Source organism: Leopardus geoffroyi, chromosome D4, assembly GCF_018350155.1.
Source record: "Leopardus geoffroyi isolate Oge1 chromosome D4, O.geoffroyi_Oge1_pat1.0, whole genome shotgun sequence".
NCBI lineage: Eukaryota > Metazoa > Chordata > Mammalia > Carnivora > Felidae > Leopardus > Leopardus geoffroyi.
Window position 1 is genome coordinate 21,620,847 of NC_059342.1, and position 72,089 is coordinate 21,692,935.

The following is a 72,089-nucleotide window of genomic DNA, read 5'->3' on the forward strand; positions in this document are numbered from 1 at the left end:
TTGTAAAGATTCTGAATGTAAACATTAAGTCCGTATTAAATCCTACCAGCATTATTATAGATTGCTTTATATATACGTTGAATTCCATTGTCAGTGGGATAGCCAGTGTCCTAGAGAGCAGTTGCTTCTGAATTTCAGGAGCGAGATCTGGGTGGATGATTCTGGTTTGGGTTGCCTACATACACATAGAACTTACAGTCCTGGGATGCAATGAGATGACCCAGGAAGGGCCTGAAGAATGAGAAGCTAACAGCCTTGGACCTGAGCATTGACAGATGGGAATTAAAAAAGAACCAGAAAAAGGGACTGAGAAAATGTCAGGAAAGGGAAGGCGTATTATATTTGAGGAAGAGAGATGACCGCTTTGGTGGAATCAGTAACCGTGTGACCTGCTCTGTATTCCAGGGCCGCCATGCATGTGAATAAAATTTTGCTTTAAGAAAATGACATATCACAGACCTCCCAGGGCTCCCGAGAAAGTCAAATTTCTGAATATTGTATCTGTGAAAGTCACGAGTCTCATGAACTTTAGGGACCCCCACTATGATCGACGTGTCTCTCGAAACAGAAGACTTAGTCATCTTTGTAGGACGGCACTGTTCATGACATCATTGGCAATAAAACTACCCAGCCTTTAAAAATAAATGTAAAATATAGAATTTTTCTCGACTACTGGTTGCTGCAGCAGTAAAATATATACTTTGGGTTACAGAGAGTTGTGGATGGTTTAATTAAAAGCTAGCACTCCATGAATATTACAGAGATAAGAGAACTGCAGCCAAGGGTGAGGTGCCTTATCTGAAAATGCAAACATAACAAGTGGTAATTTTATCTTCTGGATTGGATTTTTAAATAGAGTAGCTGTAATGCCCCATAAAGCAATACTCTCTCAATTTTTTAAAGTCGAGTTGGACCCCTCCTCTGCGTCCCTCTGCTGGATTGGAGCTCTGGCTGAGAAAAGAGGATGTGAAACTTGAAATGAGATCTTTGCATAACAAACACGTATGATTCATTCCTGATGTGCAGCACATCTAGTAATCTGCTAACAGCCATCTATGAACGGCCTGGCGATTTGTTGACACCTCATGGGTGCACCTAGGTTTAATCATACATAGAAGAGCAAAGTGTGTCTGTCCTCAAAGGGAATTGCCAGTGTCCACGGGCTAATGTCCATGCTGGCAGTCATGCAGTTACAGATAATTGCCATCGTGCAGGGCTTTGGGTAGGTGGGGTCATTCACTCAGTATACCGTGCTGTCTCCATTTCACCTGGTTGGGATCAAAAGGTGCTTTAGCTTGAAGTGAAATGAGCGAAATTGAGAAACAGAAAGCCAGAATCTCACCCCTCCTGGGCTACTAACACTGCTTTCCTAAGCTCGCAGTGTTTTTGACAGCTGCTCTGTCTGGCCTTTGAAATTGCATTCAAATCCTTCTCAGAAAGTCCTCTGACAGTAACCAATCTCGTATGGTGAGGGCAGCTTCAGACTGAAAAAGGAACATATAACTGTGATGGGTCTATTGAATATACTAGAAGCCATCTTAAAGTGGAATAATACAATTGGTTTCAAAAGCTACACTTCCCCCCAAAAGTCACCAGCAAGGGTAAATTGGATGGGAATGCGTAAAAATTGAGTTCCTTGGGCTTTGGTTTTTTTCCCTGTGACTTGGTACTAGTAAATTTTCCTCAATCTCCTTTATTTCCTGGCCTGCTCTTCTCTCATTCATGTACTGAACTAGAATATAAACAGCTGGTTCATCTGCAATCCATTATGACATTTATAATACCGCCATCCCCATAAAGACAAGGTTTATTGTTAGGGATGTGCTATTTCCAGAGTCTAACAACTTGTTATCTGGCAGATTATATATCCGGATTTTTAATTCATAATTCATCACAGTTTGGTCCATTTGAAACTAACCCAAAAAGACACAAATATGGGTGTTGTTTTTTTTTTTTTCTTTTAAGAGTAACAATTGAAACATGGCCAGTTATTCAAAATGAACCTGCTCCCTTTGTCTCTTTGGGGTGAAAATATTACTTTTAGCCAGTTCCTAGGTTTACACATGCTGTACATTATGATTCTGATACTTCCCTCCTGGTATTTATACTTTTATTCATACACTGGGAAATTGACAAGGCATTGTAAATAGTCTTTCAAGAATCCTATCTTAGGAACTGTATACCAAAGAGGGGAATGATCAGTTGTTTCTACCTTAATAGGTTTAAAACCTCAGTCGGGGGCAGGGGGGTGGGGGGAAGTATGTCTTTTTAACTAATACCGTGTCACCTTCTTAATCATGCTGATTCTGAATAATCAGCCTCTATGGACGTTGCAGAGCCAGAATCTATAGCTCTGTCTCTCTCAGGGGTGGTTGGGGGGGGCGGGGGGAGTTTATTATTACGGAGCCTGACAGGAGAGAGCTCTGGCAGGTTAATTGCTACAGCAGGACTAGCTGGGAGTTTGCTGGTGATATATAGCGACTAAAGGGACTGAGGGGGATTGACTCTGCCTGTTACAGCACAAATATCTTCATGCGCCTCAGGTTTCTCAGAAAGATATGAGAAATAAATGTTCGCTGTTCATTTTCTGTCTGCACAATACAAATAGCCTCCGGCTGAACATGGCGACTACAGCACAGAGACTTAAAAAAAAAAAAAAAAAAAGGAAATTTGCAAATTAACATTATTAGAAACATTCCTGCCTGAAAGTGCTGAAAATCAATTTCAATATATTTTGCATTTTAATGAATTGCCAAAGAGATAAATCAGCTGTGTTTGAGGAATGCTTGCCTAGCAATGATGTTTTCTTATCACATCTTGTCTTAACTGATAGCATTTAAAATGAAACCAGTGTTAATTGAAGGCGTGGGAAATGTAACTGCTAGTTAATGAAGTAAATGCATGCTCGTTATGCAGAATAGAAATTCACTGTTAATGTGCTAACTCTAACATTGTGTTCCTGCTGGATGGTCCCTGTTTCCAAAGTGGTAATACTCAATATTATAAATGATTGAAAGGCAAAGCAACATTGTTGCCTGAACTAAAGCTAAGGGCCAGGGTGTTTTGATTCCCCTGTGGAAACAGAATGCAAATACTGTTGTTTTTGTGTAACACCATAAACAACAAATTTCAACTCCTGAGCCTTCAGGAGCCTTGGTTTAAGGCAGAATTTCACACTTCCTTCCTATTAAGAAAATAAACAACCTAACTTTTCAATCTATATCAGCTGTTTGCCCTGTTTAAAATTACCTCGCTGGAAGAATAAGTGGGTTTGTGTTCATATTTTTGAGGTTGCCTTGTCAGTAGTCACTCAGCACACAGTATGTTCTCACCCAAATATGAATGAATGAATGGTGCCCTCCTTTGATCTCTCTTGTCTCTGAACCCCAAAGAAATCATGACATTTCCCACTGTGTATGTATATAGGTTTAACAAACATGTAACACTCTTTATATACCCACACTCTGTATTAGCATATATAGAATGTAACTGCATTTTTTAGTATATCTTCTGAAAGAATATAATCTATCTCCAACTTTGTATTGTTCTTGCTAATTGCATGTCACTCTCCTGTAGGTCATATGTTTTCTTTCTTTCTTTCTTTCTTTCTTTCTTTCTTTCTTTCTTTCTTTCTTTCTTTTAATTATGAAAAGCAAAATAAATAAGGCAATCTCTTTCTTGGGAAATAATTTCTTGAAAAGTAACAAATTAGATATCATTTGGCAAACTGAAATTAGATAGCAGCAAAGGAGGCAATTTATATTATCTTATGTACCATAGAGTGTCTTAAGTCTAGAGGTTGCTGGGGTATCCTATTTTCTATCAATAAAATGGAAAACCTTAGCTTATGAAATCATTTGGTTGATGCAAGACTTGCTCTCCAAAATGCAAGAAGTTTTTCTTCCTACTTAAAATTTTAATCTCATCACCAGTGAGTCAAATAACTAAACATCAAAATTTTAATTGTGAGGAAATCATAATTATTTAACTTTATGTAACAATTAATGAGAAACATACTTCCTAATGGATAGAAAATATGCCCATTAGATATTGATCATGGAAAACTGAGGAGATCTGATACAGTGTGTCATATGCTGAACAAATGGGGTCTTGAAAGTAAGTTATCAGGGATAACAAGGCTGTCTTTATAACTAAGATTAAAGTGAGAAACAATTCTGATGCCTACTTGTTCATGTGTAATTTATAATTACTTTTATATGTGGGATCTTTCAAAGTCCATTATCCCCCCTAAAGTTCATCTCAAAACAGAAAATACCTTTCTGTTTTTACAAGTCTCTCTGGTGCCACCTCCATGGCCTCTGCATTGTTGTTCACCCCCAGAGCAAGGAGGTCTCTGTGGAGTGGGAAGAGAGGAAAGAGACATTTCCCAGTGCATCATTTCTGGTCCTTTGCTCAGTGATGGGGAAGCAGCTAATTGCTGAGGCCACGGACTTGGGTCATTTGGAAAGTGAATGTCAAAAAACAATGAGGCTGTGTATTCCAGAGGATGCACTTGCGTATCTTGATGGATTGTTTTTGCTTTGCTCATTGGTATACCCCCAACGCTGGAAAAAAGTGCTCACAGTTCTGTTGTGCTGGCCATCTGTGCTGCCGCTCGATGCAGTAGCATCTTCTGGTGCTGCCTCGGTGCAAGTGACTACACTTGGAGCTTCAGAGGACAGTGTGGTCCATGAAGATATGACCAGTGGTGTAACTGACAAGGTCCTGGCCTTCAGACACGAAACTTCAAGTCAAATCCCACCTTTACCATTCACTCATTGTATGTTCCCCAACAAACAATGGGAAAAGTAATGCTTGCTTTGTAAGTCCTATAAGGTTATTACGTGGGATAAAAATGTATATCGCTATGATACAAGATAGTCACCAAGAGCATAGAAATATTAGTCGTCATTGTTTCACAAAAAGTGGAGCTTTTAGGTTAACTTTGAAGAATCAACAAAGGCCTTTTTGTAACGTGTGATGTTGACCTGTAATGTCTAAATCTGACATCTCATGTTATGTAAAAATTCTTTGTGATTATAGCTGGTAGAATTAAATGCCTTGCTTTCATTTTATTTTTTTTAATATTTGGACAAAAGTGTATATAGCATAGAGTTAACTCTCTCTTTCTATTAACATCAGGGCTGTATTTATTATTTGTTAACATCTTCCCACCATGATTATCTCATGCAGCCATGGAATGAGTCAAAGATAAACCCCTCACACAACTAAATTTTATGAATATCATATATAAAACAGGGAGTCACTTAATAAACATAAGGTGTTAAAGTGATGAATTCTTCCTGTAAACCCAAGGGTAAAGAGCCTTTGAAAATTAATCTAATTCCTCCTGATACACTTTTCTAGAAAGATCATGACATGATCTGCAGTCAAGCTGGCTTTGAAAACCATTGCTAGCAGCTATTTTTTCTGACCATTTAAAATGCCGATTCCAGGTGTCAGAAGGGCAATTGGCCTGGACCTGTACTGGAAACCCTACTGCATAAATGCCTTGGGAGTTTTTCGTTTTATTGATTTCATTTCATTTAATATGAGCAGTATTTTAAAGTAGATACAAAAAAAATAAACAATACTTTAAACTTATCTAGCACCTTACACGTGTCTAATTAAAGCAATACACATAGTATTTTTAGACAGTCTTACTGAGGTATAATTGATATTTTAAACATGGGTGTAGTAACTGAATACAATTTGACGAGTTTGGAAATTTGCATACACCTGGGAAACCATCACCAGCATCAGGGTAAAAACTGTACCCATCGCCTCCAAGAGTTTCCTCCTGCTGCTGTGGGTTTTGCTTGTTTGTCTGGGGGAGGTAGGAACACTTAACGTGAGATCTACGCTTTCAAAGCAATTTTAAGTATACAATACTGAATTGTTAGCTATAAGCACTATGTCGTACAGCAGATCTCTAGAATTTATTCATCTTACAAACTGAAACCTTATGCGTGTCTAACAACTCCCCATTTTCTCCTACCCCCCAAGTCCTGGCCACCACCATCAACTCTGTTTCTATGAGTTTCACTATTTTAGACACCTCGTATAAGTGGAATCATACAGTATTTATCCTTCCATGACCAGCTTATTTCCCTTCATGTAATATCTTCCAGGTTCATCGACATCACGTATGGTAGGATCTCCTTTTTTAAGGTGAATAATGTTCCACGGTATGTACACACCATACTTTCTTCATCTGTTCATCGGTCGATGGACATTTAGTTTGATCCCATATCTTGTCTGTTTGTGAACAATGCTGCAAAGAAAATGAGATTGCAAGGATCTCTTCGAGATTCTGATTTCAATTCTTTTGGATGTATGTCTAGAAGTAGGATTACTGGATCATGTGGTAGTTCTCCTTTTAATTTTTTGAGGAACCTCCGTACTGTTTTCCATAGCTGCTGCATCATTTATATTCCTACCAATAGTGTATAAGTGCCCAATTTTTCCACATTCTCAACAACACTTGATGCCTTTTGTTGTCTGATATTAGCGATCTTAACAGACATGGGATGATGTCTCATTGTAACTTTGATTTGCATTTCCCTGATAATGAGTGATGCTGAGCACCTTTTTATTTACCTGTTGGCTATTTATATGTGCTTTGTGAAGAAATGTCTATTCAAGCCCTTTGCCCACTTTGTAATCATTATTTATTAATTTGTCATTTTTTTTTTGCTGTTAAGCTATAGAAATTCCTTACATATTTCGGACATTAATCTCTCATCAGATATATGGTTTGCAAATAGTTTCTCCCATTTCATAGGTTGCCTTTTCATTCTGTTGATGGTTTCCTTTGCTGTGTGGAAGCTTTTTAGTTTGATGTAGCCCCATTTGTCTATTTTTGCGTTTGTTGCCTGTGCTTTGGTGTCATGTCTAAGAAATCACTACCAAGACAGATGTCAAAAACTTTTCCTTTATGTTTTCTTCTAGGAGTTTTACAGTTTGGGGTTTTACATTTAAGCCTTTCGTCAATTTTGAGTTGATATATTTTTTAAAAAATTTTTAAAGTTTATTTATTTTTGAGATAGAGAGAGAGCGAGAGTGCGTGCACAAGTCGGGGAGGGGCAGAGAGAGAGAGAGAGGGAGACACAGAATCCAAAGTAGGCTCCAGGTTCTGAACTGTCAGCACAGAGCTGGACGTGGGGCCTAAATTCACAAACCGTGAGATCATGACCTGAGCCAAAGTTGGACGCCCAACTGACTGAGCCACCCAGGCACCCCTTGAGTTGATATTTGTATATGGTGTAAGGAAGGAGTCTAATTTTATTCTTTTGCATGTGGATACTCAGTTTTCAGCACCATTTGTTGAAGAGACCATCCTTTTCCCATTGGGTATTCTTGGCACCCTTGTCAAAGATCAGTTGCCTGTTTATGTGTGGGTTTATTTCTGATGTGTCTATTCTGTTTTCCTGGTCTGCATTTCTGTCTTTATGCCAGTACCATACTGTCTTAATTATTCTACCTTTGTAACATATTTTGAGATCAGGATGTGTGATGCCTTCAGCTTTTTTCTTCTTTCTTGAAACTGCTTTGGCTATTTAAGGTCTTTTGGTTGTTTTTTTTTTTTAATTTTTTTTTAACGTTTATTTATTTTTGAGACAGAGAGAGACAGAGCATGAACGGGGGAGGGTCAGAGAGAGGGAGACACAGAATCCAAAACAGGCTCCAGGCTCCCAGCTGTCAGCACAGAGCCCAACTCGGGGCTAGAACTCATGGACCGTGAGATCATGACCTGAGCCGAAGTTGGCCGCTTAACCGGCTGAGCCACCCAGGCGCCCCTATTTAAGGTCTTTTGAATTTTAGAATTTTTTATTCTATTTCTGTAAAAAATGTCATTGAGATTTTAATGGGAATAGTGTGGACTTTGTAGATTGCTTTGGGTAGTATGGTCCCACGTTCATGGACCGGAATAGTCAATATTGTTTAAATGTCCATATACATAGTATTTTAAACATAAAAGTAAAATTATAAAGCAATACAATACTTTTTTTTTTTTAATTTAAAAAAAAAAATTTTTTTTTCAACGTTTATTCATTTTTGGGACAGAGAGAGACAGAGCATGAACGGGGGAGGGGCAGAGAGAGAGGGAGACACAGAATCAGAAACAGGCTCCAGGCTCTGAGCCATCAGCCCAGAGCCTGACGCGGGGCTCGAACTCACGGACCGCTAAATCGTGACCTGGCTGAAGCCAGACGCTTAACCGACTGCTCCACCCAGGCGCCCCAATACAATACTTTTTTTTAAAAATGAAACAAAGAAAGTTCATGTCTATGTTGCAATTTTATTTTAAGAGTATTTCCAAAGTATCTGCTTTCCTTTACTCCTTCCCTCCCCCAAACCTCTTTCCCCAAAACTATACCGTATACCTTCCCATTGTAGCATACTTTTTAAAACTTGGCTAGGGAAGGGTTACATATTATTTATTATTGCATTTAAAGAATGGCAAAGAGGGAAGAAACGGACTTTCTCAAAGAAGATGGATATTAACATAAGTATTATTTCCTCATAAAATTATCTTTTGTCTCCACCTTCCATTTATAATGCTGTTAGTGATTTTGTTTGTTTGTTCCTTTCAACTTTTAGATTAAGAGTTAAAGCTAACAGTATATCCAAAAAAAAAAAAAAAGACTTGAAATTTTACATCTCCAGTGCAGCCATGGTTTTAATATTGGTTTCCAAAACAGGTGACGGCAAAGTCTTACCAAATAGCCATAGCCATATTATTAAATGGTAAACAGACATTTGTTCAGGACCCTCTGGGTGGTACTCACTTTGCAGGACAGCCAACAGTGAATCAGCTGTAGTTGATGACCAGTATCTCTTACAAAATGACAAAGTCATTAGATTCCCCAAGAAGAGGAATATTCATTCGCACGGATCAATTTATTGTCAAGTAAAATAGAGAATTTCTAGAATTCTAGAATCCTAGAATTAGGATTACTACCTTTAGGAATGATCTTAAAATTATTTCCCCTAGCTTCTCCTTGTTGGCATCTGGTCAGCCATAGCTTGAATGAATGTCTCCAATTCCTCCACCGTCTCGGCATCTACGCTCTTAAGTATGCACTCACTGGGGGCAGATTGCCCTTCCCTGATCTTTGCATTTGGGCTTGGTCATAGGACTTTTTTTGTCTCATGACATGTGGTCAGAAGTGACAATGTGCCAGTTATAAGCTTGGACTGTAAGAGGTCCTGTGTGTCTACCTACATTGTTGACCTTTGACAACCTCATGAGAAAAAACAATCCTGGTTTGCTTGCTGGTCCATGATGCGTACAACACACATGTTGTAGACCTGAACCTGCAGACTGGCAGCAAGAAATACCACAGTCCCTCCTGTCCTGTCACTCCAGGAGAATCGATGGTTGGTGCATAAGCCACTGAGATGTCTTTGATTGCTTGTTACACAGCAGTATTACAGCAATTGTTGACCGACACGAGGACTTTGATGGGCCAAAGTTTCTTTTGAAGTGGCTATTTACAAAATGTTAGACTTAAGCTTAAGATAATGTCATGTTTCCAGTCTTAATATTAAATATGCATTCTGGGCTATATAATGTTTTCAGTTTCTAAGTTACATAGCTGGGATAGTTACTGATTTCATCTCTTGGGCAATTTCATTGTCTATTAATAGGAACACATATGAAGTTCCAAGAGAAAGAGGACTTTACTTGATTAGCAATGACTTGAACAGGCAGGTATATATACTACTTATTTTCATATACTGTCAAAATACTAATATCGACTCTGATTTTTCTCTTAGATCCTCAAATCCAGAGTTGCATCTCATCAGTGGTCTCATAACACATAGGTCAGAGGATCAGAGCATTACAGGCTAATTCTGTTTTGAAACAGCATAATAGAGAGCATCAGACTGGGAGTTGGAAGGTCTGAGACCTACCATTTGTTATGCTACCAATTACCCGGTCTACCTAGGAAAAAACCTCTTAATAACTACCGAGCCACAGATCCCATAAGACTATAAAGTTCTACAATTTTCTGATTCTAGACCTTTCACTTAGCTGTGTCAATTCATAGTACCATCAGAAAATGAAATTCTGACAATAATGTCATTAATGTGTAAGTGTGGGAGAAACTGAGGAGGTGTCTGCAGAGACTTTTGTGAGAGATACTCAAAAGTATCTCTCCGGTAAGACTGACTTAAGAAAGGACATACATGAAAGATGAAAAGAGAGCCATGTGACAAAAGGGAAATGATATTGATAAAGCTAAAGCTCAGAAGGAGTAAACTTCTGAGAAATGATAAATTTACAGTCAGAGGAGTTATGATGAGAATAAGAACAAAGATGGTATCGGCTGGTTGACTGGAGTACCAAAGACCTAGGCAAGACCCTACCATGGACCCTGTGCCTTTAGAGGGTCCTACTGTGGTCTGCCTCTTAGAGTAAAGGGATCATGAGATTTATTTAGAGTGATGCCTATAAGGACCAGATTCTTTGTTCCTAGACCATGATTCAGGGAGCTTGGGACTCTGAAACTTCCTGCCCCAGAGCCTCAAGCCTGCCGCACAAGCTTCTTCCCTGGATCTGTCCTCACAAGTGTAAATGCCCAATACTAGGGATGTTTGCAGGGGATGGGTCATCTTTTGGATGTGTGCACTGAAGCTTGTGTGAAGGTATCCAGGCTGGGAAGAGAAGTGAGGTGGGCCAAGGGCCAGTGTCTAGGTCACGTAATCTGGGTAGTCACAGATCCCTGCACAGAAAAAGACCCTTGCCTCAGTTTAATGCTCTGCTATCAATGTCTTGATATTCTTAATGATTTCATTTTTGAGTTTGTGTCTCAGAGGTGAAGTCTAATAGGACTGTGGAGCATGCATATAAGCAGAGGAGATATGTGCAGTATGCATGTTCACCCCTGTCCCTTGCCGCCCTATGTGCATACCAGCCTTCAGAATGCCCCAGGAGCTCATAATCCCAGGGGATCCACAAGACACTGGAGTTCAGTGAGACTCAAAGCAAGGGTAGGTAAGCCAGTTAGTGACTGCATGAGAGCACTGACCTCCCTGAGGGGTCATGCTTTCCATTTGAACTAGAGCTGGATTTAAATGCATAAGGAAAGCACTGGTGTTCTAAGAAACACGAATAATCAAGGGATTCTACCCTATTCTTTCTTATTCATGTTACGTCTCTTTATCAGCCAAACACACTGAAAGTGATGATGGGGGAGCCTGGGTGGCTCAGTCTGTTGAGCGTCCAACTTCAGCTCGGGTCATGAGCTCACAGCTCGGGTCATGAGCTCACGGCTCGGCTCGTGAGTTCGAGCCCGGCACTGGGCTCTGTGCTGATGGCTCGGAGCCTGGAGCTTGCTTCAGAGTCTGTGTCTCCCTCTCTCTCTGCCCCTCCCCTGCTCACGCTCTGTCTCTCCCTCTCTCTCAAAAATAAATAAACATAATAAAAAAATTTTTAAAAAAGAAAGTGATGATCTAGAAAGAAGAAAGAAAGATGGGGTGATCAATATGGTTTCTTTCTCGTCCAACCCTTTCTTACTTCAGTAAGCCGAAGGCAGAAATTTGGGGGGGATGTGTACATGTGAAAAAATGAACTAAAAATGTTGAATTAATTTCGTGGAATGTTTTTACTGTTGAGGTAACAAAAATATACATATGTATGTATGAGCTGCTAAATATAAATCATGTGATTCAGGTGATTCTGCATACAAGTTAAATGCTCTCATATTTGCATTTGAAATTGGCATTACACAATATGAAAAGGTAGAATATAAAGATTTTACAATACAAAGATATTCACGTTTAAAATTGGCATTTCAGGGGCACCCAGGTGGCTCAGTCGGTTGAGCATCCAACTTCGGCTCAGGTCTCGGTCTCATGGCTTGTGGGTTCGAGTCCCGTATCGGGTTCTGTGCTGATAGCTCAGAGCCTGGAACCCCCTTCGGATTCTGTGTCTCCCTCTCTCTCTCTACCCCTCTCCTGCTCATGCTCTGTCTCTCTCTGTCTCTCAAAAATAAATAAACATTAAAAATATTTTAAATGGTATTGCATAATAAAAGCATATAAAATTCATACTAATAGTGTAAACTTTTAATTTTTTGTTACTCAAATAGCAAATACAAAACCGCCGTGACAGTCTGAGAGAGAGAGAATGAGACATTTTAATATCTCTAATGATACTTGTTTTACTTTGTGAGTAATAGGCCTTAACTTTGATTTTTGCACTGTGCTCTAAATTATATAGCCTATCTTGGGTGCGCCATGGGTTGGAAGTCCTTGATGAGAGCTAGCTCCCACTGTGTCTAAATTCTAACCAGCCCTTCCAAGTTCCTCTCAAGGCATATTTGTCAAAGTAAGAAGATAGAACATACTTAACAGATTTGGGTAGACATTTCATTCTAAATATTTGAATATATGATATGCGGTTCCATATTTTCTCTTGCTCCTGGTCCCGCAACTATTATGTGCGGGCTTACTGTGTGAAGTCAACAGGACGATGAAAGTAAAAGATAGGGAGGAGTTTGGGTTTTTTTGAGAAGAGGAAGCACTGACACAGACTGCTGGTTGTCTCCATCGTATCCAATGGTGCCAATGTCCAGAAAAGTAGAGGAACATATATAGGTCTGAAAAATGAATGTAAGCCCTTACATGGGGAAATGGAGCTCATGGGGAAATGGAGGGGGCTGTGACTGGGCACGGGATGGAAAGACGAGTCAAAGCAAGAGTTGGACTGGGAGTCGCCATCAAGAGATTGGTTAGGGGGCAACTCTGGAGGGGTGCTTTCAAAAAGAAAAACAGCCGTACCTGCCCAGCATGGCTTGTTTGGCAGGTTAACTCCAGCATTAGAAATCTGGCTGAAGTGTGAATAAGCTGCCTGAGCCTTCAGAGTTACCTTCTACTTTTCTCCTACATTCTGAATGTTATATGATCAAAGGTGTAAAGCCCTTGAAGAAGAGCAATGTCCAGGAAAGTCAGCCAAGGAGTTTTGCTGACAGGTAGAGTTGCAAACCCAGTTGGGGTTGGGCAGCACACAGGGGAGTTCAAGCCAAGATCCATCCACTCTGAGGCAAATTCCTCTCCTCAAAGTCACCGAGAGGGTCACAAAATAGAGCCTGGGCTTTGGCCTCCATCCCTGAGTGCATATTAACCATCTAGGCAAGTCATACCCGAGGCTACTTAGTGGGAACCTACAAGCAGGATGACCACATAATTTATCGCCCAAATCAGGACACTTTTGAGCATGAAATTCATTACTATTTAGGCTCAGTGGATATATGTGTCCATTGTACGTGTCCCAGGCCAACCAGGATACTTGGAAATCTACCTGAAAGTTTCATTTTGTAAATTTTTAAAAAGCACGTTTCTGGATGAACAAATTAGGAAAAACGTATTCCCCACAAGGTGAACATTTTTTTTTTTTAATTTAAAGGCACAATATCTGGGCAGAAAAATTAGAAATAGGCATTTAATTTGGAGTCAAGAATTAGGAAACGACAGCACTATATGGCCTGGCTTGACAAGGGGATAGCACCTTTGGATGAAGAGAAGTTCATTTTGACTTCTGAGAGGATGCAGTGCATCAACTTGGTGATAGAACACGGGTACCTGTCAGGTCCCCTGGTCCCATCAACCAGTCTGTTTACGCAACGTTCAATTGGCATAATCAGACATGGAGGTCCTGCTTGTGACCACAAAGGAATATGAGCTCTAAGAAATATACCAAGATATTGGAGGACCACACCTAAGAAACACATATAAAAAAGACAGTATATTGAAATAATACATTCAGATTTAATTAAAAATAAATAGTGCCAGATTTTACAATCAACATATGAAATGTGTGCATCAAAATATGGGAGAATATCCGTAATGTGAAGCGGGAACAACCATTTTTAAGGAATAAAAAACATCTGTGATCATTAAAGTCTCCAAGATTAAGGCCAATGAAGTGTGCCAAACAAAAATAGGAAAGAGAAAAAAAAAAACCCACTTGGAGAAAATTTATAAGGAAGACTAAGACCGTCACAAAAAGAAAAAGGTAAAAAGTCCCAGAGAGAAGGATGAATAGGTAAACTGTAACCCAATAAGTTCTTGATCACAAATACAGGTCAGAAGATAAGGGAGTAATAAAGGCAAATGTTTGAAGCAAGTAAGTGTGAATCTAGAATTTTATGTCCTGCTTAATTATCATTTGAATACAAAAATCACAGTGAAGACACTCTCGGGCACACAAAGCATCAGGAGGATTATCATATAAAAACTTCCTTTGAGGCACCTGGGTGGCTCAGCTGGTTGAGTGTCCAACTTCGGCTCAGGTCATGGTCTTGCAGTTGGTGAGTTTGAGCCTCACATCGGGCTCTATGCTGATAGCTCAGAGTCTGGAGCCTGCTTTAGATTCTGTGTCTCCCTCCCTCTCTGCCCCTCTCTCGCTTGTGGTCTCTCTCTCTCTTTCTCTCTCTCAAAAATAAATAAACATTTAAAAAATTTAAAAAAACTCTCTTTTGGAAACACACTATAAACTATGTCATTCATAACTAAATAAATAAATTCAGTAATGTCCTATGAAATATATAGGAAGTATGATAATTATGATTTATTTTCTTAAAAACCTCAAAGATCAAGTCAATGGGGCATGTCCATATCAATTCAGAACTAACATTCTTGAGAATGAGGGGGAGTGTGTGAATAGGTAAGGGGAGGCCAAAGAAAGGAAAAATCATGTTAGGTTACTTTTCTTATTTAAAGAACATTATAGATTGATGGTTGAAACATTCATAGGAAGAAATGAATATAAGCGTATGCCTTTATAAATTGCATTTAACCACCAGAAGAAAGAATGTATAATTTATAAATAAAAAAAAAATTCTACCCAATGGAAGGCCACATGGAGGGGGAAAAAAGTAGAATGAAATGAAATGTGAGAAATAGAAAATATGAAGTTAGGTCATCAAGGGGCACCTGGGTGGCTCAGTCGGTTAAGTATCCGACTCTTGGTTTCGGCTCAGGTCATCATCTCATGGCTTGTGAGATTGAGCCCCTCATTGGGCTCCGCACTGAGAGTGTGGAGCCTGCTTGGGATTCTTACTCTCCCTCTCTCTCTCTCTCTGCCCCTCCCCTGCTTGCTCTCTGTCTCTCTCAAAATGAATCCATAAATAAATACTAAAGAAAAGTGAAATCGTCAAAATAAATCCTAATATATTGAATACAGTAAATATAAACAAATTGAATTCAGTTACCAAAAGACCGGATGAAGAATACAAAATCTAACAACACGTTGCCTACACAATTCGTCTTTAAAATAATAGGACAAATAAGTTGACCTTAATAATTTTAAAAAGATGTATCACCAACATGAGCTATAAGAAATCCAGTGTAGGGGTGGATGGGTGGCTCAGTGGGTTAGGTGTCCAACTCTTGATTTCAGCTCAGGACAGGATCTCACAGTTGGTGAGATTGAGCCCTGTGTTGGTCTCTGCCCTGACAGCAGGGAGCCTGCTTGACATTCTCTCTCTCCCTCTCTCTCTGCCCCACCCCCTCAAAATAAATAAATAAACATTAAAAAAAAAAGGAATCCCGTGTAGTGATTTAAAAGTCAAATAGAATTTATGGTAAAATACATCGTAAGACATAGAAAGATTGTAAATTCTGGTAAAAAGCTATCAAGAAAATATAATAATCATGAATATATATTTATCTAAATAGAGTGTAAAGTATGTGCTAACACAACTGCTAGAAGCATAAGGTAAAATGAAACATTAAAAAAATTAAAAATTAAATAATTGGTATTATGGTGCAAATTTCTTAGAACCAGATGGATCAAGCAGACAAAAAAAAGTAAGCAAAAATAAAAGTTTGAATGAATCTATTAATAAGTTCAAACTAAGTTATTCAGGGAGAAATTTACATTCAACAACAACAAAAAATACCACATATTTTCCATGTTATATGACAGTTTCATAAAAAGTTATCAGAAACAAATAATAAACACATCGTTTTATTTATTTTTTATTTTTTAAATTTTTTTAATGTTTATTTATTTTTGAGAGAGAGGGAGAGACAGAGCACAAGCAGGGCAGAGAGGGAAGGAGACACAGAATCTGAAGCAGGCTTCAGGCCTTGAGCTGTTACCACAAAGCCCAACTTAACCAACCGACCGTGAGATAATGACCTGGGCTGAAGTCAGACCCCCAGATGACTGAGCCACCCAAGTGCCCCAAAACACATTGTTTTAAAGAAAAAAATAACACATCATATAAAATGTGTTCTGCTATAATAATGGTATGTGCATAAAATCAATAGTAAAAGAACTGATATAATTTCATGTATCTGATTATTAAAAACACATTTTAAAATCTTATGCAATGACTCTCGAGTTAAAAAAGGAAATCAAGAAAAAATCCTATATACGTAAAACTAAATGACAATGAAAACATTAGAAGTCAAAATTTGTATGACTCAGTTAAAGTAGTACTCAGGTTTGAGTACATGTTTGTTAAGAAATAACAGATTAAAAACAAATTACCTAAGTCTTCTGCCCCAGAAACTGGGTGAAAAATATAATCGCTTTTTTAAAAGAATTCCATAAGTTATAAATGTAAGAACATAAGTCTCTAAAAGAGAGATTCTCCCCCCAAAAAACCAAAACAAACAAAAAAACACTTGTTTTTTGAAAGATTCGTAAGATAACAAGACTATCAAAGACTAGCAAAGACTGCCAAAGAAATCCAAAAGGGAGCAAATCAAACAATCAAAATACCAAATGAAAAATGTGAAAGATACTACACATAATAATATATATGTCTATATAACCCAAAATGAATACAATACCCAGAGAGAGAAGAATTTTAATCTGTAAGAGAAAAAAATTTGAAATAAGATATAGAACTTATTCATGGACAGCATAGCCTAACATTATATATATATATATATATAAAATTCACAGGATGTGAATCCAGTCCACACACAATGAAAATTTCGAGGAATTTGAGAAATTAAAATTCATATGTGGCTTTCAAAGGGGAGGTTTACAAGGAACTTTAAAAAAATCGAAGAAGGTGAAACTACCCAACATGACAACAAGACAATATTTTAGTAATAAAGCCAGCATGGTATACTAGTGCAGAAACTAACGTGCCAAAATGGCATATAACGCTTCAGTCAGGGAGAAAAATAGTATACTCCACACACGTGATTTTAATTTTTGGCAAATTTTTCAAAAAAAGAAACGTGATATAAATCTTAACATATTTTTAATAATTAATTAATTAATTAATTAATTGGATAGAGGGAGAGAGATCACACACAGGCAGAGAGAGAACCAAGCAGGCTCCACACTGAGCACAGGACTCGATCCTGAATTGAGCTGAAATCGAGAGTCAGACACTCAAAAGAAAAAAAAAAGAGTCAGAGGCTCAACCCACTTGAGCCACCCAGGTGCCCCTTAAGTATTTTATTTAACCAAATGCAACCAAATGCTGTCATTTTAACATGTAATCAATATAAAAATTCAATGAGATACTTTACAAGTTTTTCAACTAAGTCTGTGAAATCTGATACACTGTCCTCATAACAAATCTCAAGTGTTCAAAAGCTGTAAGAGGCTAGTGACTACCAATATATTGGCGAGTATTAAGTCAAAATTGACCCACATATTCATGGCACTACAGTAAAAAATGTGAAAAGTCCCAATTGTTTAGTATGTAATGTTGGGAAAAATAATGTGTTTTATGGAGAAGAATAAACCTGGATTTTACCTCACCCCATAGAGAAGTGAACTCAAATGGAAATGAAATGGAGACATCCATGTGAATGGCAAAACTATCAAGTTAAAAGAAGAAAACAGGAGGGGGTTCTGTGCCCTATGAGTGGAGAAAGATTCCTTCAATAGAACCTAAAAAAATAAAGATAAAAATAAAAAATAAATCATGAAGTAAACAATGTCCCAGCTTGATTATATAAATATCAAGATTTTCTACTCAATAAGGAACTTCAAAATTAAAATTAAGACACAGTTGCTAAACTGGCTGGGAAAAGAAATGTATAATGTTCAAAAAAAAAAAAAAAAAAAAAAGACAAATTCCAGCAAATCAAAAAGAAGACAGGAAACCCAAAGGAAAAAGGACATGAATAAGCAATTGGACAAGAGAGAAAGTCAGAATAACATTGATTCTATTTCATATCTCCTTCCTGGACTTTTAAGTTTATTTCTTTATCTTGAGAGAGAGCGCACATGCGCCTGAGTGGGGGAGGGGCAGAGACAGAGAATCCCAAGCAGGCTTCTCGATGTCATCGTGGAGCCTAATGCCAGGCTCCAGCTCAGAACTGTGAGATCATATCTGAGCAGAAATCAAGAGTTGGAGGCTTAAATGACTGAGCCACCCAGGTCCCCCTCCTTCCCGGACTTTTAAGACCAAATGGTCATATGACTTTAGACTCTCCTTTCTAATTGCTCTGCACACAGCTGTAGTGTTAAACATGCCCTGAGACCAATGAGTGGAGGTCCCAGGAGGTGCTGTTGTGCTTCTTTCTGTAGTTGGCTGCGGTGTGAAGCTTGGCTTTTCCCCTGTAACGTGGGGTTTTCATCAACACAAACTGGGATTCGTTTCTTTTCCCATTGACTGCTGTCAATGTGTTTTTTTAACTGTATGACCCTTTCACGTTGGCCTCTTTCAATAAATGACTTTGCAATCAATTCTTAGAAGAAAAAAAAAAAGGGAAACGCAGAGGCGTGATTACTACTGAAACAAGAAAATCTATTGTATGCTGAAATATTATATTCTATAAAGAGGGATGAGTCAATAGGGTGAGTGAATACGTTACATTAAGTATAAGTGCATTGTTTTAGATGCATTGTGTATATGTGTTTGCCTGGGAGTTCTGATCATGTAGCAGTTGGAATGGTATTCACTTATTATATATTATGAAGCATTTTCCAATGGTAGTATCTAACCAGTATGACCCGAGATTTTAGGAAACTAGGGTTGTTTTTGTTTTGTTTTGTTTTGTTTTGTTTTTACCTTCCAATATGTCAGAGACCACAGTTGATGTAGATCCTCATAATATTCTGGTGGGTATATGCTTCGCACATACCTGTGTTGAAAATAAACACAAATTATATTGTCTGTTTAATTTTGTTTTAGTACTTACTTTCTATTGCTTTAAGTTAGAGTGGGTATTTTTGTAGTGGTCCTCTAGCAAGTTATTAAACCAAAAAGCTATTGTGTGGAAAACTCAAGGTGGCTGTGAAGTTTTTCACTTCTCTGTCGAGGGAGAAAAGAGGAAAGCTCGGTTTCAACAGTAGTAAATTAGACACAGATATTTCATGGAAGTCTCTGCACCCTTAGGGTACAGAGGATGAACTGAAAAGAGGAAAGCAAAAATTGGAGGGAAAACAAAGTGAAAATTTGTTTAGAATGAGCTATATATAATGAGAAATATATATATAAGGACAATACTTATACAGACATATAGTATGTATATGTTTATGTGTACGTGTACGTATATGTATATGCAGCAGACTAAAGGTTAGTTACAAAATGTCAATAGCTAATGCAAGGGGCTTTTACATTTTATTTCTATTTATTTATTCTAAAACTGGCTGTATGTCAGAATCACTTGTGGAAGCCAAAAATAAATAAATAAATAAAATCCAGATGCTCAAGTCCTATCTCTAAAGATTCTCATTCAATGGAGTCTGGATTTCCTCTATGTTTGCAGACCTCTACAGGTGATTGTGATGTGGCGTACGGCCACAATTTAAAGCTCCTGCTTTAAATAAACAATACCTAATTATATTATCATTTTATGGTTATATTAATAGGTTGTACATTTGATGGTTAAGTCTGATGTCAAATGCACTCCCCACTCGGAAAAAAAAAAAAAAAGAACTAGTACTTTCTACTGCCACTTGGTGGCAGCATACATATATTTCAAGGGCAATTATTGTAGGAGGCCAATTTAATAAAACATTTTAGAATTGGAAGACCATATAGAGATCACCTAGTCAAGCTTCCAACTTTTATAGTTGTGAAAACTAAGGCCTTATAGATGAGATGGTTTATCTCCAAAGAGAGTTAGTGAAATTATGAAAGAAAAAATATCTCTGAAATTTAATTTAGTACTATTTCTACTCATCTCTAGTAATTGCTGAAACTTCAGTGTGGCAGATTAGGGATTGAATTCTTGCTCGAACTTACTGGTTGTGTGTGTTTTGGTAAGTCATTAAAATATTTTGAACCTCACTTTCCACATATGTAAAATAGTGAGCATTGACTAATACAGAGTATGAGAGAGCTGTTGCACTGTTCTTAACGTACAGAAGCACTTGAAACTTTTTGGCTCTCATCCCTCTTAAACAACTTCTATCCACTTATCAATAAAAATGTCTTTCAGCTAACAAACCGTCCCAGAGATGACAACATTTTGGCAAGAGATGTGGGATTTTTTTCTTTACTGGGTTTCCTTAGACCTGATATTTGAATAGCACTTACACATCAACATCTCTTGTTTGTGTTATACTGATGAATTTGAAAGAAGAATTCTTATAAGACATAGGCAGGAATTAAGCTGCCTAACTCTCAAAAAATAGAATTTGATAGGTGGTAGCTAAAATCATAAACAGCATTTTGACAGGAAGTCCATATTGGATATGAGTAACCTAGACTCTTCTCCTGTTAAGAAAAGTTAGAATCGTTTTCAAATTTGTTTTAAAGGGCAGTTATTTTCATCTGACTCATTTAAGCAAACTGACAAGAAAAAGCGGAAAAAAAACCCTTCTGAATCCTTACTTTAAAGGCTTTTGAAGTAAATCAAATAACATTTTTTTACAACATTGCCCAAACGTTCATTATTGAATTGGGTGAGGTTTACCAATGATCATGATTTCACAACATTATCTCCATTTTCACTTTCTTCAAATGAATGGACCTAGTAGATGTGCAGTTAAAACAGAGCTTCACTCTCAACATATTTCTAAGTTTTGTATGTGAACAGTATGATGAAAACAGGATCGGGGAATTTGGGCATAAAAATGCATTACCGAGGGGTGCCTGGGTGGCTCATTTGGTTAAGCGTCTGACTCTTGATTTCAGCTCAGGTCATGATCTCACAGCTTTGTGAGTTTGAGCCCCAAGTCAGACTCTGCACCGGCAGCGTGGAGCCTGCTTAGGATTCTCTCTCCCTCGCTCTCTGCCCTTCCCCCACGCATGTTGTCTCTGTCTCTCTCCAATAAATAAGCTTCAAGAAAATGCATTACTGTTACGTGCCACAACATGGATGGAACTTGAGATATTATCAGACACAAAGACCACATATAGTATGGTTCCATTTACATGAAATGTCCAGAAGAGGCAAATCCATAGACACAGAGTAGGATTGGTGGTGGCCAGGGTTTGGGGATAAGGGGAAATAGAAAACAAGGGCTTACTAGCTATGGGGTTTCCTTTTAGGGTTATGAAAATGTTCTGGAACTAGACAGTGGTGATGGTTGTATAACACTGTGAATGTACTGAATTCCACTGAATTCTATGTTCAGTTGTAAAAATGATCAAAATGACAAATTCTGTGGTACGCATATTTTATTACAATAAAAAAAGAACGAAAGAAGGAAAGACTTTGTGTTTGGGCAAATAAGGAGAACCAATCAAGAAAACACCAGCTCTGCTCTTCAATCTTCTCTCCACTTTCCCAGTTCATCGGTCCTCAGCGGAGAGGAGGCGGAACCTATACATGATACTCATTCAACACAAGCAAGAGGAAAGTCAAGATAAAGTACAATCCAACTGTTCGTCCTTAGCACATCTGTGACACCCGTTTCATTGACCAACTCCTCAGCCATGTGGGTGTCTACGTGCACGCTTGAGTTTAGGTTTCTTCTACGCCCGTGCTTTTTCCACAGCTTACAGATAGGAGCAACCGCACTCCTGACTGTAATGCACACTCCAGGCTGGTTGTCTCATGGGGAGGAAACGGAAGGAGAAAAAAACCTCCTTGTCCTGGTGAACTGGGGACAAAAGGAGTGCAGAAGAAGACAGCTTGATGGTGAAACTGGAACACTTTCTTTTGTCTCTTTCTTTTTGTCCTTCCAATCGTGTCTTCTCACATTTTCCCCACTCTCTTCCAAACAAGAGAGACACTAATTAGCTTCATTGTTTTTGTTTTGTACAACAACTATTGTTCTAGGTTTCTTATTGTTTGGTGAATGTTATTTTTATTGCCAAATGAGCTTTGGTGGTTGATGCAAGGGTCCCGTGGGAACTTAACTTTTTCCATTTTAAGGATAAAAGCTCTTTGTTTGGATTGGCTTTTACCGGGTGCTTCAACCTTTGCTCTTGGCTCTTTGACAGGAGACTGAATAGCACCACATTTCCTTTGAGGTTCCAATAAACAAAATATCCCAGTTTCTCCCGGGGACTTTTGGGGGGTTTTGCTGTGCTCTCAATCAACCAGATGGAGCCTAAGAAAGATGACAAATAAATGAATATAAATGATCTGATATTTAGAATTTGCTTTGGCTATGTTTCTGGTCCCATTACACTTCTTGTAGCAGCTGGCTTTTGAGGGCATTAGTTTTACGTATATATAATATTAGTATTTTAAAACATGTGTCAACACAAAACACAAATATAGTATATTAATTAATTATTAATAGTAATATATTAATCAATGTAACATATTAATATTATATTTATATCACATAATTATGTATTTAAATTATATTTTTCTATAAAATGTATATTTATAGATTATATATCACATTACATATTTATTATATGTATAATTAATTATAATAGATTATAAAATTATATCTATTATTAATTAACATATTAATACACTTATAATCTTATATCAGTATAGTTAATATAAATAAAACATGAATATATAAGTATATTATTTAACATTATCTATTTACACATTATATTACATAATTACATAGTATAGTATGGTATATTACATATTTTATATTATGCATACTTACATTTATATAATATATAATGTCAATATAAATTATATTATTGTCAATATATAAATTATAATTTGTTGTGTTGTTACTAATAAATATATTCATACATTTATAATGTGAATATAATACTAATACAACATATATAAATTATAATTGTGTCATAATGCAAACATAGATTATATATTATAACACGATATATTATATTATATTTAATATAGTCTACATAACATAATATATAAAATGATTAATCAGAATATAATCATATTACATAATATAAACAATACGTATTTAAAATAAACACATATTTATATATTTTAATTACACATGACACCATAAGTATTCATAGATGTCTAAAATTTTATCACATAGCAATATATTCATCATAAATAAAATATAAAGATAAGCAAAATATAAAAACAAATCAAATGCACTTTAATCCTATTATCTAGAGATAACTTTTAACAAGGCAAGGAAGAGCTTGGGAAGTAGAGGGACTGAACCCAGGTCCTTGTGAGTGCCAACCACATGCTCTACCCACTGAGCTACAGCCCCCACGACAGGTAACTACTTTTAACATCTTGAACCCTGTTTTGAATCATATCTATATTATGTCTCAACCTATTTTCTATACATGCACATATACACATATTTGTACGTCATATATATATATGTATATACACATTTCTAGTTTTCTGTTTCAGTGGATATAAATATATGACACAGAAATATTTTTCTGTGTATGTATATATAAATCATGTTTTTATATACATATAAATGTGTGTGTGCATTTCATATATTCACATAAATATCTCATACAAATTATGTGTATAGAAATACATGGCTGTATACATACATACACAGAAATACACTTATTTGAAGAAAAAGAGCCAGGGTGCCTGGGTGGCTTAGTTGGTTGAGGGACTGACTCTTTTTTTTTTTTTTTTTTTTTTTTTTAAACATTTATTTCTGAGACAGAGACAGAGCATGAACGGGGGAGGGTCAGAGAGAGGGAGACACAGAATCCGAAACAGGCTCCAGGCTCTGAGCTGTCAGCACAGAGCCCGATGCGGGGCTCAAACTCACGGATGGCGAGATCGACTCACGGATGGCGAGATCATGACCTGAGCCGAAGTCAGCTGCCCAACCGACTGAGCCACCCAGGCGCCCCAGAGGGACTGACTCTTGATTTTGGCTCAAGTGGTGATCCCAGGGTTGTGAGATCAAGCCCCGCGGCTCTGTGCTGAGTGGCGTCTGCTCAAGATTCTCTTTCTCTTCCTCCACCCCTCTCCCCTGCTCTTTTAACAAGGCAAGGAAGAGCTTGGGAAGTAGAGGGACTGAACCCAGGTCCTTGTGAGTGCCAACCACATGCTCTACCCACTGAGCTACAGCCCCCACGACAGGTAACTACTTTTAACATCTTGAACCCTGTTTTGAATCATATCTATATTATGTCTCAACCTATTTTCTATACATGCACATATACACATATTTGTACGTCATATATATATATGTATATACACATTTCTAGTTTTCTGTTTCAGTGGATATAAATATATGACACAGAAATATTTTTCTGTGTATGTATATATAAATCATGTTTTTATATACATATAAATGTGTGTGTGCATTTCATATATTCACATAAATATCTCATACAAATTATGTGTATAGAAATACATGGCTGTATACATACATACACAGAAATACACTTATTTGAAGAAAAAGAGCCAGGGTGCCTGGGTGGCTTAGTTGGTTGAGGGACTGACTCTTTTTTTTTTTTTTTTTTTTTTTTTTTAAACATTTATTTCTGAGACAGAGACAGAGCATGAACGGGGGAGGGTCAGAGAGAGGGAGACACAGAATCCGAAACAGGCTCCAGGCTCTGAGCTGTCAGCACAGAGCCCGATGCGGGGCTCAAACTCACGGATGGCGAGATCGACTCACGGATGGCGAGATCATGACCTGAGCCGAAGTCAGCTGCCCAACCGACTGAGCCACCCAGGCGCCCCAGAGGGACTGACTCTTGATTTTGGCTCAAGTGGTGATCCCAGGGTTGTGAGATCAAGCCCCGCGGCTCTGTGCTGAGTGGCGTCTGCTCAAGATTCTCTTTCTCTTCCTCCACCCCTCTCCCCTGCTCTTTCTCTCTCTAAAATGAAAGAAATAAAGAAAGAGAAGAGGAGAGATAGGGAGAAAGGAAGAAGAAAAAGGATCAAAAAGAACATAGTTCTATACAAATAAAAACATTTATGCATTTCTATTTCAATCACTGTTTGTAGTTTTCTACTGTATGTGCTTCTCTAATTTTTAAGAATAACTCCTCTTTATTGAAACTTGAGTTGTTTTAATTTTTTGCCATTATTAATGGTACTATGGAGAATATGGTGGGTAAGAATATTTGAAAACCTCTTCCAAAAGAAAACATTTAGGTATGCTACATTAAATGCAAAAACCTTGTTTTTCAGTGCATGGCCGATTTGGGAATATGTAATAGAACTCCCTGGGATCTGTGGGTGAAGAGTGAGTGGCACACTCATGTGACAGTCTCACGCTACCTTCAGAGTAGATGGCAGATATTGACAGACTAGAAGAGGAGCTGACAAACTTTTCTTTATGGAGACAAACAATAAACCTTGTAGGCCTCGTAAGCCAAGAGGCAAAATTGAGGGTATTATTTAGGTACTAATATAACCAATTAAAATGTCCCCACTTAAAAAAAGTGAAAACTATTCACAGCTCATTGACCATAAAAAATAGGCAGCTGGCTGGATTTGGATAATGGGCCATAGTTATATATTGTTGACTAGAATCTTGATTATAATGGCCATGACTGCATAGGGCAGGAGGTAAGACTTGATTCTTATTAGATGGGAAGTTAAAACTGAGAACCTGTCCCTAGCTTCATTTTAATGTGAGAGCGGACTAGAAAAAAACTACAGGCAGAGGGAGACTAACAACAAATTCTCTTGGTCTTGCTCAGGGTAGGAAGCAAGGTAAAAATTCTTGGGAATTTCAGGGGTGCCTGGGTGGCTAATTCAGTTGAGTGACCAACTTTTGACCTCAGCTCAGGTTGTGATCCCAGGGTCATGGGATTGAGCCCTGCATCTGGCTTTGTGCTGTTAGCACTGAGCCTGCTTGGGATTCTCTCTATCTCCCCCCACTCTGTTCCTCTCCCCTGCTCACGTTCTCCCTCCAAAATAGAAAAATTAATTTTAAAAAAATCTTGGGAATTTCAAACTTCAAATCTGCTTTCACAGTGTATTGCAAATTTATTTGTAATCTTGGAAAGAGATGCTATGGAATTAACTTAAAGTGCTCTCAGGTAGGTAATACCCCACACACAAAAGTAAATCCTTTCTATAAAAGTAGACCTTCTTCCCTATAGGATTCCATAGATAAAGTTTAGCTAAGCACAAGCTCATAATCTACATAGTGAGGAAATCAGCTATAATGGGAGAGAATCAGCAAAAGCAATCAATATCAGAATTAGATTCCCAAGGCCATCAGCTATTGGAATTATCAGGTACAGGGTAAAAAATAAATATATGTAATTGAAACTGGAGCCAGGAACAAGAATATTTTAAAAGGCTGGGTAGAGTCTTTTTAAAAATTTAAAAAATCCATATCGATGATAAAGTTAAAAACCCAATGGTTATGTAAAAAAGCAGATTAAACATGGAAGAGAACAGTGAAATGATGCTGCTTTTAACAATATGGCAGATCAGATTTTTTTGCCTGATTATATAATAGATCAATCCTGAAAAAAAGCATCTTTATGCTTTTATCTTTAATACTTATTGGTCCTATATTAAGGAAAAATGTTTCAAAGTCTTTCTCTCAAAAGAAAAGTGAGAAGTAGCAAAAGACAGGATAGTCTGGGGGGGAAATATCAGTATATTCATTGCTATTGGGTGAATTAAACCTCGAATCAGCTGACCCTTAGATGTTTATATTAAGTTGGAATCTTCAAAAAGATTTAAATATTTATAGCTAAAAAGATTGATTAAAATGAATGACCAAGTGTTTGATTTGACATCAGAAAAGAATATAGAAGGACGTAGATAGTAAAGATGTAGCAAAACTAAATAAAATAGGAAAAAAAAGTAGAAAATTGAGGTGATCTAGCAGGTCAAAATTTTATTCTTTAAAAATATTTGAAAATAAATAAGCACTTGAGGAAAAATAAAAGTATAAAGGAATACTATGCAGGAAGAATGGAGACAATGTTAGAGCCGAGATCACAAACAATATATAAAATGTCAGTAAATTTGAACATTCACATAAAATAGGCAATTTCCTAGCACCTAAAGTTTACCAAAAAATGACACGAAAGAAAATATACGGTAGAAGCATTCTTTAACAAATAAAGGAATTAAATCTAAAGTTCACAATCTTCCACCAAGAAAATATCACATCCTAACTATTTAGTAGGTGAATGTTATGAAACTTCCATAAACAGACAATGCCAGTCCTAATAAAGACAAACTTCTCGAGAGAACAGAAAAAGAAAGGATGTTCCTTTATCCATCCTGTAAAGTCTATATAATCTTGATACTGAAAATAAAGAACCTAGGAAAAAAGAAATTTACAAGTTAAATTTACTTGTGGCTTTAAAGGTAAAAATTTTAAACTATTATATCAGCTACCCAAGTTCACTAGGGGAAGAAAAAGCATGACCAAGTTAGGCCATTCAACAAATGTAAAGATGGCTTAATGTCAGGGATATATAGATTTAATCCACCACTTTTTATGTTTTTCATTTAAGAAATGCTAAAACTCTTATATTGAGCTCTCTTATACTAGCTACTGCTCTAAGTGATTTTGTATTTATCTCGCTGAACCTCTTACTATCTCTGGGAGAAGATCTCCTTTTGCTAGCATTTTTTTAGGTGAGGTCTCTAACACCCCAAAAGATGAAGTGTCATTCCCAAGACTGCATGGATGGGATCAGGACTGGAGCCCCAGAGTCTGTGCTCAGAACCAGTGTTCCGTATTGACAGTCACGTTATAGGTTAAAGGAGAAAGAACCATGTGGTTCTCTCAAAAGATGTAGAGACAGAAAGCACATATATTTCTAAATATATCTCCCAATTTCCTTTGCTTGTTTTCTGATCTTCTTTTTAATGAGTTCTGCCATGGAGAAAATTTAATTTCTATATAATTAAATGTATCATTTTTTCCTTTGTAGCTTAGAAAAGTATTTCTCATGAATAATTTTTGGCCAAGGCTCTCAAGTTTCTAAGGAGAGTTTTATAGTTTCATTATTTTTTAACTTTTAAATTGTGGATATGTCTAGGGACACCTGGTGGCTTAGTGGGTTGAACGTCGGACTCTTGATTTCAGCTCAAGTCATGATCTCATGGTTTGTGAGTTATGTCCTTCTACAGGCTCTGTGCTAACAGTATGGAGACTGCTTTGGATTCTTTCACTCTGCCTCTCCCTTGCTCACACTCTTTCTTTCTAAAAATAAATAAGTAAAAAAGCATTAAACAATAAATGGTTGATATATCTAGAGTTATTAATGATTAGCCATATTTTCCCACTTTTGTTGAATAATGTTTGCTACTGACCCAAAATGTCAATTGTATTATAATCTTAATATAATTCCCCTATACTCTTGAATCTGATTTTAAGTTGCTTCCTGTCCCACTGATTGGCATGTCTGTTTCTGAAATAAAATGCTACTTTGATTATACCATAAGTGTAATACAGTAACTGTAATATAATATGTAATAAATAGCATAATGTAATAAAATAGAATTTACCATATAACAAGGTCAAAAGAGAACAAAGCTATACAATCACTTGAAATACCTCCAAAAGATATTTTGTAAAATTCAATATTCATTTCCAATTAAAAAGAAGTAAAATAAGAATACATGTGTGCTTCCACAACATGAAGAAATTACTTAATCCAAATAAGAAAGAGGTAGATAGTAAAATGTTAGTAACACTGGCAATAAATAGAGAAGATGAGGGTGTCTGATACGATGTTAAATAAAAACTGCTTTTTGACAGTGTAAAACTATTATTTAACATTGTCTTTGAAGCTCTGGTGAGTTCTATTAGAAAAGAGTATCTCATCTTTTTTTTTTTTTTCCAATGTTTATTTATTTTTGGGACAGAGAGAGACAGAGCATGAACGGGGTAGGGGCAGAGAGAGAGGGAGACACAGAATCGGAAACAGGCTCCAGGCTCTGAGCCATCAGCCCAGAGCCTGACGCGGGGCTCGAACTCCCGGAACCGCGAGATCATGACCTGGCTGAAGTCTGACGCTTAACCGACTGCGCCACCCAGGCGCCCCTTTTTTCTTTTCTTTTTTTTTTTTTTTTTTTAAAGAGTATCTCATCTTAATGTCCATACAAGTTTTCCACAGCAGGACCATTTATTTAACCAATCCATTACTGATATGCATCTGGGTTTCTAGGTTCTTATGGAATTTTATTTTGCAAAATTGTTCCAAATTCTAGGACTTTCTTCCGTGTTTCATATCTTTTGAAAGAAACAATATCTCCATAGATTACTTATCTGTGCTTGCTATTTTAGCTGCCAGCAGACTGGCTACTTTTCAATTTTCCTTTAATATTCCTAGTGGAGATTACAAAATGAAAATGGAAGGCAAGCAGGTCTTCTGGTTTGAGATTGTAGAGATAAGTCTTGGTAATAACAATTTGGTAATGATTAAAAATATTAGCTCAGTAAAAATATTTTTCTGCTGTAACCATGTATGAGTCCCTTGGCTTGATTCTGTAGAGAATAGAAGACAAGATTCTATAAGATCAGCCCTCAAATGTTTCCAGTAGGATAAATTAAGTAAAGTATGTTTGAGTGTCTAATCAAAGACAAAATAGAATAGCTACTTTTCTCTTGTGGCAAAATTTGGCAGAGGAAATGTAGAAGTGACTACAGGTTTTTAATTAAAGGAACATGATAAATCTTGTGTTGGGAGATGATTTTTCTGGTTTCTTTGTGGAGATGAAGTGGGAGGTGTCTATGAGAAAGGAAATTAACCAAAGTTAAATTCATATGTAGTTGACCATTAATTAAATATTTTTGATCTATGTTTTTCTCTGATTATAATTTCTTCCAATTTATATACCTCTTTGATACTTTATTAATCATTTTCAAAGATGCAACTAACAATGATGTTACTATATGCTTGGGTTTTGCCTGGGTCCTGAAGAAACTATCCCAAATTACCAGGTATGATTTTCACTTGATTTCCTCACAAAGAACAATTGGAATTTCTGGTTGTAAATTATTTAGAATGTGAAACTAAGGGGCACCTGAGTGGCTCCATTGGTTAAGCATCCGACTTCAGCTCAGGTCATGATGTCATGGCTTGTGGGTTCAAGCCCCATATCGGGCTCTGTGCTGATATCTTGGAGCCTGCTTTGGATTCTGTGTCTCCCTCTCTTTCTTCCCCTCCTTTGCTCACACTCTGTCTCTTTCTAAATAAATAAATAAACATAATAAACAAAAGAAAGAAAGAAATGGATTAGAATGTGAAACTAAGAAGTCTCTTAGATTCCATTAGAAGACCCTGCAGAGTCCACTGGTGAAAGTTTAAAAAACAGAGGGCTTCTTTAAAAATTTTTTAAAGTGTATTTATTTATTTTTAAGACAGAGACAGAGAGAGCAAACGGGGGAGGAGCAGAGAGAAAGGGAGAGAGAGAATCCCAAGCAGGCTCCGCCCTGTCAGTACAAAGCCCAATGTAGGGCTTGAACTCATCACCCAAACCGAAACCAAGAGTCAGACACTTAACTGACTGAGCCACTCAGGGGCCCCAGCATTGGGCTTCTTGAAACTGATTCTTGTATTGCTTTGGGAAAGATTACTTAACCAAAAGAATGACAAGAACAAGAATGTTTCTTGTTCTGTTATTTGTCTTCTGCAGGGAAACATCACTGAAGTTTCTGGATTCAATAATTTCCTTCCCCATGTAGGAATTTCACTAACAATATCCAACTCCATTCTATCCCCATATAATTTCTGAAACTAAGGAAAATGAAGACTCAAAATTCATTTCAAAAAATTAAAATGAATATATAACATAGAATAGTTAATGAGCGGATCCCTTGGGAATTGGATATTGTTTCTTATGGTAAGATGTAGAATGAGTTTGGAATTGGAAAACACCTGGTTTGAATTCTGAATTTGGAAAGTTGTACAATGTTGCTCAGTCTCGTTTAACGCCCACCTCACAGGATGTTATGATTAATTTAATATCATTTATATAATATACATTGTTATGTAAATCCTTATCATCATTGTTGGTGTTCTTGAATAAATTCGTATCTTTAAGCAACTCACTGGGAAGGTGGTTATATATTTGTTTAAATTACTTTTATGTTGTTGGCTGAATTGTGTCCCCACAAATTCAGGTGTGGAAGTCCTAACACCCAGTGCCTCATGAAAGGACTGTATTTGAAGATAGGGTCTTTAAAGAAGTAACTAAAGTAAAATGAGGTCATGTGGGTGGGCTCTCATCCAGTAAGGTTATTGTCCTTAAAGAAGAGAATATTAGAACAAAGACACACACACAGAGAATACCATGTGAAGACACAGGAGAAGACAGCCATCTCTAAGCCCAGGAGAGAGACCTCAAAAGAACTCAACTCTGCTGACACCTTATCTCAGACTTCTAGTCTACAGAACAGTGAAAACTAAATTTCTGTTGTTTAACCCACTCGGTCTGTGGTACTTGGTCATGGAAGCCCTAACAAACTAATGCATCTCTTTACGGCCTCCTCGTCTTAAGTTGAAAATTCAATATTTGGCATCATAGCTAGAAAAAATAACATCTAAATTCTTTGTTATAGTCCTTCTTTGCTGTTCTCATTGCTATTGATTTCCATATTTGGGTTTATTTTCTGTATCTTGTAAACAGCATATTATGCTCATTTCTAGCCTTACTTCTAACATGCAGTAAATGCACAGATACCGAATAGATTTTGGAGAAATGCCACAAACAGTGTATTATATGTACGTGTGTGTGCACATTCGTTTACTTATAACCTATACCTTTCCTCTCTATTTTTTTTTTCTTTCTGTGATCTAGAAGTCTCTGCTTTTGTGATTGGTACTGTTGAATACTAGTCACTGAGCTTAAGTCACCAAAAATAGTCAATAATAATAATAATGATAATAATAATAATAATAATAATAATAATAATATAGGGAAAGATAAGGGAGAGTGATGGAAGGAAGTGGAAGGAACAAACAGGGATGGGCAGTACCGTAATTAACAAGATTAATTTAGTCCAGAGGGAATGACAGTATGAATATCATCAATGAGCCCAACTGGTTTTTACTGACTGCCAGAGACATCCCTGAATTCTGATTCTTGGTCTCCATCCATACAATTACCAGTGTCTGGAAATTTCATTTGAACAGCTACGGTCACTGGGAAATATATACGTCTTTAGAGAATCAACAGTAATTTTTCTATCTGATTAAAAAGCAATATTGACAGGCTCTTTGGAAATCTTAATCATATTCAAAAGCAGGAGAGCATTAGCTATTAAAAGTGGATGAGGGGAAGAGAAGACGAAAGCTTTAGAGATAGATATATCTGGGCTTAATTCTCACTTCTGCCACTTATTAGCTGGGGAACCTCAGGCAACTTTTATACCTGCCTGAAATTTCCTTACTTCAGTATGTCAAATGGGCCTAATAACATATCACAGCATCTTTTTAGGAATTTTAAATCAGTTCCTGAAATAACAGTATGCAATGTATAGAAAATTATAGGTTCTTCAATAGGTATTTGATTTTTCATTTTTCTTTATGATCCCAGCCTCCATCAAAAAAAAGCAAAATCCAATTTTTTCTCCTTTTTGTTCACAACGAATACTTCAGTGTTCTGAGATAGAAGCATTAAATGGAAGATAATCAAATGGCCTTATTATCGTTAGATTAGAAGGAAAAACAGGTATTTATGAGAATTCCAAATTAGAATACGAATTTTCATTAGGCACCTATTTATGTTTGCTACTCTGCTGTTTACAATAAAAAATTAAATGTAAAAGATAGCTCCTCACTTCTAGGACTTTGTAGGATTAACTTACAAATTGTAGGGGCGCTCGGGTGGCTCAGTTGTTTGAGTGTCTGACTTCGGCTTCAGTTGTGATCTAGCGGTTTGTGAGTTCGAGCCCCGTATCAGGCTCTCTGCTGTCAGCACAGAGCCCACTCAGGATCCTCTGTCCCCCCCTCTCTCTGCCCCATCCCTGCTTGTATTCTTTCTCTCTCAAAAATAAATAAACATTTTTTTAAAAGTTTACAAATCATATACCAGACCCATAATAAAATTTCAGAATTGGAGATGTTGCCTTTTTGATATTTTCAATTAAATCCCTATAGGCCAAGGGAGGAATAACTTCAGTGCAGAAAACATAAACAGTGCACGTAAACAAATTACATATGCATTTTATTTACATGCACCAAAACGCTACCGTATTTCACCAAGCACTGTGGTAGCTTACTGGAATACACACAATCTGACATAATTGCAAAAATATTTAATGTAAACAGGACCAAGAGAAATGTGGGTAAAACATGTAGAAAGGACTAGGGCCCTATGAACAGAAGGAAGTGTAGTCACTCACTTCAGGAGGATCACTATTTTGACTTGAAGATTCTCTGTGTATGAAACATGATACACATAATTGGTTACAAAAGCCACATTATTTGCAGGTGCCAGACTGCACATTAACAGTCTGACACCAAGGGACAGCACAGAAAAGTGATTCAAAGGTAAAGATTTTTAAATCTTTGCAGCTTGAAACCTTCTAGAGCAGGTATAATGAGCCCGGCCCACACTTCAACATTGAATGTCTTGTTAATCACGTATTCAAATTACATCTCAAAGTCATTGGAAGTAGTTGGTGTCCCTGACCCTGACATGGAAAACTGATCCGTGATATGTAAAACTCAAGAGGTATTGATATCCACTTTTCAACATCCAAAGGGGAAAACCAAGTTGTCTCATTGTGATAATGAAGAACAAAGTAAATGGCAGAAGGATACAAAACCCATGTAAAATGCTGAGGGAATGTATGAGCAAAACAAAACAGACTAAACTCTGTGACCTGGAACCTATGTTTGTATACACCCCAGGGAAATACCCCCGCCTAAACACTGGCATGGGAGGAAGGTTACTGCCAAGTCCACCACCGTATGACCCTTTTAAATGTGTCTTTCATGCTGGCTCCACTCAACACCTTAAGGAAATCTTTCCAGCAGGCAGAATCACAAACTGCCCAAAGTTTCACCAAAAACCTCACACCCTAATGAATAGATGATACTTATGAATTAATTGGCCCTGCCATATCCCTCCCCAGCCCTGTCCCATAGGAAAAGTAACACACTCTGTATCAATGACTTAGGTGTGATAGCTCCCCTTTCCCACTTGTTTAAGTGGCAAATTATATGTTTTTCCCAGCATCGCTCGGTAGCATGTGTAGCAAAGCATCATGGGAAATGGCTACCGATGGTTCTGTTACTGATTTCTTTCTTCATTCCACAGTGGTTACAGAAGATGCTTTGTATGACTTCAATTTCTTTTTTTTTTTAATTAATTAATTAATTAATTTATTTATTTATTTTTTGAGACAGAGAGAGACAGAGCATGAGCAGGGGAGGGGCAGAGAGAGAGGGAGACACAGAATCTGAAGCAGCCTCCAGGCTCTGAGCTGTCAGCACAGAGCCCGACGCGGGGCTCGAACTCACAGACTGTGAGATCATGACCTGAGCCGAAGTGGGACGCTCAACCAACTGAGCCACCCAGGCACCCCTATGATTTCAATTTCTTAAAAGTGTATTGATACATGTGTTGGGGTCCAACATATAGACTATCCTGGAGAAGGTTCCATGTGTACTTGGGAAGCATGTGTAGTCTGTTGTTGAACAGAGTGGTCTATAAATGTCTGTTAGGTTTTGGTGGTTTAAGGTGTTTTTCAAGCCCCCTACATCTCTGCTGATCACCTGTCTAGATGTTTTAGCTATTATTGAAAGCAAGGTATTGAAGTTTCTGACTACTACTATAGAACTATCTATTTGTCGCTTCAATTCTGTCAATGTTTCATATATTTGAGGGTTGTTTCATACATATATGTTTACACTTGCTATATCTTCTTGATGAATTGAACTTGTCATCAATATATAATGGCCTGTGCTTCTTGCAACAGTCTTTGATTTAAAGTTATTTTGTGTGATATTAGCGTAACCACCGCAGATCAGTTCTGGTTAGTATTTGCATGGGATAGTTTATCCCATACTTTAACTTTCAACATATGTGTGTCTTGTGATCTTAAGTGAGTTTTTGTAGACAGCATATACTATCCTTGGCTACCAGAAAATTCCCAATATCTCTCCAATAAATTCTCTTCTTGCTTAATCCAGCACAACAAAAAACATATTTTTACTACTTCCAACCAAGGAATTGTAATATGTGCATGTCTATATCCCGATTCTCCTAAAATGCGTCTAAAGGTTAAAAAAAAATAGTTGCAGACTCTTAGTCTGGAGAAAATTATAATATTTCCTAATACACTATTTTTGCGTCTATCTCTGAGAAAAATAAAGGAAAAGGCAAGAAACATTATGCAGGGCAATATGCACCCGTAAATTGAAACAAGAAATGAGGAAAAACGCAGGTTGCTAGAAAAGCAAGGCATAAGAAATGACACAATTGCAGGCCAAGGGAGGAGAAAAAAAAAAAAAAGATATGGAGTGACAAGAGGAACAACAACAACAAAAGAAATGAAAACATTTGAGTGGATTTAAAGCAGGGAGCATTTGGTTTCCAACTCCCATAACAGAGCGTTTCCATGCCTCTGAAGGTTTCAAGCCTGTTTCTCGAGTCTGGATATTTGTCAGTCTCAGAACAATTGGTGGCTTGCGTTATTTTAGAGAAGGGACTGGGGCAGCTACCGAGGCTAAGTGGCTCTTTCCTGAACGAATGGGTAGGTATTCTTGTTCCACCTCCCAGCTGAGTCAGTAGTAGGGCCAAAAAAATGCCTAGTATCGTTTAGTTCAGCATACGCTGCTTTGGCAATACAGAAACAATTTGGCTAAATGATTTGGCTCTTCCAAATTATAGTAAATTAATATAGTGAATGAATCTTTCAACTTAATGAAATGTTCTTCAGAATCTATTAATGAAGGCACTTCAGGGGAGAATTGAAAACAAAACATTCAGGTAAAGTGTTGAAATGAAAGTACACTTGGTTGTATTCGGTTTCCTCTTGTAAAATTCTCTTTTTAACTTGAGTAGACAGCAAGGAGGGAATACCTGACTTGGGACTGAGGAAATCTAAGCCTTCTCTGCCACATCGTATTCTCTCGGGTCAATGAATAAAGACGCGAGTTGGGTTCCTGAAAAAAATCGTGGGAAAATCAATCCTTCAGACACAAAGGGCTGCTCTTGAAAACATGTGGATTGTTGTACTTACTCTGCTCTTCTGGCCTCTAAAGTCTCAATCTTAACCTTGGCTCCACATGGAGAGTGACTTTTTTAGTCACTTCCCCCATTACCCTTTACGTGCCTGTTGGAAAAGAGAAACCCAGCTCTTCCTGTGCCTTTGACCAGCCATCTTATCCAAAAATCTATTTGGGTTGTTAGAGCTTAACCTTGCCTGGCAAAGGACCTGTGGGAAGTTTCTTATTATTTGAAAGACTGGTGCTAGTGTATGTGTCTGCAAAGAAAGAAAACAGGAAATAAGAAAAGATGTGGTTATCAAACACCTCAATAGCGAAGCTGTCTGTACAAGGTGTTCTGAAAGCAACTCTTGGAAAAGTCATTCTATGAGAGTGTTTAGCCTTCTTCTTACATTCTATTTTATAAATAACAAGAAAATAATAATCAATGAATTCTTTCTGGATTTTCGAATTTCCCAAATTCTCCTGAATTGATGTTCTATTATCTAACAGGAAAAAAAATGGAATTTTAAGTCACTTCTGTCCACCCCATACTGTTTATAATCACTACTCATGACCTCTCCTTTGTTTTTGTTTGTGGAATAAGTTGTGGGGTTGCACATCAGAGACCCCATGAGATGTTTAAATTGTGGTGCAATAAAACTAAGATGGAGAGATCTGGAAATATCTGGAAAGATGGCTATTGGAGGGTGGCTGGGGGGTTGGGGAGAAAAGATATGGGCAGAGAGAAGAAGAGGAAATTCCTGGAGGGCGAAAATTAAACACATAAGTAAGTTTTGTTGGGTCATGGAGGATGCAAGTTTTCCTTCTCCATTTCCTTCACAGTCTCTTCTTTAAACTGATTTATTCATGAGTTCTACTGAACTATCTCACCATTTTGTTTAAATATTGAGAATGGACTCATGGAAGCAAAGTTACATTTGGGTTATCTGTGAATAATGTCACTAACAAAACATACAAATATTGGCTATACCAGCTATGCACATGCTACTACCATGAACTTTTTGTCCCTATTCGTATATCTAATTAAGTCCTCTTCTTTCTTTAAGATGGATCTCAATTCACATCTCACATATACAATATCTGTTGATATATTCAGCCTACAACACACTGTCCCTTCTTTGTCTTCCGTAAGTTCTCATTATCTATAAAAACACATTTTTTAGTTTGTTGTGTTTTGTTTTCATATTTTGAGAGAGAGAGAGAGAGCGAGAGCATGTGAGCTAGGGAGAGGAGCATAGAGAGAGGGGGAGAGAGAATCTTAAGCAGGCTCTATGTTTAGCCCAGAGCCCAATTCAGGGCTTGATCCCATGACCCTGGGATCATGACTTGAGCCAAAATCAAGAGTCCAACACTCAACCAACTGAGCCACTCAGGCACCCCTATTATAACCCATTTTTTAATGTAGAGATAGTCCCATATTATAAATTAGCTATTTCATCAGCATATTTTATATTCTCAACACTATTATAAGTTTCTATGGGGCTGGAATCATACCTTTTGTGATTCTTGTCAGTACTTACACTAACTACGGCCATAAGCCTATTCATTCATCTAAACATTATATATTGTTAACCAAAGTATCTCAGCTTATAAACATTGTTTGAATGAGCAAATGCACCAATGAGGGGGTATGCAGTAGGCCACATAAGGTGTCACCTAATGTGCAAAAATAAAAGACACAAAATAAAAACTAAAACACAAAGAACAAATCAAAAGAGAACCAGGACTTTCAGCAAAATGGCCCTCTGTTTGTGGGTATTCGGTGAAAATCAAGATCTCCCTGAAGGGTCTTGATAGCCAAACAAAAATGTTAAACAATTGCAATTCTTTCAAGCCTATTCAACTCTATCACTAGACACTTTTATACCCCTCAGGGATCTTATTTAAAAGAAAGATTCATAAAGATTTTATAGATAAGAGATTTATAAATCACTAAATATTTAAATCTTAATTTTCTGCACATGTTTTCTCCATTAACGGGTTCCAAAAGTTTTAACCAAAATACTTGGTATTTTTTTTTTTCAACGTTTATTTATTTTTGGGACAGAGAGAGACAGAGCGTGAACGGGGGAGGGGCAGAGAGAGAGGGAGACACAGAATCGGAAACAGGCTCCAGGCTCTGAGCCATCAGCCCAGAGCCTGACGCGGGGCTCGAACTCACGGACCGCGAGATCGTGACCTGGCTGAAGTTGGACGCTTAACCGACTGCGCCACCCAGGCGCCCCCAAAATACTTGGTATTTAAAAACTAGACATCATCGGGGTGCCTGGGTTCTCACTCAGTCCGTTGAGCATCCAACTCTGGATTTCCGCTCAGGTCATGATCACAGTGTCGTGGGATCAAACACCAACCCAGGCACCCCACTGGGCATGGAGCCTGCTTGGGCTTCTCTCTCTCTCTCTCTCTCTCTCTCTCTCTCTCTCCGTTTGCCCCCTTCTCCCACTTCATACACACTTCCTCAAAAAAAATTAGACGTTATTTTTCTTACTTTCAAATTTTTATAGTAAACACCTTTTGCCTTCTCTGTAATGCTTTCTGATTTCCACTGGCGACGTTCTCAAGTGAATTTTGCTCTAGATGGTGGGATATGTAGGATGTAAATGAATTCTTTGCATATGTTTTAAGAATTCTTCAAAATGACACGGATGTGAAAAAAACATTGAATAGTGTTTAAATAACTAAAGCAACTTCCCCCGATTTATTACTTCTTTTTGGTTGGGATACTATTTGCTCTGGTTTGTTAAAATTTCCCTTTAGAGTGATTTTAGTGTTGTTTTTGATGAGGTCCTAGAATTTATTTCAATAGCTAGCCTGCACCAGATTTCTATTAATTACTTACCTTGCAGTTTCTGATTCATATAGGGAATATAGGTAAGTGACTACCTGAACATCTCAGTTCTGGGAATCACAGGCCTATTTTTCGGAGGTGTTGATGTTTTCTCTACCTGAAGGCCTTTGACAAATGTCTGTCTTCCTCACCACTCCCCCAGTCCTTTGAATGGACTAAGAAGCTCCCTATAACATTTATTTAGGGTATCTGTACGGGCTCCTGAGTCTAGCTTTCTGACCTCAAGGTGAGGTCAGAGCTCCAACACCGGCCCCTACATACATATATAATGTACAGACATCAGCCTGCCCTTCTCTCTCTGGCCTTAATTTCTCTCTTAGTTTCTGAAATCTGGAAATATTCTTTTCTTTCTTCCAATTTCAGCTATGTGCTTGTAAATTTTTAAAAACTAATCCAGAATTTGCATGTATGTCTAGTAGGAGAATTACAGTAAATGGATTTACTCTGCTATCCTGTTGGCATATTTGAGATCCAAATTACTAGCTCTTTATGGGATGCCATTACCTGGATATTTCAGGCACTTAAAACTCCTCGCGTTTCAAAACTCTTTCGTTATGGGCAGTAATTTTTGTTGGGAATCTGGATGACATGAAATGGAATTAAAGTTAACGAGGGGCCCCAGGAATGCCTGAAAAGTTTGTCAGAGTAACCAGGGCAGGCTCAAGCAAGGAAGAAAAAACAAAACCACATTATTATGGCTGAGTGTACTCCCAGGATTCCATGCAGAGCTCTCTGTAAAGCAGGGTTCGGGTGGAACTTACACCAGAGTTCTGAGTGGTGCTGGCACCATCTAATGCCATCCTCTCCATCCTAGGCCAACATCATCTCTGGTCCCCTGAATGCAGTGGAAACTTTAGAAGAACGATGATGCATTCAGAAGTGTATGAAGAGGGAGATTGTGAGCATGACCTTTTATTTCTTTTTAATGTTTATGTATTTTTGAGAGAGAGAGAGAGAGAGAACGCATGGGCCCACAATCGCCCGTGAGTTGGGGAGGGGCAGAGAGAGGGGGACAGAGTTTCTGAAGTAGGCTCTGTGCTGACAGCAGAGAGCCGATGTGGGGCTCGAACTCACAAACTGCGAGGTCATGACCGGAGCTGAAGTTGGACGCTTAACCGACAGAGCTACCCAGGCGCCCCGAGCATGACCTTTCAAATTGTGATGGAACTACTCACTGTAAATGTGTCTTGAACTATGCTATTTAATTTGACCAATCAGATTAATAACTCTATTTTGAAAGAAATGTTGCTAAGTATATCCAAAAAGTGAAGCTGGGGTAAGGAGATGAAGAGACTGGGAGTTTGTTGCTTTCTCACTAATTATCTTTTCCTCTGACCATGACTTTGCCTCTGAGTTCCCTATTCTGGGTGAGAATCCAGTAGATTCTACTGGAGTAGGTTCTCTAGTAGAACCTCTGGAGTGAACGTTGACTTTACCCTCTCCTTCTATCCATCTCCCATATGCGATCAGACATTAGATGTTAGACATTCCCTGACAAAACGTGTCTAAATATGACCATTTCTCCTCACTCCCATCACTACTGATATTGTCACTGCCTTGACTAGGGCTTTATCCATAAGTATGATGCAATTCAAGCAATTGAACTTGCTGTTTTCAGCCCTTTCTCTTATTCCATATAATTCCCAATTCTTTCAACCAGAATTCATATATGGAACACACACATACATGGAACATGGTGAGTCTCAGGAGCCTGAAATATCCAGGTGATGAAATCCACTAAGTAGCTAATAATGTGGATCTCAAACATGCCAGTAGAAAAGCAGAGTATGTTTATCTTTTGGTAAAAACTATCAGAGACAATAAAGATAGGTAGATAGATGATAGATAGATGATAGATAGATAGATAGATAGATAGATAGATAGATAGATAGGATTCTGATAACTTTTTCTAAAGAAACTAATCCAAATTCATTAACAGACCACACAAACCTTTTCACTGTCTCTCTGATTAATTTTCCTTTTTCTCTGATGTGTGTCAAATAGTACTTACATATAACCTTCCTTTCTCCTTCTGCATGGATTAGTATAATTTTTCCTGTGTGCTATCAATGCATCTTTCAGGCAGCATTACACTATAATCATTTATTTTTTAATGTCTCCCACCTCCATTAGACACAGAGCAACTTTGAGGGCAGGAACAGGTATGACTTACCTTTATACTTATCTGGCAAGCAGTACTTTGTCTAGAAAACAACATATGCTGAATATTTTCAAGTATTTTGGGATTATGATTTGCCACAACCAAATTGGCTATGGATTTTAAGTAAACAGTTTATTATTAGTCAGTTCATTCAGGGTCAACTTAAACACAATATATTTATTGACCAGCATTCTAGGAAGATGCCTTTTTTCTTGTCTTTTTATAAGACAGTCTCTACCCTAAATCATACAGGAAGGAGAAAAAGAAGTTGAATATCTTTCTTTTATGTCTGTAATGGAGAAATATTGAGCAACTTGCTTACATAGAGTAGCAATGATTTTCGTAGGTAGACATGTCTTTTCTGCCTCTTGAAGGCACTTGAAGTAAACTTTGTTTCCTTTTTAGGAGGTATCCATAAAATTTTAGTGCCTACAACAGTGCCTAGAATACGGTGTGATTTCAATAAATATTTGATAATAAATATTTATCAAATACATGAATCTAATATTTTCTTCCCAGAAATAAACCTGACCTTTATGTAAACTATTAAACATGTGCTACACTTTCTATTTGCTTGCAAACTAATTGTATGCCTAATACAATAAAATACAATTGTATGCCTAATACAATACAATTGTATTACTAATTGTAATTTATTTTAATTAATTGGTCTGCAAAATGCTTGGGGGAAACCCAGGGTATAAGAGGCTGTATGTAAAATCAAACATTTCCATATTCCCTGTATTCTAAAGCACTTTACAGATTAATGACTTAAGCACTGTAGGTCAGGGACCACATTGGCAGAGAGCAAAACTGCCAGATCTGCTTTGGTTCACTAAAAGCAGTGGAAAAGTTTAATAAAAATGCAGAATAGTACACAGGGCACTGAGGTCTCCCCTCTCCCCTATTCAGTAAATGCCACAAAATCTGATGTTTATATACCAATCTCTGGCCAATGTCTTGGCTTAGATTATTGATGACATAATAGCTTCACAGCTGAGAAGCCTCTCAAATTATCAGTAATGTATTTTTGGCTGTCCAAAGTGGAGTATGAGAAAATAATTGGGATTCACAGGAGGAGATATGAAGGAAAAAAATTACCAGTGCACTTACATGTCATAATTAGTGAAAATTTTTATCTTTTGTAAATCAATGCTAATGGATTTGGAGGTTCTAGTCATGTTCAGTAGTAAGGCAGTTTTGTGATCGATTTATATCTGTGTCTGTCTCATTAGATTATGAATTCTCAAAGTAAATAACCATGTCATTTTCATCCTGCACCCCACAGACTAACCCATGTCTGGCCCAGAGTAAATGCCTAGTAATGGCAACTGCTGTTACTTTTAGTTCATAATGTCTCTTGTTCCAGTTCTCTGACCTTGAGGCAAAGCTTACATGCAAAGTACAAACCCAGGGCTCTGACTGACAGCACAAATATCTTGTACAAATCTTTTTCTATTGTCTTTTTCCCTAAGATTTTAGTTGTATGATTCTATGTCTTGGTATCTAGAACTTTTTGATTGAATGCTAGTCATTTTATTTGGCTTTGTTTTTCTTGGTGGGACTCTTGTTTTGCTTCAAAATATTTCATCCTACCTTGGAGTGGAAGTTCTTCAAATTAAATATTGAAAATTGATGTCAAATATGACAGATATTACAAAATCTATAAAAATAATTACTGCATGATACGCCTCTAAAAAACTTTTCCTACACTTTTAACTACATGCTCTTTAATTGCTTCCTCATGTGACAATGTATTTTATGTACATACTAAGAAACGAACTACATATTTTACATATAGAGTATTATTTTAATGTAGTTGATTAAAATTTGTTTTTAGTTGCTAATAGGTAAGAAAATTTTATTTTAGTTTTACAATTTATTATTAATGATATGACATTAATTTATTATTAATGATATGACATTAATTTTATCAATTGATAAATTTAAGCAAACCTCCACAGATTACATATGCATAAATGTGACTATTATAAATGCATTACTGACTTCAAGACAGGTTTGTGCATTATAGAAATTCTGATAAACACTCTTTCACACAATTTCCATTATATATAAATACAGCACACTCCATTATCAATCAAATGTATTTCTGACGTGAGAAAATGGCTGTTTTGACTAAGCATTGTTAAGAACTCAAACTTTTACTTATATTTTATATGTCTGATGACTGGAGACATTTTTTCACAGAACAGCTTCTGGCTTTATGCTTTTCAACTTTTTTTCTTTTCCAAAGTAACATGCTTACAGCACAGTACATTAAGGACATGGCCAGATTATAAAATTGCCTTTGTCCTTGTGCCTCTGCATTATATTGCTAGTTAATACAATAGGGAGTAAAAGTATTCCTGGAAGTCATTCTTATAATTGGACAGTAAATAGTCAATTATACATAGTAGTATTTGAAATTACCTAATAACCTCAACTCAAGCTTCCCCTTAACTAGATCCCTCAAAATCCCATGGCCATTCTAATAGAATAAAATAGAATGGGATCAGAAGGGAATACAATGGAGGGAAAATTGGAAAAGAAAGAGACAGTGATCTTATCTGACTGAAGTTCAACTATCTCACCTTCAAAAACTTGGCAAAAACATTGGATTACATGAACTATTTTTGGTGGTTTTTCCTAGACCCTAAAAAGCACCCATAGAAGTGTGGAACCTGAAGCTTAAGCTTCATTAACTTCTAAGTAAATCTGTCTCATATATGTAGTGGTTGAGAGAAGGGTTAGCGAAGGAATGCTAAGTTAGGGCGCTTGGGTGCCTCAGTTGGTTAAGCATCTAACTCTTGATTTTGGCTTAGGTCATGATCTCACAGTTATGGGATCAAACCCCACACCAGGCTCTGCACTGACAGCATAGAGCCTGCTTGGGATCCTCTCTCTCTGCCCCTCCCCTTCTCCCACACACTTGCTCTCTGTCTCTGTCTCCCCCCCCCAAAAAAAATTTTTTTTAAACATTTGAAAAAGTTTTAAAAAAGAAGGAATGGTATGTTATTAGAAATGGATAGTGGGTAGTTTTTTAATATGAAAATAAGAGGAAATAGCTGAATGGAGGTGACTGAAGAAGAAAGATATTAAAGAGAACAAAAAATTGCCAAAACAAAAAATCCACTGAGAAATATGTAATAATCAGGTAACACTTTTTGGTTACTTACTGCATGGCTGACCCTATTTAAATTCATGCTTTCATTTAATCTTGTAACATATATGTGAGGCTGGTGATTTTTTATGAGCATTATTTTATAAAAGAGGAAACCAAGGTCTAGACAGGTTAAGTAACTTGCTTAACACTACACAGGCAGTAGGTGGTAGTCATGAATGTAAACTTGGTTTGTTTGGATTCATGGTCTCTGCTTGTAGCCACCTTGTTAGAACAAAAACACATAAGAAGCTAATTGCTGAGGATACTGAAGACATTAATTACATTTTGGAATGACCACAAAAATATGAAACTTATTTATTTTTCTTATTTTATTTATTTACAGGTTGAGGAACATTTTTTTAAATTTTATTTAAATCCAAGGGGAGGAGTTAGGATGGCAGAGAAGTAGGGGGACCAGGATTTTCCTTGTCCCTCAAACATGTCTAAATTGAGGTCAGACCACTTGAACACCCAGGAAATCCATCTGTGGAGTGGCAGAAGGATCTCCACAGTTGGAGGGAGACAGCTTGGCAGGATCGAGTTGTGTGTATGTGAAATGGAGGAGATAAACTGGCAGAGGCACAGAGGGGAGGGAACCCTTTCTGTACAGAGACAAAAGGGAGAGAAAGCAGGAAGGCTTCAGTATCAAGTTTGCACAAAAGGAAAACCTCTCCAGACTATGGGCTGGGTAATGAGAATTACAGAGAGTGTCAGTTTCCATTTTGCAAGCAGCCTTAGGAGCTGAAACTCAGAGGTTCCCAAAGTGGTGACTTTCTCTGGAGTAAAGCCAGGAGCCAGCCATGTACTCACTCCTGGGGAGGAAGGAGCAGACATGACAGGGATGTCAGGGGTGCCCTGGGATAGAACAGTCTCCTTCCTCAAGTACTGAGGTAAGAGGTTTTATTGCCTCCCCAAGGAGAAAAGACCATGTGGGCACCAGCCAAAGGCCTTTTCATTGGCAGGGCTGAGTGGAGCTACACCAGAACAGGGTCTGTGCTTGGTTCAGGGCCCTGTAAGACATCGGGTTTTGAATCCCAGCAGCACCCTAAGAGGTTCAGGAGACTGTGGAGCAGGGCAAGCCTACCACCCACACTACTCTGGGAGGGCTGCCTAAACAGCATGGTTTGAGACACCCAGTCTGAGGAAGAGAGATTAGAGTGTTGCCATTTTTCTTCCCATCACCAACATGGTGGGGCTTCAGGGAGCAGCACTGTGGCCACCAATGGAGGTGGGACCCGCTTACACCAAACCCCACCCTTCCGTGCCTGACAACGGCTTATCTACCACACTGACAGAACCAGAGGGCATCTCCTCCAGACCAGCACAGCCATGGGTCCCAAGCACCAACAGACAACTGTTTTGTTTTGTTTTGTTTTGTTTTGTTTGATTGCCTGTTTGACTTTCCCTTCCCTTCCCTTCCCTTCCCTTCCCTCCCCTTCCCTCCCCTCCCTTTCCCTTCTCTTCCCTTCCCTTCCCTTCCTTTCCCTCCCATTTTCCTCCCCTCCCCTCCCCTCCCCTCTCTTTTCTTCTCTTCTCTTTTTCTCTTTACCCTCTTCTTTGTTTCGTTTCTTTTCGAATCAGGCTCATCATTTCTGATTTGTTTTGGTCAATTCTTATTATATATATATATATATATATATATACACACACACACACAAATGAACAGAGATTTTTTTATATATATATTACATATATTTGAACAGAGATTTTATATATATATATTATATATTATATATATTATAATATAAATATATAATATATATTATAATATATATAATTATATTATATAATTATAATATATAATATATAATATATAATTATTATATATTATAATTATAATATATAATATAATATATAATTTTATATATATATATATATATATATATATATAAAATCTCTGTTCATTTGTTTGATCAGGCATTTTTACTCTATTCTTTTTACATTTTTTGTATCTCTTTTTCCTCTGTATTTTCCTTTCTTTTTCTCTGGATTTAGCCTTACAGTTTTTTGATTCTTTGATTGGTCTTCTTTTCTTCCCTTTCATTTTACTCTTTTTATGGGATCAGGCTTCCCCCACCTTTTTCCTTTTTTTCCAGGGTCACTTCAAGAAACAAATCAAAGCACACCAGGTGGAAGGTCCAAACACCACCCCCACAAGCAAGGAGGAACTCTGCAGAGGACTGGCCAGTGGGATGGAGCAGCCAAATATGCAACAACAGGTTCACTCAACACACTCCAAAAACACTTCATGAAGTGCCACACCCTGGACAGTACTACTTTTTAATATAGTAGTACTCACAGGTGCAGGACACATAACAAGCAATTAAAACACACAAAAGACAGAAACTTAGCCAAAATGATGAAATGGAAGAGTTTTCCCCCAAAAGAAAATTCAGGAATAAATGACAGCCAGAGAATTGCTCAAAACATATATAAACAATATATCTGAACAAGAATTTAGAATAACAGTCAGAAGACTAATAGCTGGGCTTGAGAAAAGCATAGAAGACAGTAGAGAATCTATTGCGGCAGAGATCAAAGACCTAAGAAGTAGTCACGATGAATTAAGAAATACTATAAATTAGAGGCAAAATAAACTAGATACAGTGACTGTGGGGGTGGAAAAGGCAGAAGAGAGAATAGGTGAGATAGAAGATAAAACAATGGAAAATGATGAAGCTGGGAAAAAAAAGAGGGAAAGGAAATTACTTGATCACAAGGGGAGAATTAGAGAGCTAAGTGATTCCATGAAAAAAACCCAATATCCATACCGTAGGAGTTCCAGAAGATGAAGAGCACAAGAAAGGGGCAGAAGGTTTATTTGAACTAATTATAGCTGAGAACTTTCCTAATCTGGAGAAGGAAACAGGCATCCAAGCCTAAGAGGCACAGAGAACGCCCTTCAAAATCAACAAAAATAGGTCAACACCACTACGTATCATAGTGAAACTGGTAAAATACAAAGATAAAGAGAGAATTCTGAAGACAGCTAGGGACAAACAGTCCTTAACCTACAAGGGTTGACACATAAGGTAGTAGCAGACCTGTCCACTGAAACTTGGCAGGCCAGAAGGGAGTGGCAGGAAATATTCAATGTGCTGAATAGGAAAAAAAAACATGCAGGTAAGAATCCTTTATCCAGCAAGTCTTTCATTCAGAAAGAAGGAGGAATAAAGACTTTCCCAGACACAAACTGAAGGAGTTCACGACCACTAAACCAGCCCTGCAAGAGATTCTAAGGAGGACTCTGTGAGTGGAAAGCAGCAAAGACTACAAAGGACCAGAGACATCACCACAAACATGAAATCTACAGATAATACAATGGCACTAAATTCATATACTTCAATAATCACTCTGAATGTAAATGGACTAAATGCCTCAATCAAAAGACATAAGGTGTCAGAATGGATAAAAAAAACCAAGAGATTTATTTTATTTAAATAAATAAATGTTGCCTACAAGAGACTTATTTATTTAAATCCAAGTTAGTTAACATATATTCTAATAATGGTTTCAGGAGTAGAATTTAGTGATTCATCACTTACATATAACACCCAGTGTTCATCCCAAAAAGTACCCTCCTTAATACCCATCACCCATTTAACCCATCCCCCCCCACCACCAACAGCCTCCAGCAACCCTCAGTTTATTTTCTGCATTTAAGAGTCTTTTATGGTTTGCTTCCCTCTCTGTTTTTATCTTATTTGTCCTTCCCTTCCTCTGTGTTCATCTGTTTTGTTTCTTAAATTCCACATGAGTGAAATCATGTGATATTCACTTTTCTCTGACTGACTTATTTCACTTAGCACAATACATTCTAGTTCATGAAAGTTATTGCAAATGGCAAGATTTCATTCTTTTTGATGGTCGAGTAATATTCAATTGTATCGAATCTTTATCCATTCATCAGTCGATGGACATTTGGGCTCTTTTCATAACTTGGCTATTGTTGATATCACTGCTATAAACATTGGGGTGCATGTACCCCTTCAAATCAGCATTTTTGTATCCTTTTTCAAATTTAATTATTACCATAAGTTAGCATACAAAAATCTACTACTGCTTGTTTTGCTAAATTCAAAATAAGACTTCCTTCATCAATAGTATGATTTTGCTGTAGCAGTGAGAATTAACAAATATTTAATCATTGACAAATACCTTTTAATAATACCCAGTTATGGGGTGCCCGGGTGGCTCAATCAGTTAAGTATCTGACTTGATTTCAGATCAGGTAATGATCTCATGGTTTATGGGTTGGTGCCCTGTGTGGGGCTCTGGGCTGACAGCACGGAGCTTGTGTAGGATTCTCCGTTTCCCTCACTCTCTGCCCCTCCCCTACTCACACTCACTCTTTCTCTCTCAAAATAAATAAATAAACATTTAAAAACACAGCCTGTTATGAGGTATGAGAAATGTGATGAGAAAAAATTAGCTAATGTTTTCAGAGCTTTTTAAAAGTCAAAAAGAGTTTCTGCGGTTTTAGCATTATATACAATCTTGGTTTAATTATTGGGGGTTTGAAAGACCATTTAAAATTTTCTGATCTTGCTGTATTGAAATTCACAACCATAATGTTTGTCACGCAGACTATGCGAATGATGAAGGAAACCCAGTCATGTATTTCATTTCCAGCTGGACAGAGAGCAAAAACAGAACAAAATAAAAAGAACACGAGTTTGTTTGGATAAACTTTTTATTTCTTCTAAGACAGATCTATAGATTATTTTTACTCCATGATTAGAAGAAAAGGGGTGGAAGAGGGGCAATATTAAAAATTAGACTAGTAGCTAGACTGTTAGTTCCCACGTCAGACAAATTACCCTTACACCTCCTGTCAATGTTGTTAACAGAGACTGTTATTTTACTAATCCTTATGATCCAATGATTCCTTTTTTTTTTTTTTTTTTCATGTTTCAGGGCACAGCAGGTGAGAGAGTGGATTTGTTAAGCTGGGTGAGTTTATCCTTCTTTTATGTGTTCATTCAATTTTATGTTCATTTACTTATTGTACACATATGGCAATAGAAGCTGCTAAAGCAATCACCGTTATCCTGGAAAAACAATAAGGCACAGAAGCAGATGTCTCATTTCTGAGGGGTTTTTTTTCCTCCCCCAGGATTATTATGATTAAAGATCCTTCTCTCAACCTCCTTTGAAGAGGACCAGGGACTGCTTGCTAGAAGTTTTATTTAATGACTTGGGGGAAGGCTCAAATATCTCCCCATTATGGCAATCTACCCCAGGGGCAAACAATGCATGAACATTATGGATTTATTTTATTTTTCTGTCCTCTCAAAGGTCTTTCTCAGCCTGTTAGAATTTTTTAAATGTACTGTCAAATTTTAAAATTACATGGATGAGAAGAAAATACGTGGTAAGCTCTTTGACATTGGTCTTAGCAATATATTTTTGGATCTGTGTACCTCAGGCAAGGAAAACAAAAGCGAAAATAAATAACTGGAACTACATAAACTAAAAAGATTCTTCACAGCAAAGTAAATCATCAACAAAATGGAAAGGCGACCTACTGAATGGGAGACGATATTCACAAATGACATATTTGATAAAGGGCTAACATCCAAAGTATAGAAAGAGCTCATGCAACTCAATATTAAAACAAACAAACAAACACACAAACAAACAAACACAGGGGCGCCTGGGTGGCTCAGTCGGTTAAGTGTCCATTTCTTGATTGCGACTCAGGTCATGATCTCATGGTTCATAAGTTTGAGGCCACAAGGCTCTGCACTGACAGCACGAAGCCTGCTTGGGATTATCTCTCTCCCTCTTTCTTGGTCTCCCTCTCCACTCCAAAATAAATAAATAAAACTTAAAAAAAACACAGCCTAATTAAAAACTGGGCAGGGATGCCTGAGTGGCTTAGTCGGTTAAGCCTCTGACTCTCGATTTCAGCTCAGGTCATGATCTCACAGTTCATGAGTTGCGAGCCCCACATCAGGCTCTGCTCTGACATGAGCCTGTCTCCCTTTTTCTATGCCCTTCCCCCACTCCTGCTCTCTCTTTCTCTCAAAATAAATAAACATTAAAAAAATGGGCAGAGAACCTAAATAGACATTTTCCCAAAGAGGATATACAGGTGGCCAATAGGTACATGAAAAGATGCTCAACATCACTCCATGAAATGAAAATCTTCAATGGTATATCACCCTACACCTGTCAGATTGGCTATTATCAAACAAAACAAAACAAAAAATGAGAAATAAGTGTGGCAAGGATGCATTGTAGAGGGAAACTTTGTGTACTGTTGGTGGGAATGCAGAGTGGTACAGTCACTATGGGAAACAATATACATGTTGCTCAAAAAATTAAAAAAAGAACTACCACATGATCTAGCAATTCCACTTCTAGGTATCTATCTGAAGAAAAAGAGAACACTAATTCGAAAATATGTGTTCACCCTTATGTTCATTGCAGCATTATTTACAATAGCCAAGATATGGAAGGAACTTAGAAATCCATGATAGATTGGTGTAGAAGGAAGATGTGTCCACACACACACACACACACACACACACACACAACACACACACACACACACACCAGAATATTACTCAGCCATAAAAAAGAATGAAATCTTACCATTTGCAGCAAAATGGATGAACCTACAGGGTATTATGCTAAGTGAAATAAGTCAGAGAAAAAACAAGTACCTTATTGTCACTATTTTCATATTTTAGCAGTTTTCATAGGCATGAAGTGATATCACATTATGGTTTTAATTTGCATTTCCTTAATGGCTAATGATATTGAATATCTTTTCATGTGCTTATTTGCCATCTGTGTATTTTCTTCCATGAAATGTCTATTCATGTCTTTTGCCCATTTTCTAGTTTGATTCTTTTTCAAGTTGAGTGTTAAGAGTTCTTTATACATTATAGATCCAAGCTGTTTGTCTGATATCAGATGGCCTATGGATGTCCAATTGTCTCAGTACCATTTGTTTAAAAGTCTATTCTTTCTTCATTGAATTGCTTTTGCACGGTTGTCAAAAATAAGTTGAATATATTTCTGTGGGTCTATTTCTACGTTGTCTGTTCTGTTCCATTCATCTATGTGTCTATCCCTACGCCAATGCTGCCAAATCTTGAAATCATGTAGATTAATTCCTCCCATTTTATTATTCTTTGACAAAATTAATTTAGCTATTCTCAGGCCTCTTGGTTTCCACGTAAATTTTAGAATAACCTCCCCTATGTCTACAAAAGGCTTGAGGGTTTAAATAGTAATTGTGTTAAGCCTATTAGGGATAATTGATATCTTTACTATGTCTTGTCTTCTAGTCCATGAATAAGGTATGTCTTTCCATTTGTTTGGGACTTAATTGATTTCCTTCATCAGCATTTTATAATTTTTAGCATACAGATTCTATAAATGATTTATTAGGCTTCTATCTAAATATTTAATTTCATTTAGATAGACTGTAAATGGCACTGCATTTTTCTTAGTCTTCCACATGTTTGTTGTTAGTATGTGGAAATACAGTTGATTTTTGTGTTGATCTTGTACCCTACAATATTGACTAACTTATTATTTCTAGAGCATTTTGTTGATTCCTTGGAAATTTCCCCATTTAGAAAATTATGTCATCTGCAGATAGAGACAGTTTTATTTCTCTTTATTCAATATCTATACCTTTTGTCTTTTAAATAAAATTTAAACATTTTTTAACTTTTAAATTAATATATTTGTTTAGTTTTGCTTTATTCTTCTGGCTGGAACCTTCAGTAATGTGTTGCATAGTAAGAGTAGTGAGAGCAGACATCATTACCTTATCCCTGATCATATGGAGAAAGCATCCAATCTTTCACAATTAAGTATAATGCTAGATGTAGGCTGTTTGTAGATCATCTTCATGAGTTTGAGTAAGTTACCTCTCTATTTCTAGCTTGCTTAGTTTTTTTTTCTTTATTTTTTTTAAGACGCATGAATGGTATTGGATTTTGTCAAATCCTTTTTCTGCATAAATGGATATGATCATATGAATTTTTTTCTTTAGGCTATTGATATGGTCAGTTACAGTGTTTGATTTTCAAATATTTAACCAACTTTTCATAACTGGATAAACCCCACGTGGGCATGGCATGTTATTCTTTTATACATTTCTGGATTTAATTTGTTAATATTTGGTTGAGGATTTTTACAGCTAAATTCATGAGAAATATTGGTCTGTAGTTTTCTTCTTACTATACTATCTTTGTCTGGTTTGGTATCAAAGTCATATTGACCTCATAAAATGAATTAAGAAGCATTTCCTCTACTTACATTTCTTATAAAAATTGTGTAAAAATGGTGTTAATTCTTAAAATCTTTGGTAAAATTGAAATCATATAAGCCTGAATATGTCTTTTGGAGTTTTGAAATGAAAAGTCCAGTGTTTTTAATGCTTGTAGAAATATATAGATTATCAATTTCATCTTGGCTGAGTTTTGAGAGTTTGGTTTAGAAGCATTGGTTCAGGGGTACCTGGGTGGCTCAGTGGGTTAAGCAGCCGACTTTGGCTTAGGTCATGATCTCATGGTTCTTGAGTTTGAGGCTCCCGTTGGACTCTATCCAGAGCCTGGAGCCTGCTTTGGATTCTGTGTCTCCTTCTGTCTCTGCCCATCCCCCACTTGTGCTCTCTCTCTCAAAAATAAACAAACATTTTTTAAAATAAGAAGCATTGGTTCATTTTCTATTATGTTTTGAATTTATAGTGCAGACTTGTTCATTCTAATTCATCCCTTATTATCTTACAGGATATGCCATAATACTCCTCATTACCTTTCTGATATTTATAATGCGTGTTTTCTTTTTATCTTTGTCAGTCTTACTAGATTTTTATTGATTAGACTTTTTTTAAAGAAACATTTTTGTTTCATTGATTTTTTTCCTATTATTTTCCTGTTTTCTATTTCATTGACTTCTTCTTGTATCTTTATTATTTCCTTCTTTCTGCTTGCTCTGATTTCATTTTTCTCTTTTTTCTAATATCTTAATGTAGAAAATGAAAATATTGCTTTGAAATAACTTTTTTTTCTAATTCAGTGTTATAAATTTCCCTTAAGTATTGCTTTTTAGCTTACTTCCGTAAGTTTTGATGTTATATTTTCATTTTCTTTTAGCCTATGCTTTAACAAAAATTCCTTGAGGCTTCCTTTTTGACCCATGAATCACTTGGGAGTGTGCTGCTTAGTTCCCACGTATTTGAGATTTTCCTGTTTTCTTTCCGTTATTGATTTCTAATTTGATTCCATTTGGGTCAGAGAACATATTGTTTATGATTTCAATTCTTTTAAGTTTACTAATGTATGTTTTATGATCTAGTATATGGTCTATGGGTGAATGTGTCATGAACACTTGAAAGAAATATGTGTTCTGCTCTCTTATAAAAGTCAATTAGGTCCTGTGGATTTATGGTGCTGTTCAGTTCTTCTATATCCCTGCTTATCTTCTGTCTAGTAGTTCTATCAATTGCTGTGTTGAAGGCTCAAATAATAATTATGGATATTTTCTATTTTCACTTTTAGCTCTTTCAGTGTTCACTTTGTGTATTTAAAGTTCTTGCCTGGTGCATACGTATGTAACATCACTCAATCCTATTATCCTTATGTAATGTCCCTCTTTGTTCCTAATAATTTCCTTTGCTCTGAAGTCTACCTTATATGTTATTAATATAGTCATTCCTGCCTTTTTTGATTAATGTTCATATGATATATCTTTTTTATCCTTTTACTTTAAAACTACCAATACCATGTTTGAAGTAAATTTATTGTAGACAGTATATAGTTGGGTTATGCTTGCTTTTCCTTAAGTTCGCTCCTCCAATCACTAGTTAGATCATTTACATTTAATATAATATTGCTATATTAAAGATTAGGTCTGCTGTTTTTTGTTTTTGTTTTTGTTACCTTTGTTTCTCATTCCTTTGTTTCTCTTTTCTTGCCTTTTTTGTGGGTCACTTGGACATCCCATTTTAATTTACTTATGATCCGTTGAGTATATTGTTTTGCACTTTTCTTAGTGGTTTCTCTTGAGATTACAGTATGCATATGTAATTATCACAGCCTACTGGAATCAGTATTTTATTATGTCAAGCAAAGTTTCAAAATTCTACTTCTATTTAGGTCTCTTGAACTTCCCCAATTTTTAAGTATAATTGTTGATATTTCTTCTGTATACATTGAGAACCACATCAGATGTAGTCCTACTTTTTGCTTTAATTGTCAAATAAGACTTAAAAAACCCATGAGGTGAGGGATAGTCTATTATATTTATCCCTATTTTTACCCATTCCATTGTTCCTGTTTTTTTTTCCTAAAGTTTCCAGTCTTCTTCTGTTATTATTTCCTTTCTGTTGTCATAACTTTAATCCCAGCAGGTGCTATTTGGACTTCCCAGTGCCATTGGGTATGAGTTTCAGAAAACACTAAGCTTAGGTCACTTTGTGTTAGTGGGTGGAGGGTGGAATGTTGGGCCTGTTGGCATAGCAGATGCCAGCAGATTAGGTTTACTAGTTTTGGTTCATGTGGAGCAGGAGGATGGGTCCCTATTCAGGCTACACTAGTGCCACAGTAGATCAGGTCACTCTCTGACCCACCACTGTTACTGTTTTCTATTAAGCCACTTTTGGGGCAACTGGGTGTCTCAGTTTGTTAAGTGTCTGACTCTCGGTTTCAGCTCAGGTCATGATCTCACGGTTCGTGAGTTGAAGCCCCGCATAGGGCTCTGTGCTGACAGTGTGTAGCCTGCTTGGGATTCTCTCTCTCTACCCCTTCTGCACTCTCTCTCCTTCCCCCCCCCCCCCCAAAATAAATAAACTTAAAAAAAAACTCTTTTAAAAAAAGCCACTATTACCCCAGAAGTGGGGTGGGATCCTATTAAAGCTGCTGCTGCTGCACTATCAGTCATAAGACTAGATTCCATTTTAGAAATGCTTAGATCCAATTATATATATTACTACTGACTCCTGTAGGAACTTTGTACTTGTTTTCTATTGCTGTCATACAAATTACTACAAATTTAGTGATTCAAAACAACATAAATGTATTATCTTACAAGTCTGACACAGGCTAAAGTAAAGGTGTTGGCAGGACTGCATTTCCTTCTAGAAGCTCTAGGAGTGAATCTGTTTGCTAGACTTTACCAGCTTCTAGAGGCCACTCGCAATCCTTTGCCCAGGGTCCCCTTTATCCATTTCAAAGCCAGCAATGTTACATCCCTCTGACCCTACTCCTATTATGACCTATCTCCCTCCTCTCTCTCCGTCTTTTTCCCTGTCTCTCTCTTTACTCACTCACTCACTCACTCACTCACTCACTATAGCTGGGAATGATTCTTTACTTTAAGGACTCATGCGTTTAAATTTGTTCCATGAAACAATCCAGGAAAATCGATCTCAAAGCCTATAACTTTAATCACTGTGAAGTTTTTTTTTTATAAGGTAAGGTAACATATTCTGTATAAGGTAACATATTCATAGGTTCTGGAGATTACGATGAGGACATCTTTAGGGGCCATTACTCTGCCTACCACACCCTTAGTGTTGAGAAAATGACAGAGTTTTCCTAGTCTTATATTCCTATATATACAATGGAATGCAAGATATCAAGTGATATTATAGAAATAAAATAGTATATATGAGGAGTTTCAGGGTCCAGGTGCTTTGAGATTATTTGAATTATCTAAATGGCTATTAGATAAGTAGATGTGTAAAGCATCTGATTTCCTCCATGGTATTCTTTATCTTTTCATCCTGTTAAATCCAGTCCTTGTCTAGCTCCAGCCAGTAGAGTCAGACCTTGTTTTACTGCTTAACCCAAGCTCAATTTAAATTCTCTCTACATCTCTATTATGTGTCTAGAATTGGCTACAATGGTAGTTCTCAGCCCTGGTTGCACGCTATAATCACGTGAGTGTAGAAAAAAACTAGTGATGCCAAATTCCTACTTATATGGATATTTGGGAAAGGACCTGGGAACGAGAAGGTCTGTCTTGTGGTTCCTGAAGCCAAAGCTGGTCTACACTGAATCAAATCATTTGAGAGATCATCTCCAAAAGAGAATTTGTTTATCATGACTAATGCTCTTCCTTTGCCAATATGTTTGATTTGTGCCAATTTGGGGTGGGTAAAGTTACAGTAGTTTGGCTCCATATATTACATCCTTATGCTGTGGGATTAGTGTTGGCTCAGAGCATCTTTAGATGTCCATTCTTTTCTCCAGTTCCCAATAGCATGAACTTAAATCCTTGGGCATATTTTTACCCAGCATACTTTTCTGCTTCTATTCCTAGCAAACCAAGACTCCTACTGATGAACCTAGACATTCCATGGGACCCATGAGGAGTATAGGCCAGTTCCAGAGCTATCACATGTTTGCTAAAGCATATACAGTAAGATTGTATTTTTGGCATTCTTGCTAGTGGAAAAAGAAGAAAACAATTTTATTTTTTAGCTGTCATCTAAGTGGGAAAATCGGCTCTTTTCCTCTGCTGTCCATCCTGTACAAAATTAAAGGTAGAATATTATCTCTGGAAGGGATCAAAATAGTCCAAATAAATAACATATTTTGCTACATGATGAGGAAACTATGGCTGAGATGGTTAATTTTATGTGTTAATTTGGTTGGGCCATCACGCCCAGATATTTGGTAAAATTTTATTCTGGATGTTTTTGTGAAGGTGCTTTTAGATGAGATTAACATTTAAATTGGTGGAGTTTGAGTATATTACCCTCCATAATGGGGGTGGGCTTCATCAAATCAGTTGAAACCCTTAGCAGGCCAAAGACTTACCTTCTCCTATCAAGAAAGAATTCTGCAAGCAGACTGCCTTTGGACCTGAAGTGCAACTCTTTCAGGATCTCCAGACTTTCTACTCTGTAGGTTTGGGGTTTACCAGGCCTCCACAATTGTGGGAACCAATTCTTTAAAGTAAATCTCATTATATAGATGCATATCTACACATGCTGCTTCTGTTTCTATGGAGAACCTAGACTTATATAGAGGCCCGTACAGATAAAATGATAAGCCCAAGTTCATCCAAGGAGAAAGTGGTACCATGAGAACTGGAATTAGAGTCTTATGCCTCATTCAACCATGGTCTTTCATGAACACTAATCCATAACTGGGGTCAGCAAACCATGGCCCAATGATCAACTCCTGCCTGAATCCCGGTACTGTAAATAAAACTTTACTTGAACACAGCCACACTCATTCATTAATGTATTGAATATCGCTGTTTCTTTGCCACAACAACAGAGTCGTGTAGTTGGGGCAGAGGTGTATGGCCCACAAAATTTAAGATATTTATTATCCGACGTTTTCCAGAAAAGATGTGCTGACGGTTGTTGTAAGATGCCATTTGATTTCTGACTACACTGAGGAGAATAATTCATCCACATTGGGTCACGTTATTAACCTCATGCCATCTTCAGGCCAAAGATCTCTTAAAGGTTGGCACTGTGGGCCAACTTGGGGAACACTGAACTGTGGAGGCAGTAATATTTCTTTCCAGGTCTGTCCAACCCACAATGCCTCCTGAGTGTGGTCCTCAGACCCTGCCTATTCTAACCATTTACTATTTATTCCTCATTGGCTCTGGCTTCACATACTTGATAATGAACCTCTTTCAGATTCTATCCTGATGACATGTTCCATGGACTAAAATAATACCTTATTTCACGTAATTTGTCCTTGGTATTGCATAGCCTGAGGTCTACATCTGTGTCTAGCCAGTCACACCCTGTCTTCTGATACTACTAATCATACCACGTTTTATAGGATAAAATTGTCTCCAGGCCCTGAAATATGCCTTCAGAAACAGTATGAGACCTGCCACTGGGTTTTAGCACGGGAGTAAAACTCAAATTAGTGTCTATATTTGAACCAATGTACTTGGCCAGGAAATTTTGTTTCAACATTTATTACACAAGTAACTTTTATCTTTGCATGTATGACAAAAGTGTTTTTATTGCCTAAATTATCTGGAAAATTACTTAGAGGCTTCATTCCAGTGGGCATTGGAATATGGAGACTTCCTGTGTCATGACTATTTCATTACAGTACTTGTGGAATCAGGCTTTGAGCATTGGCCAAGAGTGGACAGAAAAGGAACTGAAAAATTAAGAGTGGGAAAGACTAATGGAATGGAGACTTCATAAAGATCTGATTTTGAATCAGTAATTTGTTGTCTACAACTTTTCAGATCTGGTATTTCAGTCTACTGAAGGAATGATGTAGGTTTTTATACTTGGAAAAAGTGGGGCAGGCTGAGTGCACTCAGATCACAATAATGCTTTACAGGAATAACGGAAATTAGAACACAGGCATCCTGATTTTCCTGTCCTGTGCTCTTTTTGGTAGGTGCTTCTGTCTCCTGGGCTTGGCAATAATCATTTTTGACCTTTACTTCTCTAGGCTATTGTGAAGTGATTTTGAGTTTTGTTAGCTTTCTTATGAGTTTGTACTAAATTGTGTCCATAAAGTAGGCTGAATTCCTCAGGGAGGGATGATAGCTATATACTGTGTTATTACTTAAAAAACGTTGTGTTCGTTTTTTTTTTTTTCCTTTTCTTTTGTCCAGCTGTGTATCCTGAACTTAAAGAATAGATTCTCCAAAATGAAAGGCGTGCATCTGGTGGAAAACACTAATTTAAAGGATGAAAATTCCTGGTGATTGCTTCTGTCAACCCTTAATAGTTCATACAGAGCTTCATTAGTAAGTAGACGATTCAGATCTTTCCCTTGGAACAGATCATATAATCAGCCTTTGTGTTGATTTCGCATTCCGTTCTTTAGAGACAGAACAAATTAGAATAATTGGCTGCTACAGGAAAAGCACAAAGAATTTTCTTATATTTTTGCGATGCATCCCTTAATAGGGGTTGGAAATGAGATCAGAGGTATGAACATGAAACTCAGAAGGGCAACGGGAAAAGAATATTGTTTCTTTAAAAATATTCTTTCCATGTTGGCCTAGAAAAAGGAAACAGAAGAAATATGAAGCCAAGGAGAATATAAAAGAAATAATACGATTTTCGTGCTAACAATGTGAGTGTGGAATTAGTAAGAATCAGGAACAATCCTTTTCCACCAAGGACTCGGGAGCAAATGAAACCATAAATACTCCCTGCTCTTAGAAAACCTTTCGAAGCAGTAATCACAGAAGGGTAAAGGCAATGCGTCAGGGCAGAGGTGTTCAGAGCAAAGGGATGGAAGGAGAACAAAAGGAGAGTGGATATTTTTAGAGCTGTCATTTTGAAATTTACCTGCTTCTGCTTCAGTGCTGCTTTGCCACCGTATTGGTCCAGTAGAAATCCTCAAAGCTGGGGAAGCCATATTTTAAAATAATAGGATTAGAGCAAGTGACTTTAATCAAGGTCTCCTTAGTTCAAGAGCATGGAGGAGAATATGGCAAAAGAGCGAGGCCACAAGAAATTGTTCACTAAGTAAATTTTCTCCAAGCTTTACTAACTGGGAGATATTGACCATTGGATTATGTCCCTTGAAGAAAAGTAATCTTGAAAACAAAGTACAAAGAATGTTCAGGAAGCAAACTGTATCACTTGGTCACCTGCTGATGATAACAGCGTTGGCTGGAACTTAACGGGTCCTAATGGTTTACAATGAAGGCATTTCTCTGGGTTGTAAGTTCTAGGAAGCCTCGAATGGAGGATGTCTGCTTCAGCATTGTACTCTTACTGCCCATCACTTACTGGCAGATTTTTTTTTTTTTAATGTTTACTTGATTTTGATAGAGAGAGAGAGAGAGACAGAGTGTGAGCAGGGGAGGGCAGAGAGAGAGGAAGACACAGAATCCGAAGCAGGCTCCAGGCTCCGAGCTGTCAGCCCAGAGCCCAATGCAGGGCTCGAACCCACAAACCATGGGATCATGACCTGAGCTGAAGTCAGAAACTTAACCAACTGAGCCACCCAAGTGCACCTTACTGGGAGATTTTTAAAACGAATATTTGTTAAAGAAAAAATGAGTATTTGTTGACTGTCTAAATGCGTGAATGTATGTGATTTCAGATTCTATTTGCTGGTGGATTTCAGCATCAGATTGTGAGAGTATTTGTGCTGCGGATTGGCATTGTTCCCCATTTTATGGGTAAAGATTCTACATCATAGGACTTTTTTTTAATAAGATATTTTTTAAAAATTTTAAACATTTATTCAATTTTGAGAGACAGAGAGTGAGCAGGGGAGGGGCAGAGAGAGAGGAAGACACAGAGTCTGAAGCAGGTTCCAGGCTCTGTGCTGTCAGCACAGAGCCCAACGTGGGGCTCGAACCCACCAACCGTGAGATCATGACCTGAGTTGAAGTTGGACGCTTAACCAATTGAGCCACTCAGGCACCCCCATCACAGGACTTTATATTGACATTCCAAAGGCCTCACAGGAATTGCTTAGCAAAAAAATAATACCATATTCTGTATAACTTACAATTTATAAGCTGTCCAGTACATTGGTAATTTGGCCAGTCCTCTGGTGGTTCTAACAATGTCCCCAGGATCTCGCAGGTATAGTCAGAATGGCTTAGAATTTTGGGGCCAAAATATTTGCTCTGATTTAAAGTGGACCCCTGAAAAAAAATAGCTTCAGACACAATATGGCATTTTATAATTTAGCATGAAATCTGAGAAATAAAGAGGTTACCTGAAGCCTGCAATGGTAAAGTTCCCTCTGCTATAGAAGTTATTGTTTTTAAGCAAAGATTTTACATCAGTAACACTTTTTTTTTTTTGCATGATATTCAGGTTAATTTCCTGTTCTAAGAAACTAACGGGGTGGCTGGTATGAGAGACGGTGTGACTCCCCAAAGTGAAAAGTATTATTTTGTCACAATTTCCGGCTACCTAAGGATGGAAGAGGCTCAGGACATTACAGTCAGTATATTATGTGTAGTGGGTTATACCGTGGTTTAGTTATAAACTGATATAGGTTTGTTTTCTATGCAAGTTCGCATGATCTTTTTGAGTTCTGGTAGGTAAGTGTTTTGCAACTTTGGACTACTTGGAGTCATATAGTGTGTTTTTATAGTCCATCCTTGGATAGAGACGACCCAGGATAGCTCTTGTCACTAGAAAGCACTGCTGGGTTAAATGTCTTTGCTTGTGTCCTAATATATGACACAACGTCTGCTGAGGACAAGGAAAGGAATGGTTAAACCACTATGGGTAACAAGAGATTGTATGGTTTACTTTTAACATATTTATTATGAGATTATAAAACTAACACATGATCACTGTAGAAAATTTGAAACAATTCCTGCGTATAATAAGATCAAGAAAATTTGGGGGGCAAATGTCAGTGTAAAGTTGTCCATGAATGTTAGTGCTCTCATAATTTCCAGGACTTCAAGTGGGCTGGGCTTCCTAAGAGTCTATTTATTATATTTTAGTAATGTTTTCATCATGTGGACACACACACACATACACACACACGACTCGGTAAAAAATAGAAAGACTTACGTATTTCTGGTGTTTCAGATAGCCACATGGAATAAAGAAAAAGGGAAAAGTCAACAGGCAGAAGGAACATGGGGTAGCATCTTCTTAATTGCTTATATCAATTCCAATGATAATTGCTTTTTGTAGAGAAAGTAATTAATGGGGAATTTCATTCGAGAAAAATGCATGAATTTCAAGGCTTCTTAAAGCTAAGTATTTCTTCCACAAAGGCAAGCATCCACGGCCGCGCTTTCTTGCTTGCTTACGTGACCAGGCAAGAGTGTTGTGTGGCATTGCATGTGCCGGGATGGGGGTGCTTCCCACACGGATTGTCATAAATGACTTCAGACTCTGCTGTGCTACCATTGGTTTAAACAGACATATTTTTTGACAGATGCTATACCTCAGTTAATTTTTAGAGCTGCAAATCGGAGCTGTCAGATGGCTCTGATGACTCTGATATAACAATTGTTTGGCTACTTTTCAGGGCAGTCCTGATATGATGATGACCTGGACATATCATAAAGAGCAAGAAGGTGTTGATTCTTCCTTTGTTGTCAGGGTGAAATGGTGGTTGGAGAAGAAGCCCGCAGCTGAGTGAGGAGGGAATGTGAGGCCATTAGTGAAAAGCCGGGTGTAAATTAAGGTGAGGAGGCATGAGGAATCAATTGATATACTATTAAAAAGATCATCATGAAGCATATCCATGATGTGTTTGTATTGCAATCCGCCAAAAGCAATGGATTTTCTATTGGAAATGACCCCGAAGTTAGGGGAAACAACCCATTTGGAGTTGTAGGACCATTTCAGAGAAAGGATAGATTGATTACGATGATCCTCGACTGCAAATACCTTGAGGAGTCCCTTCTAAGGTCTGCTATAGAAAGCACAGCACAATGACAGTTTGAAATGTATACCGACCACCAGAACTTATTAACTTAGTCATTCAACAAACATTTTTCATCACTCTTTCTTGCCAACCACTGTTCTGGGCATGGAGACTCAAGGGTGAAAAATAAAATTCACAAAACCAGGAGACAAATATCCTGGCTTTCGCTAAAATCGTATTCTTTTGATTCTGACAATAGGCTTTTGTTTACAGGGGGCTTGTATTAGTTGTAATCACGCAAATGCAACAAGGTAATGTTTTTACTTTAGGTATGTGTCTCTCATTCCTACTCAGGTTCACAGCTATCATTTCTCCTGCAGGGTTAGAAAGAACCACAGCAACCAAAAATGTCAAATCTCAGCTACTCATTTTCAAAATGATTTTTTCCAAATTCTAGTGGAGACAATAGCTTAACTGCTAAGATTTGTAAATCTCAAGAGGCTAGATTTTTAAAACTGTAGCCAAAATTTATCTATAAATGATAGCTTTGTTAAGGGTATGTGATGATGGAAAAGTTGGCTTTTCTTCCCTAACCTTGACTTCACTGTGTTGAGAGAAGAGGCAGAGAAAAAATCAAGGTAAATGGTGGTAAGGGAATTCTAGCTCTTTAAAATATTCTAGAGGGGCGCCTGGGTAGCTCAGCTGGTTAAGCGTCCAACTCTTGATTTTGGCTCAGGTCATGGTCTCATGGTGGTGAGATCCAGCCTTGCATGGGGCTCTGTGCTGAATTCAGAGCCTGCTTGAGATTCTCTCTCTCCTCTCTATCTGTTCCTCCACTGCTCTCTCTCTCTAAGAAAAAAAAATAAGCAAAATAAAATAAAATAAAATAAAATACTGTAAATAATCCTAGGGATATCTGAAAACAGAAAGGACCAGTGTCTCATTTTCAGTCTCATACCTTGGAGGAAATAGCATTTTTTCTTTGAGGTCTTGAGAGATTTTTGTTTTGTGTTGTTTTGGTTTTGGTTTTGTTTTTAATCAAACTTATTGAGTTGTCATTTACATACAATAAAATACATATATTTTTAGTCAAAAGTTCAGTGAGTTTTAACCTATGGACACATGTATATAACCACTACCCCCTGTAAGACAGAGAACAATTCTAATAGCCTAGAAGTTCTCCTCCTGGCCTTTTGCAAACATCTCCCTACCTCCCACGCCAGGCGACCACTGATTTCTTTTCTGTCATTATAGATTAATTTTGCCTAGTCTCAAATTTCATAGTAATTGAATAATACAGTAGGTGCCCTCTTGTATCTGGATTTCATTTGCTCAGTGTATGGTTTTTGAGATCCACTCATTTGAGGATGTTTTTAAGCAGAACTCTACAGTTCTGGCTCTACATCCTGGCTGGATGGTTCTGTCTGAGGGCATCTATCGGTCTATCAGAGCCTCTGGCATTGCCTGTGTCTATTCTTGGCTCAGTATTTACCTTTTCCAAGAAGTCCAAGATTGAAGCCAGAGGACTATCAATATAATGGAGGTGACATGGTTGCTATATAATTTTCTCAGCATAAATTGGCCTGTTCGTCATTATTGTGTGGATAATCCAGGAGGATATTCTTCCTACAGAAACTTTGTTAATATAAAACTTCTGAGGGCAGCTGTCTAAGTACCTCTCCAGTTTTGAGTTTTTGCAAATATTTCTGGAAAATTCAAAGGGTCACCGCCTATAAGAAGCAGTTATTCACCTGAGAACTAATTCTTCTGTTCAAGTTGAGTCATCTCCCCTTTACACGCCCTCTGATAGAATACAGACAGCCTTGCAAAACAACACTCCCTTATTGGATAAAAATATAGAGATTATTTAAGATGGATGTGTGTATGCAATAAAGTGAAAAAAAAACAAAGACTGTAAGTTTAGCTTACTGTGTGCATTTAAGTTTCTACGGCATATGCTGATAGTTTAGGGTATTCAGGTTAGTTTGGGGTCCATTCTTTATGTAAACGTTGAAGTACTACATACACACTTTTTGCTTCCTCCTTCCTCTCCTCCCTCCTTTTGCTTCCTTCCTTTCCTTTCTAATTCCTCTTAACCTGCCATATTTCACCCTGATTTGTTGAAATGGTACTTAACTGTAGGATGACTGGAAGCAGTGTGAGAGGTCCATGGAATTTTGCTGTCCAGAATGCATGTCGATCAACTTCTCTGTTGAGAAAAGGTCCAAGTTTATCCATGGTAACACTTTCTCAGAGTCTTTGAATAAAGGCCATAGCACTGGGCCATAATATCCTGACAGGCATGTAGAATTCATAGCAATTGCCCTCAAAGAGCTTCCCTGCTAAAGATGCATATGAATGTATTTAATTATGGCTTTATTGGCAGCTACACCCACACACATGGTCTGTTTTGTTTTATATCATGATCATCGCCTGCTGTTTACCACTGTATACCTTGCTAATGGTGCGGTTTCTATGGCTTGTTAATTTCATGGCCAAATAATGTTGTAATTTATCGCACACTTTAGTGTGGAGAACTGAGACTCTATAAATTCTTGTGCATCCCCCCCCCCCTTTGGAATGTATTAAACTGAGATCAGGCAAAGTAATAAATTTGTTTCAAATGTACTTGATAGCTAAACATCAATTAGGACTGACAGGCAATATTTCTTCTTCCAGAAACAGTAACTGTTTTTGAAAACTGAATTGTTGAACGGAGAGTTACTAGGACTCAGTTCACTGGGATCGCTTAGAAAACTAAAGTAAAATGTAGAGTGCATGTGTGTGTGGCTTATTCAAATATTGACTAATCAGCTACTGCTCAGCTAATTGAATTTGTCAGAATCATTTAGTATTTTATTAACTCTCTTCCCCTTCCTCCCATCCCATGAGAATGGATTATTAGTGTCTTAAAACGTACTAAGCCATCTTCCTTCTCTGTAAATCTAACTCTAAAAGCATACTTTACTCATCAATGTAACTTACTATCTTTTAGAGTAACTGTGGTTTAATCCTCTCTAAAATTGAAACAAGCAAAAAGCAATACTTTCCAGGAGCCACTGCACTTTAGAGCTCTAGAAATGATTTAGAACTAAGGACAAATACATTATTTTACGGCCCATGCAACCAAAGCCTAAAGTAGGAAGGAGGACTGTCCAGGTCAGGGAAAGAGGTTGAGGGTCAGGTTTCAAGCTGAGAGAGTCCTCAAAGACTCAATCTGAGCAGTTCAGAAACTGAAATGTAGGCCACTAATGTTCTAGGAAGGCTGGCATCTGGCCTTTAGTGTGGGATTGCAGGCAGACAGTGGGTCCAGTGGGGCCCCGGGTTTCTGCAGTGGGCAGAGAAGACCACCCCGTCTTTGGAAAGTGCCACTGACCCCAGGGTCATGAGCAATGAATTCCAGTCAGCCTGAGGAAGCCGGTCTATCTGACTAATTCTGAATTTAGGTTTATCTCAGATACTTCTTGGGAAAGAGTGAGGACAAGGGCAAGTTCAGTGGGTGCAGTTTCTTTAAATCCATGCCCTCTGTTTATTGGCAAAGCTGCTTAACTCCTCTAAGGGATTCCAATATTTTTGTTTTACTCTTTACTTAATCCTAACAGTCTTCTGGTTAATTATTTAATAAATGAATAACTAGGATCACAAAAAGTACGAATATATGTTAGTGGTTAAGGTGGGAGTGAAATAACTTGGAATCGGGTACCAATAAAAAGTGATCTTGGGAGGGGCACCTGGGCGGCTCAGTCGGTTGAGTGTCCAACTTCAGCTCAGGTCATGATCTCACAGTTTGTAAGTTTGAGTCCCGCAGCTGTCAGCACAGACCTCGCTTTGGATCCTCTGACCCCCTTTCTCTGTGCTCCCCTCTGCTTGTGCTCGCTCTCTCTCTCAAAAATAAATGTTTAAAAAAAAAAAGAGAAAAAGTGATCTTGGGAAATAAGATTTACCCAGTAGACATGCAGAGACATTCATAGGAAATTAGTGTCTGACGCCTACTTTCTATATGTTTACAGGTTGGTTTCTAATTTTATTTTAACAACAGATCTCAGAGTGATGCATTGTATTTTACCTCCACACTATCTCATGGCCATATTGTAAAATTTGTGTGAGACTAAGCAGGTAGTAGAGTTGGTCTTGCAAGCACCTGTGAACTTCTGGAACAATCTGAGGTAGAAGAAAAAAGGGGAAAAAAAGCAAGCAAGCCAGAAAGGCAGCCAGTGATTCTGGGATCTCTCACTTGTATACGTGGAGTCTCCGAAACTAAATACAGAAATTTCAGAATTTTACATTTACTGATTGCTTTTCTAATGTTTATTTATTTCCCCTCACCCCTGCGGGGGGGGGGAGGGGAAGAGGGGGGAGGGACAGAGGATCTGAAGCGGGCTCCGGGGCTGACAGCAGACAGCCCCATGCGGGGCTCAAACTCACCAACTGTGACCCCACGACCTGAGCCAAAGTTGGACACTTAACCAACTGAGCCACTCCGTCGCCCCTACTGATTGCTTTTTATCATTTTTTGTTTTCATTTTTGGATTTCTCTTTGCTCTTCCATCAGTTATACCTGCCAGCATTATGCTGTCTGCAGTTTTAATAAGCACACCTGTCTAGTTTCCATCTGCATCATCAACACAAACATTGACTGCATGATGACCCTGAGTTATCAAGGAAACATTCAATATGCCAATGTACGCATTTCTTAATTTTAGAAAAAAAAATTCCCGAAAGTGATGTTTAAAATATCTTTTCTTAAATTTGTAGTTTTAAAAACATCTTCTAATGTACAATACCTCATTGCCTAAAAACGCAGCTAAATGAAGAATTCCTATATGTTAGTGAGTGCATGCTGGTTTGTGTATATTTCTGCATGTATAATTGTACTAGAGTAATGGTCCAGGCTGCTGACTGCCTCCAGTAAAGCAGTAGTTTCTACTGTGACTCAGTTGGTCCAGTGGATAACATCAGAGGTGAATTTCTAAAACTCTATCGCTCTTTCCAATCACTTTGAATATGTGATTCAGGCTGGTCAGACCACATGATTATTTTCACCTCCAATATAATCCTTCAGGTACAACCTGAAATTCTACTATAAGAAGACATTTTAAAATAAATTTAGCAAATATATATTTTAAATACAACAGTAATTATTAGAGAGATGGTTTCACACTAGGTATTTCTCTTTTTTTCTTGGCTTACAAAAAGGAAAAAGAAAAAAAAAAAAAGACGTGCGTTTGTTTTCCGGTTGGTTTGCTAGATGTTTATGGCCACCATAATAACTGTTAAATTTTCTCTTATATCTTAAAGTATGATCTGAATTAGCAATGGAGATTGTGCTATGTATAGAGTCTGTGATATAAATATTTCCTAACTTCAAAGAACATGTAACCTAGAGCAATCATGGCAACTGCATTTGTTTACTAAGTGAAATATTAGTGAGATGGTGAAGTGCTATGCAAGCCTTGAACAGCCAAATCAGCTTCAAAAATAGATGTGCCAATTTTAAAGATTATTTTTTAAGACATAACTACCAACATTTTTCTAGCTACATGTAGAAAACAACATAGCACCAGAAAGGTGTGGGTTTTATTCTAAGCAATTTAGCATTTGGGCATTCTGAACACCCTCCTAATGAAATGAAATCCAGAGGGAGGCTACTCTTCATGATCTCTTCAATGATCCTTGTTCATCCACCGTACTTCCTATAATCACAAAGGTGGTACCAAGGGCAAGAAACTCCAATATTATTAAAGTTTCATAAAGCAAAGAAAATGTTAAGAATATAATGTTCCCAAACTGAGAAAGTTCTTGGAAAATAATTTCAAGCAAAGCATTAAATTACTTTCTGCTTGTCAAAGGGCAAAAATATTTGAGTTAATGAATGGGAGGGTTTTAGAGGGGACAGTAGCCCCCAAAATGACTAGATCTGCACTGTCAAATGAAGTGGATGCTAGCCACATAGGGTTACTTATAGTTAAATGGATTTTAAAATAAAATTAAAAATTCACTTCCTCAGTTGCACTAGCTGTATCTCAAACGTGTTTATTAGCCACCTGTGGCTCATGGATGCTGCATTAGACAGTACATATAGAGTGCATTTTCATTATCACAGGAAATTCTATTGGGCAATACTAAAGATATACCTAGACATTCACAAAGAAGGCACCCGAGACCCGAGGACATAATATAAGTTCCCCAAGGTCATGTAACTATGTTTGTAAAGAAAAGCCGAAAGACACAAAGGAAATAGTAACAGGCATTAAAGAAACCCAATAGCTTCTGGAAATGCCAAAGTAGGATTTAACAATACACACTCAGCTGTTAATAGGGTCAAAGCTCCTGATAGCTGGTGGGAACTACGTGCCTGAATTTGGACATTTAAATTTTTATGCAATGAATTTAATAGTAGAAAACATTTCCATGAACATCTGCCAGATCCATATTTTGAGCCACTGCTGTGCTTCCAAATTATCTTTATCACTTTCACATACAGGGCACCTCTCTGATATGTGGTGCTTTATCTGACTCCAGAGAAATCAAGAAATCTTGTGGGGGTTGCAGCTGTATTTGAAAAGGTTGATTTTTAAGTGCATCATACAGACTGCCCTGGTTTGAAAAGGGATTCCTGCCATACACAATCAAAATGTGAAATCTTTTCTCACCTTGCGAAAGTCAAAGACAGTCTCTGAATTTTCACTATTTTGTTGAAATCCGAATATTATTTTTCCATTCTCTGACTTGTTTTCATCACGGTGTGATCAACTATTGCCAAGGAAAGCAAAGTTAGATTTATCAATCAAAGTTTGCTATAGGCCCTCCAGATAATTGAGTCCTCAGGAGAAACAATCCTCATGTATGCTTTTTTGGTTGTTTCAATATCTTCGTAAGACATCATTTCAATATGTTTGGTTCTGTGAAGTGTGTATTTTCCTTACAGGTCCAGAAAGCCTGTGAGTCAGGGGCTCAAGATAATAGGCAAGGAGAGAAAGTGAAGAATCGAGAGAGACTTCATGCTGAGGTAAGGACCATGTTCTAGAACCTCTTTGAGTCCGGGCTGAGGCTGCACTAGTACCCATGATTAAACTAGGAAAAAACCCTGAACACTGGAGGAGATGAATACTGTGGGGTCATGTGATCAACTTTCCTTCTAGACATAAAAATGACCTTCATTAATTCTCCTTCTCCTCTTCCTGTCCCAGAAAAGGATTTGGATAGTCCTGGGAAGGGGTTGCGAGTGGATTCTTGGCAGAAATGGAAAAGGCAGTTTGAGTAGCCAATAGATCAAAAAACGGAAGCCAGGGTGTCTGGGTGACTCAGTCTGTTAAGCATCTGACTTGATTTTTTGGCTCAGGTTATGATCTCACCATCGTGAGATAAGCCCCAGGTCTGGCTCCACACTGGGCTTGGAGCCTGCTTAAGATTCTCTCTGCCCCTCTCTCTCTCTCTGCCCTTCCCCTCCACAAAAATAATAATAATAATAAAATTAAAAACAAAACAAAACAAAATGAAACAGAAACTGGTAGATGTATGTCAGACTTTTCCCCCAAGTCCTGAAGGACAAGTCAAGTTTTTGGAGTACCAAATACAAGTCACAGAGTGCTCATTTAACCCCTTGGAGTCCCAGGGGCAGTGGGGGGAAGGCTGGGCAGTGAGGAAAAAGGGATCATTGAAAGTATAATATCCACACTGGGACTTAACTCCTGAAAGGCCTCCCAGAACTTCAGCCTGCTCAAGAATCCAGCCTTCCTGTCCTGCTTCTGCCCATTGAGGGGCTGGCAGACTCAAGGCCTCCTCCTGCTCCCCGCCACTCCCAGGTCAGGTGGGGAAGCACTTGCAAACATTCTGCTTCTATTCAGCGCTGTAGTAATCCCGACAGGAGACATGACCCCATTTTCAGGCTCTAAAGGGCAATTCCACACACCTAGAAGACTTAGGAACGCAGTGGCTTTTATTTAAGATTTGGAGGTAGGGGGCCAATGCAGCCTTTGGGCTGCAGCAGCACCCATCTGCACTATTTCCCTTCCCTCCTGTCTCTGTTTCTCATCCTCCTCTTCCCTGGATTACCCACATGGATTCCAGGTTCTACTTCATTACGTGGTCTCGGTACCAAGACTCCGCTGGGACTTAATGAAGATGTTCACCTTGTACATCAAGCACATCTTATCTTTGCCCAGCAACCTGAGTCAGCCGTAAGAGGAATTACAGTGCCAGCTCTCAAAATACACTTTAATTTTTCCATTTCTGTGTATACTAAAAGCTCTTCCTTGGAGACTGCTCCTGGTCTTCATGTTCACTGTGGTCTCTGCGGACCTCACTTGGAAACCCAAACTCCGTCTTTGCCTGTTGCTGGCCTCCTGCGGCTCTTAGGTCTGTCCAGTCCCCACCACTAGGTACAGTGCAATAGATGCTAACCTAAGGTCATAAGTTATCTTCTAGAGGCTTTATTACCGTACAGCTCACATTTAGATCTATAGCTTTCTAGACTGATTTTTATGTATCAAGCATCAAGATTCACTATTTTTCCATGTGGACATACGATCTCCCCTAGCGTCCCACATTGCAAACATAGCCTTCTCCACACCGCACTGAGTGCCACCTGTCATGAGTCAAATAACAACATGCATTTAACGTGTTACCCAGCTGTCTGTATTGTTTCACTGATTTACTTGTCTATTGGTGTACCCAAACTTCACGGCCTTAATCACAGTAGTTTGATAATGTTACTACCTAGTACTACAAGTCCTATAACTTTGAAAACCTTCTTCAAGATTGCCACGTGTATTTTTGACCCTTTACATTTCCATAAACATTTTGGCCTCTTTACCACTGTTAGTTAATTACCACTACCCACAGTAAAACCTGGTTAGAATTCTGTCTGGGATTACATTGAATCTATGAACAATTTGTAGAGAATTGACATCTTCAAAATATGTAGCATTCCCATCCCAGAACAAGAATGCATACTTCCATTTACTTAGATTTTCTTTAACTTCTCTCAATATCAGTTCCATTTATTTAGATTTTCTTTAACTTCCTTCAGTAACAGTTGATACTTCTTTGAGTATTGTTCATGATATTTAGAGATTTGTTTACAAGTATTAGATAATTTGGGATTCTATTAAACTAATATCTTTACATATTTTTATTTTCTAATTGTTTGTTTCTGGTATAGAGCTCTACAATTAATTTTCTATATTGGCCTTTTATCCTGTATACTTGCAAAATTATCTTATATAATCTATCAGTTCATCTGTAAATT